This window comes from Oncorhynchus gorbuscha, unplaced genomic scaffold, assembly GCF_021184085.1.
Source record: "Oncorhynchus gorbuscha isolate QuinsamMale2020 ecotype Even-year unplaced genomic scaffold, OgorEven_v1.0 Un_scaffold_1174, whole genome shotgun sequence".
Taxonomy (NCBI): domain Eukaryota; kingdom Metazoa; phylum Chordata; class Actinopteri; order Salmoniformes; family Salmonidae; genus Oncorhynchus; species Oncorhynchus gorbuscha.
The window spans coordinates 29,704-101,792 of NW_025746034.1; the positions used below are offsets into that span (position 1 = coordinate 29,704).

The 72,089-nt window shown below is 45.0% G+C and overlaps 1 protein-coding gene and 1 pseudogene across 1 annotated transcript in view; one reads left to right on the forward strand and one right to left on the reverse strand.

The window, feature by feature from the left end:
* The first annotated feature begins 19,764 nt into the window (after positions 1–19,764).
* Positions 19,765–58,163, forward strand: LOC124021702 (annotated as a pseudogene).
* An 11,738-nt stretch (positions 58,164–69,901) lies between these two features.
* The window catches only part of LOC124021701 (synaptogyrin-3-like), a 7,379-nt gene continuing 5,191 nt past the window's right edge, over positions 69,902–72,089 (reverse strand). The window contains exon 4 of the mRNA XM_046336815.1: positions 69,902–70,875. Within this exon, the coding sequence (XP_046192771.1) occupies positions 70,663–70,875 (213 nt within the window). The 3' untranslated portion in view covers positions 69,902–70,662. The remainder of the gene's footprint in view (positions 70,876–72,089) is intronic.

Here is a 72,089-nt window from a genome sequence, read left to right on the forward strand (position 1 = left end):
AAGGCATCTCCTTTACATGTTAGCTAAAGGCATCTCCATTAGCTAAAGGCCTCTCATTTACATGTTAGCTAAAGGCATGTAATTTACATGTTAGCTAAAGGCATCTCCTTTACATGTTAGCTAAAGACATCTCCTTTACATGTTAGCTAAAGGCCTCTCCTTTACATGTTAGCTAAAGGCATCTCCATTAGCTAAAGGCATCTCCTTTACATGTTAGCTAAAGGCATCTCCATTAGCTAAAGGCCTCTCATTTACATGTTAGCTAAAGGCCTCTCCTTTACATGTTAGCTAAAGGCATCTCCATTAGCTAAAGGCATCTCCTTTACATGTTAGCTAAAGGCATCTCCATTAGCTAAAGGCATCTCCATTAGCTAAAGGCATCTCCTTTACATGTTAGCTAAAGGCCTCTCCTTTACATGTTAGCTAAAGGCATCTCCATTAGCTAAAGGCATCTCCTTTACATGTTAGCTAAAGGCATCTCCATTAGCTAAAGGCATCTCCATTAGCTAAAGGCATCTCCTTTACATGTTAGCTAAAGGCATCTCCTTTACATGTTAGCTAAAGGCATCTCCATTAGCTAAAGGCCTCTCATTTACATGTTAGCTAAAGGCCTCTCCTTTACATGTTAGCTAAAGGCATCTCCATTAGCTAAAGGCATCTCCTTTACATGTTAGCTAAAGGCATCTCCATTAGCTAAAGGCATCTCCATTAGCTAAAGGCATCTCCTTTACATGTTAGCTAAAGGCCTCTCCTTTACATGTTAGCTAAAGGCATCTCCATTAGCTAAAGGCATCTCCTTTACATGTTAGCTAAAGGCATCTCCATTAGCTAAAGGCATCTCCATTAGCTAAAGGCATCTCCTTTACATGTTAGCTAAAGGCCTCTCCTTTACATGTTAGCTAAAGGCATCTCCATTAGCTGAAGGCATCTCCTTTACATGTTAGCTAAAGGCATCTCCATTAGCTAAAGGCATCTCCATTAGCTAAAGGCATCTCCATTACATGTTAGCTAAAGGCCTCTCCTTTACATGTTAGCTAAAGGCCTCTCCTTTACATGTTAGCTAAAGGCCTCTCCTTTACATGTTAGCTAAAGGCATTTAAAAAAAAAATTTTTTTATCTCCTTTACATGTTAGCTAATATATAATAATATATGCCATTTAGCAGACGCTTTTATCCAAAGCGACTTACAGTCATGTGTGCCTCTCCTTTACATGTTAGCTAAAGGCATCTCCTTTACATGCTAGCTAAAGGCATCTCCATTCGCTAAAGGCATCTCCATTAGCTAAAGGCATCTCCTTTACATGTTAGCTAAAGGCCTCTCATTTACATGTTAGCTAAAGGCATGTAATTTACATGTTAGCTAAAGGCATCTCCATTAGCTAAAGGCCTCTCATTTACATGTTAGCTAAAGGCCTCTCATTTACATGTTAGCTAAAGGCATCTCCTTTACATGTTAGCTAAAGGCATCTCCTTTACATGTTAGCTAAAGGAATCTCCATTAGCAAAAGGCATCTCCTTTACATGTTAGCTAAAGGCATGTAATTTACATGTTAGCTAAAGGCATCTCCTTTACATGTTAGCTAAAGGCATCTCCTTTACATGTTAGCTAAAGGCATCTCCATTAGCTAAAGGCCTCTCCTTTACATGTTAGCTAAAGGCCTCTCCTTTACATGTTAGCTAAAGGCATCTCCATTAGCTGAAGGCATCTCCTTTACATGTTAGCTAAAGGCATCTCCATTAGATAAAGGCATCTCCATTAGCTAAAGGCATCTCCATTACATGTTAGCTAAAGGCCTCTCCTTTACATGTTAGCTAAAGGCATCTCCTTTACATGTTAGCTAAAGGCATCTCCATTAGCTAAAGGCCTCTCCTTTACATTTTAGCTAAAGGCATCTCCTTTACATGTTAGCTAAAGGCATCTCCTTTACATGTTAGCTAAAGGCATCTCCATTAGCTAAAGGCCTCTCATTTACATGTTAGCTAAAGGCATGTAATTTACATGTTAGCCAAAGGCATCTCCTTTACATGTTAGCTAAAGGCATCTCCATTAGCTAAAGGCATCTCCTTTACATGTTAGCTAAAGGCATCTCCTTTACATGTTAGCTAAAGGCATCTCCATTAGCTGAAGGCATCTCCTTTACATGTTAGCTAAAGGCCTCTCCTTTACATGTTAGCTAAAGGCATCTCCATTAGCTAAAGGCATCTCCTTTACATGTTAGCTAAAGGCCTCTCCTTTACATGTTAGCTAAAGGCATCTCCATTAGCTAAAGGCATCTCCATTAGCTAAAGGCATCTCCATTACATGTTAGCTAAAGGCATCTCCATTACATGTTAGCTAAAGGCCTCTCCTTTACATGTTAGCTAAAGGCCTCGCCTTTACATGTTAGCTAAAGGCATCTCCATTAGCTAAAGGCCTCTCATTTACATGTTAGCTAAAGGCCTCTCCTTTACATGTTAGCTAAAGACATCTCCATTAGCTAAAGGCATCTCCATTAGCTAAAGGCATCTCCTTTACATGTTAGCTAAAGGCATCTCCATTACATGTTAGCTAAAGGCATCTCCATTACATGTTAGCTAAAGGCCTCTCCTTTACATGTTAGCTAAAGGCCTCGCCTTTACATGTTAGCTAAAGACATCTCCATTAGCTAAAGGCCTCTCATTTACATGTTAGCTAAAGGCATGTAATTTACATGTTAGCTAAAGGCATCTCCTTTACATGTTAGCTAAAGGCCTCTCATTTACATGTTAGCTAAAGGCATCTCCTTTACATGTTAGCTAAAGGCATCTCCATTAGCTAAAGGCCTCTCCTTTACATGTTAGCTAAAGGCATCTCCATTAGCTGAAGGCATCTCCTTTACATGTTAGCTAAAGGCATCTCCATTAGATAAAGGCATCTCCATTAGCTAAAGGCATCTCCATTACATGTTAGCTAAAGGCCTCTCCTTTACATGTTAGCTAAAGGCATCTCCTTTACATGTTAGCTAAAGGCATCTCCATTAGCTAAAGGCCTCTCCTTTACATTTTAGCTAAAGGCATCTCCTTTACATGTTAGCTAAAGGCATCTCCATTAGCTAAAGGCCTCTCATTTACATGTTAGCTAAAGGCATGTAATTTACATGTTAGCCAAAGGCATCTCCTTTACATGTTAGCTAAAGGCATCTCCATTAGCTAAAGGCATCTCCTTTACATGTTAGCTAAAGGCATCTCCTTTACATGTTAGCTAAAGGCATCTCCATTAGCTGAAGGCATCTCCTTTACATGTTAGCTAAAGGCCTCTCCTTTACATGTTAGCTAAAGGCATCTCCATTAGCTAAAGGCATCTCCTTTACATGTTAGCTAAAGGCCTCTCCTTTACATGTTAGCTAAAGGCATCTCCATTAGCTAAAGGCATCTCCATTAGCTAAAGGCATCTCCATTACATGTTAGCTAAAGGCATCTCCATTACATGTTAGCTAAAGGCCTCTCCTTTACATGTTAGCTAAAGGCCTCGCCTTTACATGTTAGCTAAAGGCATCTCCATTAGCTAAAGGCCTCTCATTTACATGTTAGCTAAAGGCCTCTCCTTTACATGTTAGCTAAAGACATCTCCATTAGCTAAAGGCATCTCCATTAGCTAAAGGCATCTCCTTTACATGTTAGCTAAAGGCATCTCCATTACATGTTAGCTAAAGGCATCTCCATTACATGTTAGCTAAAGGCCTCTCCTTTACATGTTAGCTAAAGGCCTCGCCTTTACATGTTAGCTAAAGACATCTCCATTAGCTAAAGGCCTCTCATTTACATGTTAGCTAAAGGCATGTAATTTACATGTTAGCTAAAGGCATCTCCTTTACATGTTAGCTAAAGGCCTCTCATTTACATGTTAGCTAAAGGCATCTCCTTTACATGTTAGCTAAAGGCATCTCCATTAGCTAAAGGCCTCTCATTTACATGTTAGCTAAAGGCATGTAATTTACATGTTAGCTAAAGGCATCTCCTTTACATGTTAGCTAAAGGCATCTCCTTTACATGTTAGCTAAAGGCATCTCCATTAGCTAAAGGCCTCTCATTTACATGTTAGCTAAAGGCATCTCCATTAGCTAAAGGCATCTCCTTTACATGTTAGCTAAAGGCATCTCCATTAGCTAAAGGCATCTCCATTAGCTAAAGGCATCTCCTTTACATGTTAGCTAAAGGCCTCTCCTTTACATGTTAGCTAAAGGCATCTCCTTTACATGTTAGCTAAAGGCATCTCCATTAGCTGAAGGCATCTCCTTTACATGTTAGCTAAAGGCATCTCCATTAGCTAAAGGCCTCTCCATTAGCTAAAGGCATCTCCATTATCTAAAGGCATCTCCTTCTTAAAGGCATCTCCATTAGCTAAAGGCATCTCCATTAGCTAAAGGCATCTCCTTTACATGTTAGCTAAAGGCATCTCCTTTACATGTTAGGTAAAGGCATCTCCTTTACATGTTAGCTAAAGGCATCTCCATTAGCTAAAGGCCTCTCATTTACATGTTAGCTAAAGGCATCTCCTTTACATGTTAGCTGAAGGCATGTAATTTACATGTTAGCTAAAGGCCTCTCATTTACATGTTAGCTAAAGGCATCTCCTTTACATGTTAGCTAAAGGCATCTCCATTAGCTAAAGGCCTCTCATTTACATGTTAGCTAAAGGCATGTAATTTACATGTTAGCTAAAGGCATCTCCTTTACATGTTAGCTAAAGACATCTCCTTTACATGTTAGCTAAAGGCCTCTCCTTTACATGTTAGCTAAAGGCATCTCCATTAGCTAAAGGCATCTCCTTTACATGTTAGCTAAAGGCATCTCCATTAGCTAAAGGCCTCTCATTTACATGTTAGCTAAAGGCCTCTCCTTTACATGTTAGCTAAAGGCATCTCCATTAGCTAAAGGCATCTCCTTTACATGTTAGCTAAAGGCATCTCCATTAGCTAAAGGCATCTCCATTAGCTAAAGGCATCTCCTTTACATGTTAGCTAAAGGCCTCTCCTTTACATGTTAGCTAAAGGCATCTCCATTAGCTAAAGGCATCTCCTTTACATGTTAGCTAAAGGCATCTCCATTAGCTAAAGGCATCTCCATTAGCTAAAGGCATCTCCTTTACATGTTAGCTAAAGGCATCTCCTTTACATGTTAGCTAAAGGCATCTCCATTAGCTAAAGGCCTCTCATTTACATGTTAGCTAAAGGCCTCTCCTTTACATGTTAGCTAAAGGCATCTCCATTAGCTAAAGGCATCTCCTTTACATGTTAGCTAAAGGCATCTCCATTAGCTAAAGGCATCTCCATTAGCTAAAGGCATCTCCTTTACATGTTAGCTAAAGGCCTCTCCTTTACATGTTAGCTAAAGGCATCTCCATTAGCTAAAGGCATCTCCTTTACATGTTAGCTAAAGGCATCTCCATTAGCTAAAGGCATCTCCATTAGCTAAAGGCATCTCCTTTACATGTTAGCTAAAGGCCTCTCCTTTACATGTTAGCTAAAGGCATCTCCATTAGCTGAAGGCATCTCCTTTACATGTTAGCTAAAGGCATCTCCATTAGCTAAAGGCATCTCCATTAGCTAAAGGCATCTCCATTACATGTTAGCTAAAGGCCTCTCCTTTACATGTTAGCTAAAGGCCTCTCCTTTACATGTTAGCTAAAGGCCTCTCCTTTACATGTTAGCTAAAGGCATTTAAAAAAAAATTTTTTTTTATCTCCTTTACATGTTAGCTAATATATAATAATATATGCCATTTAGCAGACGCTTTTATCCAAAGCGACTTACAGTCATGTGTGCCTCTCCTTTACATGTTAGCTAAAGGCATCTCCTTTACATGCTAGCTAAAGGCATCTCCATTCGCTAAAGGCATCTCCATTAGCTAAAGGCATCTCCTTTACATGTTAGCTAAAGGCCTCTCATTTACATGTTAGCTAAAGGCATGTAATTTACATGTTAGCTAAAGGCATCTCCATTAGCTAAAGGCCTCTCATTTACATGTTAGCTAAAGGCCTCTCATTTACATGTTAGCTAAAGGCATCTCCTTTACATGTTAGCTAAAGGCATCTCCTTTACATGTTAGCTAAAGGAATCTCCATTAGCAAAAGGCATCTCCTTTACATGTTAGCTAAAGGCATGTAATTTACATGTTAGCTAAAGGCATCTCCTTTACATGTTAGCTAAAGGCATCTCCTTTACATGTTAGCTAAAGACATCTCCATTAGCTAAAGGCATCTCCTTTACATGTTAGCTAAAGGCCTCTCCTTTACATGTTAGCTAAAGGCATCTCCATTAGCTGAAGGCATCTCCTTTACATGTTAGCTAAAGGCATCTCCATTAGCTAAAGGCATCTCCATTAGCTAAAGGCATCTCCATTACATGTTAGCTAAAGGCCTCTCCTTTACATGTTAGCTAAAGGCCTCTCCTTTACATGTTAGCTAAAGGCCTCTCCTTTACATGTTAGCTAAAGGCATTTAAAAAAATTTTTTTTATTTATCTCCTTTACATGTTAGCTAATATATAATAATATATGCCATTTAGCAGATGCTTTTATCCAAAGCGACTTACAGTCATGTGTGCCTCTCCTTTACATGTTAGCTAAAGGCATCTCCATTCGCTAAAGGCATCTCCATTAGCTAAAGGCATCTCCTTTACATGTTAGCTAAAGGCCTCTCATTTACATGTTAGCTAAAGGCATGTAATTTACATGTTAGCTAAAGGCATCTCCATTAGCTAAAGGCCTCTCATTTACATGTTAGCTAAAGGCCTCTCATTTACATGTTAGCTAAAGGCATCTCCTTTACATGTTAGCTAAAGGCATCTCCTTTACATGTTAGCTAAAGGAATCTCCATTAGCAAAAGGCATCTCCTTTACATGTTAGCTAAAGGCATGTAATTTACATGTTAGCTAAAGGCATCTCCTTTACATGTTAGCTAAAGGCATCTCCTTTACATGTTAGCTAAAGGCATCTCCATTAGCTAAAGGCATCTCCTTTACATGTTAGCTAAAGGCCTCTCCTTTACATGTTAGCTAAAGGCATCTCCATTAGCTGAAGGCATCTCCTTTACATGTTAGCTAAAGGCATCTCCATTAGATAAAGGCATCTCCATTAGCTAAAGGCATCTCCATTACATGTTAGCTAAAGGCCTCTCCTTTACATGTTAGCTAAAGGCCTCTCCTTTACATGTTAGCTAAAGGCATCTCCTTTACATGTTAGCTAAAGGCATCTCCATTAGCTAAAGGCCTCTCCTTTACATTTTAGCTAAAGGCATCTCCTTTACATGTTAGCTAAAGGCATCTCCTTTACATGTTAGCTAAAGGCATCTCCATTAGCTAAAGGCCTCTCATTTACATGTTAGCTAAAGGCATGTAATTTACATGTTAGCCAAAGGCATCTCCTTTACATGTTAGCTAAAGGCATCTCCATTAGCTAAAGGCATCTCCTTTACATGTTAGCTAAAGGCATCTCCTTTACATGTTAGCTAAAGGCATCTCCATTAGCTGAAGGCATCTCCTTTACATGTTAGCTAAAGGCCTCTCCTTTACATGTTAGCTAAAGGCATCTCCATTAGCTAAAGGCATCTCCTTTACATGTTAGCTAAAGGCCTCTCCTTTACATGTTAGCTAAAGGCATCTCCATTAGCTAAAGGCATCTCCATTAGCTAAAGGCATCTCCATTACATGTTAGCTAAAGGCATCTCCATTACATGTTAGCTAAAGGCCTCTCCTTTACATGTTAGCTAAAGGCCTCGCCTTTACATGTTAGCTAAAGGCATCTCCATTAGCTAAAGGCCTCTCATTTACATGTTAGCTAAAGGCCTCTCCTTTACATGTTAGCTAAAGACATCTCCATTAGCTAAAGGCATCTCCATTAGCTAAAGGCATCTCCTTTACATGTTAGCTAAAGGCATCTCCATTACATGTTAGCTAAAGGCATCTCCATTACATGTTAGCTAAAGGCCTCTCCTTTACATGTTAGCTAAAGGCCTCGCCTTTACATGTTAGCTAAAGACATCTCCATTAGCTAAAGGCCTCTCATTTACATGTTAGCTAAAGGCATGTAATTTACATGTTAGCTAAAGGCATCTCCTTTACATGTTAGCTAAAGGCCTCTCATTTACATGTTAGCTAAAGGCATCTCCTTTACATGTTAGCTAAAGGCATCTCCATTAGCTAAAGGCCTCTCATTTACATGTTAGCTAAAGGCATGTAATTTACATGTTAGCTAAAGGCATCTCCTTTACATGTTAGCTAAAGGCATCTCCTTTACATGTTAGCTAAAGGCATCTCCATTAGCTAAAGGCCTCTCATTTACATGTTAGCTAAAGGCATCTCCATTAGCTAAAGGCATCTCCTTTACATGTTAGCTAAAGGCATCTCCATTAGCTAAAGGCATCTCCATTAGCTAAAGGCATCTCCTTTACATGTTAGCTAAAGGCCTCTCCTTTACATGTTAGCTAAAGGCATCTCCTTTACATGTTAGCTAAAGGCATCTCCATTAGCTGAAGGCATCTCCTTTACATGTTAGCTAAAGGCATCTCCATTAGCTAAAGGCCTCTCCATTAGCTAAAGGCATCTCCATTATCTAAAGGCATCTCCTTCTTAAAGGCATCTCCATTAGCTAAAGGCATCTCCATTAGCTAAAGGCATCTCCTTTACATGTTAGCTAAAGGCATCTCCTTTACATGTTAGGTAAAGGCATCTCCTTTACATGTTAGCTAAAGGCATCTCCATTAGCTAAAGGCCTCTCATTTACATGTTAGCTAAAGGCATCTCCTTTACATGTTAGCTGAAGGCATGTAATTTACATGTTAGCTAAAGGCCTCTCATTTACATGTTAGCTAAAGGCATCTCCTTTACATGTTAGCTAAAGGCATCTCCATTAGCTAAAGGCCTCTCATTTACATGTTAGCTAAAGGCATGTAATTTACATGTTAGCTAAAGGCATCTCCTTTACATGTTAGCTAAAGACATCTCCTTTACATGTTAGCTAAAGGCCTCTCCTTTACATGTTAGCTAAAGGCATCTCCATTAGCTAAAGGCATCTCCTTTACATGTTAGCTAAAGGCATCTCCATTAGCTAAAGGCCTCTCATTTACATGTTAGCTAAAGGCCTCTCCTTTACATGTTAGCTAAAGGCATCTCCATTAGCTAAAGGCATCTCCTTTACATGTTAGCTAAAGGCATCTCCATTAGCTAAAGGCATCTCCATTAGCTAAAGGCATCTCCTTTACATGTTAGCTAAAGGCCTCTCCTTTACATGTTAGCTAAAGGCATCTCCATTAGCTAAAGGCATCTCCTTTACATGTTAGCTAAAGGCATCTCCATTAGCTAAAGGCATCTCCATTAGCTAAAGGCATCTCCTTTACATGTTAGCTAAAGGCATCTCCTTTACATGTTAGCTAAAGGCATCTCCATTAGCTAAAGGCCTCTCATTTACATGTTAGCTAAAGGCCTCTCCTTTACATGTTAGCTAAAGGCATCTCCATTAGCTAAAGGCATCTCCTTTACATGTTAGCTAAAGGCATCTCCATTAGCTAAAGGCATCTCCATTAGCTAAAGGCATCTCCTTTACATGTTAGCTAAAGGCCTCTCCTTTACATGTTAGCTAAAGGCATCTCCATTAGCTAAAGGCATCTCCTTTACATGTTAGCTAAAGGCATCTCCATTAGCTAAAGGCATCTCCATTAGCTAAAGGCATCTCCTTTACATGTTAGCTAAAGGCCTCTCCTTTACATGTTAGCTAAAGGCATCTCCATTAGCTGAAGGCATCTCCTTTACATGTTAGCTAAAGGCATCTCCATTAGCTAAAGGCATCTCCATTAGCTAAAGGCATCTCCATTACATGTTAGCTAAAGGCCTCTCCTTTACATGTTAGCTAAAGGCCTCTCCTTTACATGTTAGCTAAAGGCCTCTCCTTTACATGTTAGCTAAAGGCATTTAAAAAAAAAAATTTTTTTATCTCCTTTACATGTTAGCTAATATATAATAATATATGCCATTTAGCAGACGCTTTTATCCAAAGCGACTTACAGTCATGTGTGCCTCTCCTTTACATGTTAGCTAAAGGCATCTCCTTTACATGCTAGCTAAAGGCATCTCCATTCGCTAAAGGCATCTCCATTAGCTAAAGGCATCTCCTTTACATGTTAGCTAAAGGCCTCTCATTTACATGTTAGCTAAAGGCATGTAATTTACATGTTAGCTAAAGGCATCTCCATTAGCTAAAGGCCTCTCATTTACATGTTAGCTAAAGGCCTCTCATTTACATGTTAGCTAAAGGCATCTCCTTTACATGTTAGCTAAAGGCATCTCCTTTACATGTTAGCTAAAGGAATCTCCATTAGCAAAAGGCATCTCCTTTACATGTTAGCTAAAGGCATGTAATTTACATGTTAGCTAAAGGCATCTCCTTTACATGTTAGCTAAAGGCATCTCCTTTACATGTTAGCTAAAGACATCTCCATTAGCTAAAGGCATCTCCTTTACATGTTAGCTAAAGGCCTCTCCTTTACATGTTAGCTAAAGGCATCTCCATTAGCTGAAGGCATCTCCTTTACATGTTAGCTAAAGGCATCTCCATTAGCTAAAGGCATCTCCATTAGCTAAAGGCATCTCCATTACATGTTAGCTAAAGGCCTCTCCTTTACATGTTAGCTAAAGGCCTCTCCTTTACATGTTAGCTAAAGGCCTCTCCTTTACATGTTAGCTAAAGGCATTTAAAAAAATTTTTTTTATTTATCTCCTTTACATGTTAGCTAATATATAATAATATATGCCATTTAGCAGATGCTTTTATCCAAAGCGACTTACAGTCATGTGTGCCTCTCCTTTACATGTTAGCTAAAGGCATCTCCTTTACATGCTAGCTAAAGGCATCTCCATTCGCTAAAGGCATCTCCATTAGCTAAAGGCATCTCCTTTACATGTTAGCTAAAGGCCTCTCATTTACATGTTAGCTAAAGGCATGTAATTTACATGTTAGCTAAAGGCATCTCCATTAGCTAAAGGCCTCTCATTTACATGTTAGCTAAAGGCCTCTCATTTACATGTTAGCTAAAGGCATCTCCTTTACATGTTAGCTAAAGGCATCTCCTTTACATGTTAGCTAAAGGCATCTCCTTTACATGTTAGCTAAAGGCATCTCCATTAGCTAAAGGCCTCTCCTTTACATTTTAGCTAAAGGCATCTCCTTTACATGTTAGCTAAAGGCATCTCCTTTACATGTTAGCTAAAGGCATCTCCATTAGCTAAAGGCCTCTCATTTACATGTTAGCTAAAGGCATGTAATTTACATGTTAGCCAAAGGCATCTCCTTTACATGTTAGCTAAAGGCATCTCCATTAGCTAAAGGCATCTCCTTTACATGTTAGCTAAAGGCATCTCCTTTACATGTTAGCTAAAGGCATCTCCATTAGCTGAAGGCATCTCCTTTACATGTTAGCTAAAGGCCTCTCCTTTACATGTTAGCTAAAGGCATCTCCATTAGCTAAAGGCATCTCCTTTACATGTTAGCTAAAGGCCTCTCCTTTACATGTTAGCTAAAGGCATCTCCATTAGCTAAAGGCATCTCCATTAGCTAAAGGCATCTCCATTACATGTTAGCTAAAGGCATCTCCATTACATGTTAGCTAAAGGCATCTCCATTACATGTTAGCTAAAGGCCTCTCCTTTACATGTTAGCTAAAGGCCTCGCCTTTACATGTTAGCTAAAGGCATCTCCATTAGCTAAAGGCCTCTCATTTACATGTTAGCTAAAGGCCTCTCCTTTACATGTTAGCTAAAGACATCTCCATTAGCTAAAGGCCTCTCATTTACATGTTAGCTAAAGGCATGTAATTTACATGTTAGCTAAAGGCATCTCCTTTACATGTTAGCTAAAGGCCTCTCATTTACATGTTAGCTAAAGGCATCTCCTTTACATGTTAGCTAAAGGCATCTCCATTAGCTAAAGGCCTCTCATTTACATGTTAGCTAAAGGCATGTAATTTACATGTTAGCTAAAGGCATCTCCTTTACATGTTAGCTAAAGGCATCTCCTTTACATGTTAGCTAAAGGCATCTCCATTAGCTAAAGGCCTCTCATTTACATGTTAGCTAAAGGCCTCTCCTTTACATGTTAGCTAAAGGCATCTCCATTAGCTAAAGGCATCTCCTTTACATGTTAGCTAAAGGCATCTCCATTAGCTAAAGGCATCTCCATTAGCTAAAGGCATCTCCTTTACATGTTAGCTAAAGGCATCTCCTTTACATGTTAGCTAAAGGCATCTCCATTAGCTGAAGGCCTCTCATTTACATGTTAGCTAAAGGCATGTAATTTACATGTTAGCTAAAGGCATCTCCTTTACATGTTAGCTAAAGGCATCTCCTTTACATGTTAGCTAAAGGCATCTCCATTAGCTAAAGGCCTCTCATTTACATGTTAGCTAAAGGCCTCTCCTTTACATGTTAGCTAAAGGCATCTCCATTAGCTAAAGGCATCTCCTTTACATGTTAGCTAAAGGCATCTCCATTAGCTAAAGGCCTCTCCATTAGCTAAAGGCATCTCCATTATCTAAAGGCATCTCCTTCTTAAAGGCATCTCCATTAGCTAAAGGCATCTCCATTAGCTAAAGGCATCTCCTTTACATGTTAGCTAAAGGCATCTCCTTTACATGTTAGGTAAAGGCATCTCCTTTACATGTTAGCTAAAGGCATCTCCATTAGCTAAAGGCCTCTCATTTACATGTTAGCTAAAGGCATCTCCTTTACATGTTAGCTGAAGGCATGTAATTTACATGTTAGCTAAAGGCCTCTCATTTACATGTTAGCTAAAGGCATCTCCTTTACATGTTAGCTAAAGGCATCTCCATTAGCTAAAGGCCTCTCATTTACATGTTAGCTAAAGGCATGTAATTTACATGTTAGCTAAAGGCATCTCCTTTACATGTTAGCTAAAGACATCTCCTTTACATGTTAGCTAAAGGCATCTCCTTTACATGTTAGCTAAAGGCATCTCCATTAGCTAAAGGCCTCTCATTTACATGTTAGCTAAAGGCCTCTCCTTTACATGTTAGCTAAAGGCATCTCCATTAGCTAAAGGCATCTCCTTTACATGTTAGCTAAAGGCATCTCCATTAGCTAAAGGCATCTCCATTAGCTAAAGGCATCTCCTTTACATGTTAGCTAAAGGCCTCTCCTTTACATGTTAGCTAAAGGCATCTCCATTAGCTGAAGGCATCTCCTTTACATGTTAGCTAAAGGCATCTCCATTAGCTAAAGGCATCTCCATTACATGTTAGCTAAAGGTCTCTCCTTTACATGTTAGCTAAAGGCCTCTCCTTTACATGTTAGCTAAAGGCCTCTCCTTTACATGTTAGCTAAAGGCATTTAAAAAAAAAAAATATTTATCTCCTTTACATGTTAGCTAATATATAATAATATATGCCATTTAGCAGACGCTTTTATCCAAAGCGACTTACAGTCATGTGTGCCTCTCCTTTACATGTTAGCTAAAGGCATCTCCTTTACATGCTAGCTAAAGGCATCTCCATTCGCTAAAGGCATCTCCATTAGCTAAAGGCATCTCCTTTACATGTTAGCTAAAGGCCTCTCATTTACATGTTAGCTAAAGGCATGTAATTTACATGTTAGCTAAAGGCATCTCCATTAGCTAAAGGCCTCTCATTTACATGTTAGCTAAAGGCCTCTCATTTACATGTTAGCTAAAGGCATCTCCTTTACATGTTAGCTAAAGGCATCTCCTTTACATGTTAGCTAAAGGAATCTCCATTAGCAAAAGGCATCTCCTTTACATGTTAGCTAAAGGCATGTAATTTACATGTTAGCTAAAGGCATCTCCTTTACATGTTAGCTAAAGGCCTCTCCTTTACATGTTAGCTAAAGGCATCTCCATTAGCTAAAGGCCTCTCATTTACATGTTAGCTAAAGGCCTCTCCTTTACATGTTAGCTAAAGGCATCTCCATTAGCTAAAGGCATCTCCATTAGCTAAAGGCATCTCCTTTACATGTTAGCTAAAGGCCTCTCCTTTACATGTTAGCTAAAGGCATCTCCATTAGCTAAAGGCATCTCCTTTACATGTTAGCTAAAGGCATCTCCATTAGCTAAAGGCATCTCCATTAGCTAAAGGCATCTCCTTTACATGTTAGCTAAAGGCATCTCCTTTACATGTTAGCTAAAGGCATCTCCATTAGCTAAAGGCCTCTCATTTACATGTTAGCTAAAGGCCTCTCCTTTACATGTTAGCTAAAGGCATCTCCATTAGCTAAAGGCATCTCCTTTACATGTTAGCTAAAGGCCTCTCCTTTACATGTTAGCTAAAGGCATCTCCATTAGCTGAAGGCATCTCCTTTACATGTTAGCTAAAGGCATCTCCATTAGCTAAAGGCATCTCCATTAGCTAAAGGCATCTCCATTACATGTTAGCTAAAGGCATTTAAAATTTTTTTTTTTTTTATCTCCTTTACATGTTAGCTAATATATAATAATATATGCCATTTAGCAGACGCTTTTATCCAAAGCGACTTACAGTCATGTGTGCCTCTCCTTTACATGTTAGCTAAAGGCATCTCCTTTACATGCTAGCTAAAGGCATCTCCATTCGCTAAAGGCATCTCCATTAGCTAAAGGCATCTCCTTTACATGTTAGCTAAAGGCCTCTCATTTACATGTTAGCTAAAAGCATGTAATTTACATGTTAGCTAAAGGCATCTCCATTAGCTAAAGGCCTCTCATTTACATGTTAGCTAAAGGCCTCTCATTTACATGTTAGCTAAAGGCATCTCCTTTACATGTTAGCTAAAGGCATCTCCTTTACATGTTAGCTAAAGGAATCTCCATTAGCAAAAGGCATCTCCTTTACATGTTAGCTAAAGGCATGTAATTTACATGTTAGCTAAAGGCATCTCCTTTACATGTTAGCTAAAGGCATCTCCTTTACATGTTAGCTAAAGGCATCTCCATTAGCTAAAGGCATCTCCTTTACATGTTAGCTAAAGGCCTCTCCTTTACATGTTAGCTAAAGGCATCTCCATTAGCTGAAGGCATCTCCTTTACATGTTAGCTAAAGGCATCTCCATTAGCTAAAGGCATCTCCATTAGCTAAAGGCATCTCCATTACATGTTAGCTAAAGGCCTCTCCTTTACATGTTAGCTAAAGGCCTCTCCTTTACATGTTAGCTAAAGGCCTCTCCTTTACATGTTAGCTAAAGGCATTTAAATTTTTTTTATTTATTTATCTCCTTTACATGTTAGCTAATATATAATAATATATGCCATTTAGCAGACGCTTTTATCCAAAGCGACTTACAGTCATGTGTGCCTCTCCTTTACATGTTAGCTAAAGGCATCTCCTTTACATGCTAGCTAAAGGCATCTCCATTCGCTAAAGGCATCTCCATTAGCTAAAGGCATCTCCTTTACATGTTAGCTAAAGGCCTCTCATTTACATGTTAGCTAAAGGCATGTAATTTACATGTTAGCTAAAGGCATCTCCATTAGCTAAAGGCCTCTCATTTACATGTTAGCTAAAGGCCTCTCATTTACATGTTAGCTAAAGGCATCTCATTTACATGTTAGCTAAAGGCCTCTCCTTTACATGTTAGCTAAAGACATCTCCATTAGCTAAAGGCCTCTCATTTACATGTTAGCTAAAGGCATGTAATTTACATGTTAGCTAAAGGCATCTCCTTTACATGTTAGCTAAAGGCCTCTCATTTACATGTTAGCTAAAGGCATCTCCTTTACATGTTAGCTAAAGGCATCTCCATTAGCTAAAGGCCTCTCATTTACATGTTAGCTAAAGGCATGTAATTTACATGTTAGCTAAAGGCATCTCCTTTACATGTTAGCTAAAGGCATCTCCTTTACATGTTAGCTAAAGGCATCTCCATTAGCTAAAGGCCTCTCATTTACATGTTAGCTAAAGGCCTCTCCTTTACATGTTAGCTAAAGGCATCTCCATTAGCTAAAGGCATCTCCTTTACATGTTAGCTAAAGGCATCTCCATTAGCTAAAGGCATCTCCATTAGCTAAAGGCATCTCCTTTACATGTTAGCTAAAGGCATCTCCTTTACATGTTAGCTAAAGGCATCTCCATTAGCTGAAGGCATCTCCTTTACATGTTAGCTAAAGGCATCTCCATTAGCTAAAGGCCTCTCCATTAGCTAAAGGCATCTCCATTATCTAAAGGCATCTCCTTCTTAAAGGCATCTCCATTAGCTAAAGGCATCTCCATTAGCTAAAGGCATCTCCTTTACATGTTAGCTAAAGGCATCTCCTTTACATGTTAGGTAAAGGCATCTCCTTTACATGTTAGCTAAAGGCATCTCCATTAGCTAAAGGCCTCTCATTTACATGTTAGCTAAAGGCATCTCCTTTACATGTTAGCTGAAGGCATGTAATTTACATGTTAGCTAAAGGCCTCTCATTTACATGTTAGCTAAAGGCATCTCCTTTACATGTTAGCTAAAGGCATCTCCATTAGCTAAAGGCCTCTCATTTACATGTTAGCTAAAGGCATGTAATTTACATGTTAGCTAAAGGCATCTCCTTTACATGTTAGCTAAAGACATCTCCTTTACATGTTAGCTAAAGGCATCTCCTTTACATGTTAGCTAAAGGCATCTCCATTAGCTAAAGGCCTCTCATTTACATGTTAGCTAAAGGCCTCTCCTTTACATGTTAGCTAAAGGCATCTCCATTAGCTAAAGGCATCTCCTTTACATGTTAGCTAAAGGCATCTCCATTAGCTAAAGGCATCTCCATTACATGTTAGCTAAAGGTCTCTCCTTTACATGTTAGCTAAAGGCCTCTCCTTTACATGTTAGCTAAAGGCCTCTCCTTTACATGTTAGCTAAAGGCATTTAAAAAAAAAATAATATTTATCTCCTTTACATGTTAGCTAATATATAATAATATATGCCATTTAGCAGACGCTTTTATCCAAAGCGACTTACAGTCATGTGTGCCTCTCCTTTACATGTTAGCTAAAGGCATCTCCTTTACATGCTAGCTAAAGGCATCTCCATTCGCTAAAGGCATCTCCATTAGCTAAAGGCATCTCCTTTACATGTTAGCTAAAGGCCTCTCATTTACATGTTAGCTAAAGGCATGTAATTTACATGTTAGCTAAAGGCATCTCCTTTACATGTTAGCTAAAGGAATCTCCATTAGCAAAAGGCATCTCCTTTACATGTTAGCTAAAGGCATGTAATTTACATGTTAGCTAAAGGCCTCTCCTTTACATGTTAGCTAAAGGCATCTCCATTAGCTAAAGGCATCTCCTTTACATGTTAGCTAAAGGCCTCTCCTTTACATGTTAGCTAAAGGCATCTCCATTAGCTGAAGGCATCTCCTTTACATGTTAGCTAAAGGCCTCTCCTTTACATGTTAGCTAAAGACATCTCCATTAGCTAAAGGCCTCTCATTTACATGTTAGCTAAAGGCATGTAATTTACATGTTAGCTAAAGGCATCTCCTTTACATGTTAGCTAAAGGCCTCTCCTTTACATGTTAGCTAAAGGCATCTCCATTAGCTAAAGGCCTCTCATTTACATGTTAGCTAAAGGCATCTCCATTAGCTAAAGGCATCTCCATTAGCTAAAGGCATCTCCATTACATGTTAGCTAAAGGCCTCTCCTTTACATGTTAGCTAAAGGCCTCTCCTTTACATGTTAGCTAAAGGCCTCTCCTTTACATGTTAGCTAAAGGCATTTAAAAAAAATTTTTTTTTTATCTCCTTTACATGTTAGCTAATATATAATAATATATGCCATTTAGCAGACGCTTTTATCCAAAGCGACTTACAGTCATGTGTGCCTCTCCTTTACATGTTAGCTAAAGGCATCTCCTTTACATGCTAGCTAAAGGCATCTCCATTCGCTAAAGGCATCTCCATTAGCTAAAGGCATCTCCTTTACATGTTAGCTAAAGGCCTCTCATTTACATGTTAGCTAAAGGCATGTAATTTACATGTTAGCTAAAGGCATCTCCATTAGCTAAAGGCCTCTCATTTACATGTTAGCTAAAGGCCTCTCATTTACATGTTAGCTAAAGGCATCTCCTTTACATGTTAGCTAAAGGCATCTCCTTTACATGTTAGCTAAAGGCATCTCCTTTACATGTTAGCTAAAGGCATCTCCATTAGCTAAAGGCCTCTCCTTTACATGTTAGCTAAAGGCATCTCCATTAGCTAAAGGCATCTCCTTTAGCTAAAGGCATCTCCATTAGCTAAAGGCATCTCCTTTAGCTAAAGGCCTCTCCATTAGCTAAAGGCATCTCCTTCTTAAATGAATGAATGCACCAATTTGTAAGTCGCTCTGGATAAGAGCGTCTGCTAAATAACTTAAATGTAATGTAAATGTTAAAGGCAGTTCCTTGACTTTAGATTTGTGTGTATTGTTGTGAAATTGATAAATATTACTGTTAGATATTACAGCACTGTTAGAGCTAGAAACACAAGCTACACCCGCAATAACATCTGCTAAACACGTGTATGTGACAAATAACATTTGATTTGATTTTTAAAAAACGAGAATAAAACGCCAATAGTACTGTTTGTCCATTCTGAGATGCTGTAGCCAAAATAACTCAATAAATCTGACGTTCATTTTGACATTTTTTTCCTTTTAGAGTTCCTAGTTGCGCAATTTTACATTGAACTAAGATATTTGGTCAAGTATTTTTAAATAAAACATTTGCATGGAAACAAGTCGTATCTCGTTGAATGACCGACTTTATTGAAGAATCTCCACCGTTGACCAATCACCGACGAAGGGGCTTCGGGTCCGCGCTGTGCCTGTAGGGTAATGTGTGCCTGAACAGCCGGAAAACTCTCACCAAACTCTCACACGTCTTGTATAATATATACATATTATGGATGATGGACACCCACAAATAAATACATACTATATGTAATGCGTGTCGGCTGGACATAAATAATCATCTGACATGTTCTGGGTCACTGAGACAGGCACGTGGAGATGTCAGAGGACCCGCATGTGTAATGAACCCCAATGCATCGTAGAGGGATAGGAGAAGCACAGCTACCACAGTCTATCCTTGTGGTTTATACACCAGTAAATCTCTATTGGCGAGGGGATAGGAGAAGCACAGCTACCACAGTCTATCCTTGTGGTTTATACACCAGTAAATCTCTATTGGCGAGGGGATAGGAGAAGCACAGCTACCACAGTCTATCCTTATGGTTTATACACCAGTAAATCTCTGCATCGTAGAGGGATAGGAGAAGCACAGCTACCACAGTCTATCCGTATGGTTTATACACCAGTAAATCTCTATTGGCGAGGGGATAGGAGAAGCACAGCTACCACAGTCTATCCTTATGGTTTATACACCAGTAAATCTCTATTGGCGAGGGGATAGGAGAAGCACAGCTACCACAGTCTATCCTTATGGTTTATACACCAGTAAATCTCTGCATCGTAGAGGGATAGGAGAAGCACAGCTACCACAGTCTATCCGTATGGTTTATACACCAGTAAATCTCTGCATCGTAGAGGGATAGGAGAAGCACAGCTACCACAGTCTATCCTTATGGTTTATACACCAGTAAATCTCTGCATCGTAGAGGGATAGGAGAAGCACAGCTACCACAGTCTATCCTTATGGTTTATACACCAGTAAATCTCTGCATCGTAGAGGGATAGGAGAAGCACAGCTACCACAGTCTATCCGTATGGTTTATACACCAGTAAATCTCTATTGGCGAGGGGATAGGAGAAGCACAGCTACCATTGAACAGTCTATGCGTATGGTTTATACACCAGTAAATCTCTATTGGCGAGGGGATAGGAGAAGCACAGCTACCATTGAACAGTCTATGCGTATGGTTTATACACCAGTAAATCTCTATTGGCGAGGGGATAGGAGAAGCACAGCTCCCACAGTCTATCCGTATGGTTTATACACCAGTAAATCTCTATTGGCGAGTGGCTTTAGGACTTCCGTGTCATTACACAAACAGACGATACCTCCTTCTATTGAACTAACAGCCGCTGTTAAACCACCCAGCTACTTCCTGACGTCTGCGATTCAGACCGGAAAACCAAATATAACTCCGGGTTTTAACTCCTTTAACAAAAACAAAAACCCAAATAGCCACCATGGAATCAACATCTAACAACTACGAGCGGAACTGTGTTCTGTGTTGTCAGGAGCTCGACATCTTCGCCCTGGGGAAATGCGACCACCCGGTGTGTTACCGCTGCTCGACCAAAATGAGGGTGCTGTGCGACCAGAAGTACTGCGCCGTGTGCCGGGAGCAGCTCGACAAGGTAACACCGACTACCGGGCCGACTACTCTACAGCGGGGATGCGCTGGGAACACTGTAGGCCGTGGTATATCTGCTCAGCTACGTTTCTAATCATCTCTCACGGACTCTTATCCAACTCCTTCAGTTGGGTCGGAGGGGTTTTATTTACTTACTTAGATAGTTATTCGTCAAAAAGTCAACCATATATTTGTAGTTTGTAAGTGGTAATAGGCAGGCACGAGCTAACCCCTCCACACACACACAGTTAAATGACCTAAGAAACGTAATGACTAACGTTAAGCTTGAGTGTTGTCACAAATAGAACAAAGAGGTGAGTTATAACACATATTTTGGTGTTATTGTCACCAGGTAAATAGTTGTTGTATTTATGTAGGTAACTAATAAGTATGTAATCGATGCTATGAGGCCATGTACGGTTGTCTTATGAGAGAGAGCTGTCAGGCTTCATGAAGGGTGGTGGTTATGTAATGGTTTTTAATTTACTACCGGGGACGGGACTGTCTCCCCTCCCCGTACCATGGACTTAGCCACAGAGGATCCATTATATTGACCAGGGCCCGGTTTCCCGACAGCGATGGCATTTTGGTTGTTTTAACTATCTTATCCATCTTTCCTACAACGGCCGATGATGTTACATGCGTTTCCCCAAAACACCACGTAGAGAGACAGCGGTCTGATGGATCGGAAGAAAGAGATCACTGCTCTTAGGAGAAGTTTTCTCCATTCAAATATGACCTTATTAACATGGTCATTATTTCACAATGCAGACGACGGATCGGCTCCTAGACAGATATTAGGCCTAATGCTTACTCAATAAAAATGCACTAAATCACAGATTTGGCACGTCATTGCTCGCATGTTAGGCTACACATGATATATTTTTGACAAATTACAGATTTTGTGAAAAGTACAAGTAGGAAAGGAAAATAGAAGTCAATTAATTGAACGTGAAATGTAATTTCAATATACTTGAAATGAGCCTATAGCCTAATGTTTAAATTTGAATGCATTCATCTCATTTTTTTTTTTTTTTTAATAGCTTTTTATACTTCACATCAATTGCAAAGACATTGAGATCTTTGTATTCGTAGTGGACTTTGTTCTGAGGTGATCAGTGTTCAGAAAGACTGATCAGCCATGTGATTCTATGTTTGTCTCGTTTAGCAACTTGGTCATTTCCAAGTTTCCTAGTTCTGTGGCATGATGCAGGCCCTGTTTACATTGTGAAGGACACTACATGACCAAAAGTATGTGGACACCTGTTCATCCAACATCTCATTCAAAAATCATAGTCTTTAATATGGAGTTGCCCCCCCCCCCCTTTGCTGCTATAACAGTTTCCACTATAACAGTCCAATGGCGACAAGCTTTACACCACTCCGGCTGACGCTTGGCATTACGCATGGTGATCTTAGGCTGAGTTTTAGGTTGTTTTAAGTTTTGGGTTGTAGTTATTATAAGAATGAAATGACTATTTCTCTCTATACCATTTGTATTTCATATACCTTTGGCTATTGGATGTTCTTATAGGCACTATAGTATTGACAGCCTAATCTATTGGATGGTCTTATAGGCACTATAGTATTGCCAGCCTAATCTATTGGATGGTCTTATAGGTACTATAGTATTGACAGCCTAATCTATTGGTACTATAGTATTGACAGCCTAATCTATTGGATGTTCTTATAGGCACTATAGTATTGCCAGCCTAATCTATTGGTACTATAGTATTGGCAGCCTAATCTATTGGATGGTCTTATAGGTACTATAGTATTGACAGCCTAATCTATTGGATGTTCTTATAGGCACTATAGTATTGCCAACCTAATCTATTGGATGGTCTTATAGGCACTATAGTATTGCCAGCCTAATCTATTGGTACTATAGTATTGCCAGCCTAATCTATTGGATGGTCTTATAGGTACTATAGTATTGGATGGTCTTATAGGCACTATAGTATTGGATGGTCTTATAGGCACTATAGTATTGGATGGTCTTATAGGCACTATAGTATTGCCAACCTAATCTATTGGATGGTCTTATAGGTACTATAGTATTGGATGGTCTTATAGGTACTATAGTATTGCCAACCTAATCTATTGGATGGTCTTATAGGCACTATAGTATTGGATGGTCTTATAGGCACTATAGTATTGGATGGTCTTATAGGCACTATAGTATTGCCAGCCTAATCTATTGGTACTATAGTATTGACAGCCTAATCTATTGGTACTATAGTATTGCCAGCCTAATCTATTGGATGGTCTTATAGGTACTATAGTATTGCCAGCCTAATCTATTGGATGGTCTTATAGGTACTATAGTATTGCCAACCTAATCTATTGGATGGTCTTATAGGCACTATAGTATTGCCAACCTAATCTATTGGATGGTCTTATAGGCACTATAGTATTGCCAACCTAATCTATTGGATGGTCTTATAGGTACTATAGTATTGGATGGTCTTATAGGCACTATAGTATTGCCAGCCTAATCTATTGGTACTATAGTATTGACAGCCTAATCTATTGGTACTATAGTATTGCCAGCCTAATCTATTGGATGGTCTTATAGGCACTATAGTATTGCCAGCCTAATCTATTGGTACTATAGTATTGCCAGCCTAATCTATTGGATGGTCTTATAGGTACTATAGTATTGCCAACCTAATCTATTGGATGGTCTTATAGGCACTATAGTATTGCCAACCTAATCTATTGGATGGTCTTATAGGCACTATAGTATTGCCAACCTAATCTATTGGATGGTCTTATAGGTACTATAGTATTGGATGGTCTTATAGGCACTATAGTATTGGATGGTCTTATAGGCACTATAGTATTGCCAACCTAATCTATTGGATGGTCTTATAGGCACTATAGTATTGGATGGTCTTATAGGCACTATAGTATTGGATGGTCTTATAGGCACTATAGTATTGGATGGTCTTATAGGTACTATAGTATTGGATGGTCTTATTGGCACTATAGTATTGGATGGTCTTATAGGTACTATAGTATTGGATGGTCTTATAGGCACTATAGTATTGGATGGTCTTATAGGCACTATAGTATTGGATGGTCTTATAGGTACTATAGTATTGGATGGTCTTATTGGCACTATAGTATTGGATGGTCTTATAGGCACTATAGTATGGTCTTATAGGCACTATAGTATTGGATGGTCTTATAGGCACTATAGTATTGGATGGTCTTATAGGCACTATAGTATTGCCAACCTAATCTATTGGATGGTCTTATTGGCACTATAGTATTGGATGGTCTTATAGGCACTATAGTATTGCCAACCTAATCTATTGGATGGTCTTATAGGTACTATAGTATTGGATGGTCTTATAGGCACTATAGTATTGGATGGTCTTATAGGCACTATAGTATTGGATGGTCTTATAGGCACTATAGTATTGCCAACCTAATCTATTGGATGGTCTTATTGGCACTATAGTATTGGATGGTCTTATAGGCACTATAGTATTGCCAACCTAATCTATTGGATGGTCTTATAGGCACTATAGTATTGGATGGTCTTATAGGCACTATAGTATTGGATGGTCTTATAGGCACTATAGTATTGCCAACCTAATCTATTGGATGGTCTTATTGGCACTATAGTATTGGATGGTCTTATAGGCACTATAGTATTGGATGGTCTTATAGGCACTATAGTATTGGATGGTCTTATAGGCACTATAGTATTGCCAACCTAATCTATTGGATGGTCTTATAGGTACTATAGTATTGCCAACCTAATCTATTGGATGGTCTTATAGGTACTATAGTATTGCCAACCTAATCTATTGGATGGTCTTATAGGTACTATAGTATTGGATGGTCTTATAGGTACTATAGTATTGGATGGTCTTATAGGTACTATAGTATTGGATGGTCTTATAGGCACTATAGTATTGGATGGTCTTATAGGTACTATAGTATTGCCAACCTAATCTATAGGTACTATAGTATTGGATGGTCTTATAGGTACTATAGTATTGGATGGTCTTATAGGTACTATAGTATTGCCAGTCTAATCTCGGGAGTTGACAGGCTAGAAGTCATAAACATCGCTGTATTCAAGCATTGCGAAGAGCTGCTGACAAACGCAGTAAAGTGCTGTCTGAATGAATGCTGACGAGCCTGCTGCTGCCTACTGCTGCCTACCACCCCTCAGTCAGACTGCTCTATCAAATCATAGACTTAATTATAGCCTGCTGCTGCCTACTGCTGCCTACCACCCCTCAGTCAGACTGCTCTATCAAATCATAGACTTAATTATAGCCTGCTGCTGCCTACTGCTGCCTACCACCCCTCAGTCAGACTGCTCTATCAAATCATAGACTTAATTACGAGCCTGCTGCTGCCTACCACCCCTCAGTCAGACTGCTCTATCAAATCATAGACTTAATTACGAGCCTGCTGCTGCCTACTGCTGCCTACCACCCCTCAGTCAGACTGCTCTATCAAATCATAGACTTAATTACGAGCCTGCTGCTGCCTACTGCTGCCTACCACCCCTCAGTCAGACTGCTCTATCAAATCATAGACTTTCATAGACCTACCACTGCTCTATAAAATATCAAATCATAGACTTTCATAGACCTACCACTGCTCTATAAAATATCAAATCATAGACTTTCATAGACCTACCACTGCTCTATAAAATATCAAATCATAGACTTAATTATAATATAATAACCACACAGATACGAGCCTTAGGTCATTAATAGTTTCCAGATTTGACCATATCAATTGGAAAACAAAACGTTTATTCTTTCAGTGAAATTGAAATTGACTCCCCTTCATCCACTATATATATATATACATACATATACAGGACTCCCCTTCATCCACTATATACAGTGCCTTGCGAAAGTATTCGGCCCCCTTGAACTTTGCGACCTTTTGCCACATTTCAGGCTTCAAACATAAAGATATAAAACTGTATTTTTTTTGGGCATAGACAACAGGTGATCAGCATTAGATTGAAGGTAAATCAGATTGAAACTGGAGGCAACAGTCAAAGTATAACTGTTTTAACAGGTCATTGTTTACAAGTTGCTAGCTATCCCATAACCCCCCCCAACACATATTTTCATCTTCTGTGGTACGGCAACTTCCTGGTCTTCAGGGCACTCTGGCAGGACAACTTCCTGTTCTTCAGGGCACTCTGGCAGGACAACTTCCTGTTCTTCAGGGCACTCTGGCAGGACAACTTCCTGTTCTTCAGGGCACTCTGGCAGGACAACTTCCTGTTCTTCAGGGCACTCTGGCAGGACAACTTCCTGTTCTTCAGGGCACTCTGGCAGGACAACTTCCTGTTCTTCAGGGCACTCTGGCAGGACTGAAGAACACTCAGAGTTAGGAAAAATGTCAAATGTGGTGTCTCTCGCAACTGAGCCTTGAACCACAAGGGATGTTGGGATTCCACTCCACTAGCTACAGTGGTATCTTCAACCTAGCCTAGCATTCAGCTAGCTACAGTGGTATCTTCAACGTAGCCTAGCATTCAGCTAGCTACAGTGGTATCTTCAACCTATGCCCATACCCGTTTCACATCCGTTACACTCACCCCCCTTTTGACCTTCCTCCTCTTTCCGCAGCAACCAGTAATCCGGGTCAACAGCATCAATGTAACAGTATAATTTTAAACCGTCCCCTTGCCCGTACCCGGGCGCGAACCAGGGACCTTCTGCACACATCAACAACAGTCACCCTCGAAGCATCGTTACCCATCGCTCCACAAAAGCCGCGGCCCTTGCAGAGCAAGGGGAACTACTACTTCAAGGTCTCAGAGCAAGTGACGTAACCGATTGAAACGCTATTTAGCGCACACCGCTAACTAAGCTAGCTGTTTCACATCCATTACACAAGCTAGCTTGCTATAAAATTAGAGAAACTAGTTGAGGAAAAAGTAACTAAACACCTGAAACAATTTATTTATCCTGATTTTTGCAGTCTCCCAAAATAAGTATGGTCTCTGAGACAGATTCTCCATCTCATTATAAACACTACTCTGGTCTGTTCAGTAGTGGGACTACAGACTGATTTCACTACTCACTTTAACTAGCTGGCTAATCCCTGTCTCTGTTAGTTTGTGAGCTAGTACCCTAGGGTAGGGTTAGCTTCATTTAACAGCTGTACTTTGATTGTCACTGTAATGTTGGTTGGTATAACAAGTAAAACCCCAAGGGCTTGACCCCAGCTACCAGTTGACAGGTCAGACTGTAAGTCGCTTTGGATAAAAGCGTCTGCTAAATGGCATATATTATTATTATTATTATTATTATAGGTAAAGGCTGATTCCCATTGACAGGGTGTTTGTGTCTAGGTGCTGTTTGTGTCTAGGTGCTGTTTGTGTCTAGGTGCTGTTTGTGTCTAGGTGCTGTTTGTGTCTAGGTGCTGTTTGTGTCTAGGTGCTGCTGTTTGTGTCTAGGTGCTGTTTGTGTCTAGGTGCTGTTTGTGTCTAGGTGCTGTTTGTGTCTAGGTGCTGTTTGTGTCTAGGTACTGTTTGTGCAGCTACCAGTTGACAGGTCAGGTAAAGGCTGATTCCCATTGACAGGGTGTTTGTGTCTAGGTGCTGTTTGTGTCTAGGTGCTGTTTGTGTCTAGGTGCTGTTTGTGTCTAGGTGCTGTTTGTGTCTAGGTGCTGTTTGTGTCTAGGTGCTGTTTGTGTCTAGGTACTGTTTGTGCAGCTACCAGTTGACAGGTCAGGTAAAGGCTGATTCCCATTGACAGGGTGTTTGTGTCTAGGTGCTGTTTGTGTCTAGGTGCTGTTTGTGTCTAGGTGCTGTTTGTGTCTAGGTGCTGTTTGTGTCTAGGTGCTGTTTGTGTCTAGGTGCTGTTTGTGTCTAGGTGCTGTTTGTGTCTAGGTGCTGTTTGTGTCTAGGTGCTGTTTGTGTCTAGGTGCTGTTTGTGTCTAGGTGCTGTTTGTGTCTAGGTGCTGTTTGTGTCTAGGTGCTGTTTGTGCAGCTACCAGTGGACAGGTCAGGTAAAGGCTGATTCCCATTGACAGGGTGTTTGTGTCTAGGTGCTGTTTGTGTCTAGGTGCTGTTTGTGTCTAGGTGCTGTTTGTGTCTAGGTGCTGTTTGTGTCTAGGTGCTGTTTGTGCAGCTACCAGTTGACAGGTCAGGTAAAGGCTGATTCCCATTGACAGGGTGTTTGTGTCTAGGTGCTGTTTGTGCAGAAGTTGGTGGCGTTCTCCTCTCAGCCCCTCCAGACGCTGCAGGTGGAAAGGAAACATGACATCTACTTTACAGACTCCAAGATATACGCTCAGTTCAGGTACACTGCTTTCCTCCTCCTATCCCTCTCCCCTCGTCCTCCTGGCCCTCTCTTCCTCTCCTGTCTTCCTCCTGGCCCTCTCTCCTATCCCTCTCCCCTCGTCCTCCTGGCCCTCTCTCCTATCCCTCTCTCCTCTTCCCCCTGGCCCTCTCTCCTATCCCTCTCTCCTCTTCCCCCTGGCCCTCTCTCCTATCCCTCTCTCCTCTTCCCCCTGGCCCTCTCTCCTATCCCTCTCTCCTCTTCCTCCTGGCCCTCTCTCCTCTTCCTCCTATCCCTCTCTCCTATCCCTCTCTCCTCTTCCCCCTGGCCCTCTCTCCTATCCCTCTCTCCTCTTCCCCCTGGCCCTCTCTCCTCTTCCCCCTGGCCCTCTCTCCTATCCCTCTCTCCTCTTCCCCCTGGCCCTCTCTCCTATCCCTCTCTCCTCTTCCTCCTGGCCCTCTCTCCTATCCCTCTCTCCTCTTCCCCCTGGCCCTCTCTCCTCTTCCTCCTATCCCTCTCTCCTATCCCTCTCTCCTCTTCCTCCTATCCCTCTCTCCTCTTCCTCCTGGCCCTCTCTCCTATCCCTCTCTCCTCTTCCCCCTGGCCCTCCTATCCCTCTCTCCTCTTTCTCCTATCCCTCTCTCTTCTTCCTCCTATAGCTCTCTCCTCTTCCCCCTGGCCCTCTCTCCTATCCCTCTCTCCTCTTCCTCCTGGCCCTCTCTCCTATCCCTCTCTCCTCTTCCTCCTATAGCTCTCTCCTCTTCCCCCTGGCCCTCTCTCCTATCCCTCTCTCCTCTTCCTCCTGGCCCTCTCTCCTATCCCTCTCTCCTCTTCCCCCTGGCCCTCTCTCCTATCCCTCTCTCCTCTTCCCCCTGGCCCTCTCTCCTCTTCCTCCTATCCCTCTCTCCTATCCCTCTCTTCTCTTCCTCCTATCCCTCTCTCCTCTTCCTCCTGGCCCTCTCTCCTATCCCTCTCTCCTCTTTCTCCTATCCCTCTCTCCTCTTCCTCCTATAGCTCTCTCCTCTTCCCCCTGGCCCTCTCTCCTATCCCTCTCTCCTCTTCCTCCTGGCCCTCTCTCCTATCCCTCTCTCCTCTTCCTCCTATAGCTCTCTCCTCTTCCCCCTGGCCCTCTCTCCTATCCCTCTCTCCTCTTCCTCCTGGCCCTCTCTCCTATCCCTCTCCTCTTCCCCCTGGCCCTCTCTCCTATCCCTCTCTCCTCTTCCCCCTGGCCCTCTCTCCTATCCCTCTCTCCTCTTACCCCTGGCCCTCTCTCCTATCCCTCTCCCCTCTTCCTCCTGGCCCTCTCTACTATCCCCCTCTCCTCTTCCCCCTGGCCCTCCTATCCCTCTCCCCTCTTCCTCCTGGCCCTCTCTCCTATCCCTCTCTCCTCTTCCCCCTGGCCTTCTCTCCTATCCCTCTCCCCTCTTCCTCCTGGCCCTCTCTCCTATCCCCCTCTCCTCTTCCCCCTGGCCCTTCTATCCCTCTCTCCTCCTCTCTCCTATCCCTCTCCCCTCTTCCTCCTGGCCCTCTCTCCTATCCCCCTCTCCTCTTCCCCTGGCCCTCTCTCCTCTTCCCCCTGGACTGCTCTTCCTCTCCTGGACCGCTCTTCTTCTCCTGTCCTCACCCTGGCCCTCTCTATCTACTATCTGTCTCTGTCTCTCTTCCTCATGTCTCTCTCTGTCTCTGCCTGTAGGACACTGCTGCAGTCTGAGTGTCCTGTGTGTCCAGAGTCTAAAGTCTTCTCGAAGTTTGAGGAGTTGGAGCAGCACATGAGGAAACAGCACGAACTCTTCTGTTGCAAACTCTGTACCAAACACCTGCAGGTAGGTTACCTGTCTGTCTGCCTGTTATACCTGTCTGTCTGCCTGTTATACCTGTCTGTCTGCCTGTTATACCTGTCTGTCTGCCTGTTATACCTGTCTGTCTAACATGTATGTAACCTGTTCCCACCAGATCTTCTCCCATGAGAGGAAGTGGTATAACCGGAAGGATCTGGCACGTCACCGTACCCATGGTGACCCAGATGACACGTCTCACCGCGGACACCCGCTCTGCAAGTTCTGTGATGACCGTTACCTTGACAACGACGAGCTGCTGAAACACCTCCGTAGAGATCATTACTTCTGTCACTTCTGTGATGCTGACGGAGCCCAGGAGTACTACAGGTCCGCATGCATACACACACACACACACACGCGCACACACGCACACACGCACAGACGCACAGACGCACAGACGCACAGACGCACAGACGCACAGACGCACAGACGCACAGACGCACAGACGCACAGACGCACAGACGCACAGACGCACAGACGCACAGACGCACGCACAGACGCACGCACAGACGCACGCACAGACGCACACACACAGACACGCACACACACAGACACGCACACACACAGACACGCACACACACAGACACGCACACACACAGACACGCACACACACAGACACGCACACACACAGACACGCACACACGCAGACACGCACACACGCAGACACGCACACACGCAGACACGCACACACGCAGACACGCACACACGCAGACACGCACACACGCAGACACGCAGACACGCACGCACACACACAGACACGCACACACACAGACACGCACACACACAGACACGCACAGACACGCACAGACACGCACACACACAGACACGCACAGACACGCAGACACGCACAGACACGCACAGACACGCACAGACACGCACAGACACGCACAGACACGCACAGACACGCACAGACACGCACAGACACGCACAGACACGCACAGACACGCACAGACACGCACAGACACGCGCAGACACACGCAGACACGCACAGACACACGCAGACACGCACAGACACACGCACACACGCACGCACGCAGACACGCACACACGCAGACACGCACACACGCACACACGCACACACGCAGACACGCAGACACGCAGACACGCAGACACGCAGACACGCACACACGCACACACAGACACACACACGCACAGACACGCACACACACGCACAGACACGCACACACACGCACACACGCACACACGCACACACGCACACACGCACACACGCACAGACACGCACACACGCACACACGCACACACGCACACACACGCACAGACACGCACAGACACACACACACACACACACACACACACACACACACACACACACACACACACACACACACACACACACACACACACACACACACACACACACACACACACACACACACACACACACACACAACCAGTCACATGTTTGGACACACCTACTCATTCCAGGGTTTTTCTTTATTTTTTACTATTTGGTGAACAGAACACGGCCCTATTTGGTGTACAGAACACGGCCCTATTTGGTGTACAGAACACGGCCCTATTTGGTGAACAGAACACGGCCCTATTTGGTGTACAGAACACGGCCCTATTTGGTGTACAGAACACGGCCCTATTTGGTGTACAGAACACGGCCCTATTTGGTGTACAGAACACGGCCCTATTTGGTGTACAGAACACGGCCCTATTTGGTGAACAGAACACGGCCCTATTTGGTGTACAGAACACGGCCCTATTTGGTGAACAGAACACGGCCCTATTTGGTGTACAGAACACGGCCCTATTTGGTGAACAGAACACGGCCCTATTTGGTGAACAGAACACGGCCCTATTTGGTGAACAGAACACGGCCCTATTTGGTGAACAGAACACGGCCCTATTTGGTGTACAGAACACGGCCCTATTTGGTGTACAGAACACGGCCCTATTTGGTGTACAGAACACGGCCCTATTTGGTGTACAGAACACGGCCCTATTTGGTGAACAGAACACGGCCCTATTTGGTGAACAGAACACGGCCCTATTTGGTGTACAGAACACGGCCCTATTTGGTGTACAGAACACGGCCCTATTTGGTGTACAGAACACGGCCCTATTTGGTGAACAGAACACGGCCCTATTTGGTAAAAGACAAAGTCCATATTATGGCAAGAAGAGCTCAAATAAGCAAAGAGAAACGACCGTCAATACAACAGTCCATCATTACTTTAAGACATGAAGGTCAGTCCATCATTACTTTAAGACATGAAGGTCAGTCCATCATTACTTTAAGACATGAAGGTCAGTCCATCATTACTTTAAGACATGAAGGTCAGTCTATCATTACTTTAAGACATGAAGGTCAGTCTATCATTACTTTAAGACATGAAGGTCAGTCTATCATTACTTTAAGACATGAAGGTCAGTCTATCATTACTTTAAGACATGAAGGTCAGTTCATCATTACTTTAAGACATGAAGGTCAGTCCATCATTACTTTAAGACATGAAGGTCAGTCCATCATTACTTTAAGACATGAAGGTCAGTCCATCATTACTTTAAGACATGAAGGTCAGTCCATCATTACTTTAAGACATGAAGGTCAGTCCATCATTACTTTAAGACATGAAGGTCAGTCCATCATTACTTTAAGACATGAAGGTCAGTCCATCATTACTTTATGACATGAAGGTCAGTCAATACAACAGTCTATCATTACTTTAAGACACGAAGGTCAGTCCATCATTACTTTAAGACATGAAGGTCAGTCAATACAACAGTCCATCATTACTTTAAGACATGAAGGTCAGTCCATCATTACTTTAAGACATGAAGGTCAGTCAATACAACAGTCCATCATTACTTTAAGACATGAAGGTCAGTCAATCTGGAAAATGCCAAGAACTCTGAACATTTCTTCAAGTGCAGTCGCAAAAACCGTCAAGCGCTATGATGAAACTGGCTCTCATGAGGACTGCTACAGGAATGGAAGATCCAGAGTTACCTCTGCTGCAGGAAGACCCAGAGTTACCTCTGCTGCAGAGGATAACTTAATTATAGTTACCAGCTTCAGAAATTGCAGCCCAAATAAATGCTTCACAGAATTCAAGTAACACACATCTCAACATCAACTTTTCAGAGGAGACTGTGTGAATCAGGCCTTCATGGTCAAATTGCTGCAGAGAAACCACTACTAAAGGACACCAATAAGAAGAGACTTGCTTAGGTGAAGAAACACGAGCAATGAACGGAAGATCTCCGCATGTGTGGTTCCCACCGTGAAGCATGGAGGAGGTGTGATGGGGTGTGGTTCCCACCGTGAAGCATGGAGGAGGAGGTGTGATGGGGTGTGGTTCCCACCGTGAAGCATGGAGGAGGAGGTGTGATGGGGTGTGGTTCCCACCGTGAAGCATGGAGGAGGAGGTGTGATGGGGTGGGGGTGCTTTGCTTGTGACACTGAGGGATTTATTTTGAATTCAAGGCACTCTTAACAAGCATGGCTACCACAGCATTCTGCAGCGATACACCATCCCATCTTAGTTTGCGCTCATTGATTTTTCAACAGGACAATGACGCAGCACACCTCCAGGCTGTGTAAGTGCTATTTGACCAAGAAGGAGAGTGATGAAGTGCTGCATCAGATGACCTGGTCTCCACAATCCCCTGACCTCAACCAAATTGAGATGGTTTGGGATGAGTCGGATCGCAGAGTGAAGGAAAAGCAGCCAACAAGTGCTCAGCATATGTGGGACCTCCTTCAAGACTGTTGGAAAAGCATTCCTCATGAAGCTGGTTGAGAGAATGCCAAGAGTGTGCAAAGCTGTCATCAAGGCAAAGGGTGGCTACTTTGAAGAATCTCAAATATAAACTCTGTAAAATAAATAAACTTCCTCTCACTGTCAACTGCATTTATTTTCAGCAAACATTACGTGTAAATATTTGTATGAACATAACAAGATTCAACAACTGAGACATAAACTGAACAAGTTCCACAGACATGTGACTAGCAGAAATGGAATAATGTGTCCCTGAACAAAGGGGGGGGGTCCTAATCAAAAGTAACAGTCAGTATCTGGTGTGGCCACCAGCTGTATTAAGTACTGCAGTGCATCTCCTCCTCATGGACCGCACCAGATTTGTCAGTTCTTGCTTTGAGGTGTTACCCCACTTTTCCACCAAGCACTCCATTTCCGTGGGGAATGGCCCTAGCCCTCACCCTCTGATCCAAGAGGTCCCAGACATTTCCGTGGGGAATGGCCCTAGCCCTCACCCTCTGATCCAAGAGGTCCCAGACATTTCCGTGGGGAATGGCCCTAGCCCTCACCCTCTGATCCAAGAGGTCCCAGACATTTCCGTGGGGAATGGCCCTAGCCCTCACCCTCTGATCCAAGAGGTCCCAGACATTTCCGTGGGGAATGGCCCTAGCCCTCACCCTCTGATCCAAGAGGTCCCAGACATTTCCGTGGGGAATGGCCCTAGCCCTCACCCTCTGATCCAAGAGGTCCCAGACATTTCCGTGGGGAATGGCCCTAGCCCTCACCCTCTGATCCAAGAGGTCCCAGACGTGCTCAATGGGATTGAGATCCAGGCTCTTCGATGGCAGGACACTGACATTCCTGTCTTGCAGGAAATCATGCACAGAACGAGCTGTATGGCTGGTGGCATTGTCATGCTGGAGGGTCATGTCAGGGTGAGCCTGCAGGAAGGGTACCACATGAGGGAGGAGGATGTCTTCTCGATAACACACAGCGTTGAGATTGCCTGCAATGACGACAAGCTCATTCCGATGATGCTGTGACACTCCGCCCCAGACCATGACGGACCCTCCACCTCGATCCCGCTCCAGAGTACAGGCCTCGGTGTAACGCTCATTCCTTCGACAATAAACGCAAATCCGACCATCACCCCTGGTGAGACAAACCTCGACTCGTCAGTGATGAGGACTTTTTGAATGAACACTTTTTGCCAGTCCTGTCTGGTCGGTGGGTTTGTGCCCATAGGCAACGTTTTTGTCGGTGATGTCTGGTCCAGCGACGGTGGGTTTGTGCCCATAGGCAACGTTGTTGTCGGTGATGTCTGGTGAGGACCTGCCTTACAACAGGCCTACAAGCCCTCAGTCCAGCCTCTCTCTTAGCTTTTCGCGAGCAGTCTGAGCACTGATGGAGGGATTGTGCGTTCCTGGTGTAACTCGGGCAGTTGTTGCTGTACTGTACCTGTCCCGCTGGTGTGATGTTAGGATGTACTGATCCTGTGCAGGTGTTGTTACACGTGGTCTGCCACTGAGGACGATCAGCTGTCCGTCCTGTCTCCCTGTAGCGCTGTCTTAGGCGTCTCACAGTACGGACATTTATTGCCCTGGCCACATCTGGAGTCCTCATGGCTGTTAGTGTCTTAACGACCGTTCCACAGGTGCATGTTCATTAATTGTTTATGGTTCATTGAACAAGCATTGGAAACAGTGTTTAAACCCTTTACGATGAAGATCTGTGAAGTTATTTGGGTTTTTAACAATTTATCTTTGAAAGACAGGGTCCTGAAAAAGGGAAGCTTCTTTTTTGCTGAGTTTTTAAAAATGTAACACTGTTTTGGTTACTACATGATTCCAAATGTGTTATTTCATCATTTTGATGTCTTCACTATTATTCTACCAAGTAGAAAATGGTACAAATCTCAGAACCCCCCCCCTGTATCTGTCCTAAGCATGTTGGTGCCCCCCCCCCCTTCTCTCCACAGTGACTACCAGTACCTGAGCGAACACTTCCGGGAGGCCCACTACCTGTGTGAGGAGGGGCGCTGTGCTACGGAGCAGTTCACCCACGCCTTCAGGAGCCAGATCGACTACAAGGCCCACAAGGCCTCGGCACACAGCAAGAACCGAGCCGAAGCACGACAGAACCGACACATAGACCTGCAGTTCAGCTATGCCCCTCGCCAGACCCGACGCAACGATGGTGAGACTGGGTGCTTTTCTGTCTGAACAAACTGGATTTCAGGCCTGCTTGGTAACAACACACTGTGTGTTCCTTCAAGGAGGCATGGTGTCTGGAGAGGACTATGAGGAGGCGAGGTCGGGTCGGGGGGGAAGAGGAAGGAGCCAAGGGAACCAACCGAACACCAGAGGTAGCTGGAGATACAACCGGTCAGTATGACATCATCACTATGAGACCACCATGACATCTGTGACACATCACACTAATCAACTTTAAGTAACTTCAAACCAGTTGATTTCAGTTCATTTTTCCAAAACATTGCTGGGTTGCACCCATTACTCTTACTGATTTCTAGCTAGCGGTGGCTAAAGTTAGCTGATCACTCTCAAGACATGCTAACCTCTCACCATTACAATAACAGGGGAGGTTAGCATTTTATATCATACCTCCAAGACATGCTAACCTCTCACCATTACAATAACAGGGGAGGTTAGCATTTTATAACATACCTCCAAGACATGTTAACCTCTCACCATTACAATAACAGGGGAGGTTAGCATTTTATATCATACCTCCAAGACATGCTAACCTCTCACCATTACAATAACAGGGGAGGTTAGCATTTTATATCATACCTCCAAGACATGCTAACCTCTCACCATTACAATAACAGGGGAGGTTAGCATTTTATATCATACCCCCAGGACATGCTAACCTCTCACCATTACAATAACAGGGGAGGTTAGCATTTTATATCATACCCCCAAGACATGCTAAACTCTCACCATTACAATAACAGGGGAGGTTAGCATTTTATATCATACCCCCAAGACATGCTAACCTCTCACCATTACAATAACAGGGGAGGTTAGCATTTTATATCATACCTCCAAGACATGCTAACCTCTCACCATTACAATAACAGGGGAGGTTAGCATTTTATATCATACCCCCAAGACATGCTAACCTCTCACCATTACAATAACAGGGGAGGTTAGCATTTTATAACATACCTCCAAGACATGTTAACCTCTCACCATTACAATAACAGGGGAGGTTAGCATTTTATATCATACCTCCAAGACATGCTAACCTCTCACCATTACAATAACAGGGGAGGTTAGCATTTTATATCATATCTCCAAGACATGCTAACCTCTCACCATTACAATAACAGGGGAGGTTAGCATTTTATAACATACCTCCAAGACATGTTAACCTCTCACCATTACAATAACAGGGGAGGTTAGCATTTTATATCATACCTCCAAGACATGCTAACCTCTCACCATTACAATAACAGGGGAGGTTAGCATTTTATATCATACCTCCAAGACATGCTAACCTCTCACCATTACAATAACAGGGGAGGTTAGCATTTTATATCATACCTCCAAGACATGCTAACCTCTCACCATTACAATAACAGGGGAGGTTAGCATTTTATATCATACCCCCAAGACATGCTAACCTCTCACCATTACAATAACAGGGGAGGTTAGCATTTTATAACATACCTCCAAGACATGCTAACCTCTCACCATTACAATAACCGGGAGGTTAGCATTTTATATCATACCTCCAAGACATGCTAACCTCTCACCATTACAATAACAGGGGAGGTTAGCATTTTATATCATACCTCCAAGACATGCTAACCTCTCACCATTACAATAACAGGGGAGGTTAGCATTTTATATCATACCTCCAAGACATGCTAACCTCTCACCATTACAATAACAGGGGAGGTTAGCATTTTATATCATACCTCCAAGACATGCTAACCTCTCACCATTACAATAACAGGGGAGGTTAGCATTTTATATCATACCTCCAAGACATGCTAACCTCTCACCATTACAATAACAGGGGAGGTTAGCATTTTATATCATACCTCCAAGACATGCTAACCTCTCACCATTACAATAACAGGGGAGGTTAGCATTTTATATCATACCTCCAAGACATGCTAACCTCTCACCATTACAATAACAGGGGAGGTTAGCATTTTATATCAAGACATGCTAACCTCTCACCATTACAATAACAGGGAGGTTAGCATTTTATATCATACCCCCAAGACATGCTAAACTCTCACCATTACAATAACAGGGGAGGTTAGCATTTTATATCATACCCCCAAGACATGCTAACCTCTCACCATTACAATAACAGGGGAGGTTAGCATTTTATATCATACCTCCAAGACATGCTAACCTCTCACCATTACAATAACAGGGGAGGTTAGCATTTATAATAATAATAATAATAATACATAATAATATATGCCATTTAGCAGACGCTTTTATCCAAAGCGACTTACAGTCATGTGTGCATACATTCTACGTATGGGTGGTCCCGGGGATCGAACCCACTACCCTGGCGTTACAAGCGCCATGCTCTACCAACTGAGCTACACAGGACCACATTTTATATCATACCCCCAAGACATGCTATCCTCTCACCATTACAATAACAGGGGAGGTTAGCATTTTATATCATACCCCAGGACATGCCAACCTCCCACCATTACAATAACAGGGAGGTTAGTATACCTCCAAGACATGCTAACCTCTCACCATTACAATAACAGGGGAGGTTAGCATTTTATAGCATACCCCCAAGACATGCTAACCTCTCACCATTACAATAACAGGGGAGGTTAGCATTTTATAGCATACCCCCAAGACATGCTAACCTCTCACCATTACAATAACAGGGGAGGTTAGCATTTTATATCATGCCCCCAAGTAACGTAAACTCGCCCCATTCCGTACAAATGTGCATAACCACAACGTTCAAACGAGGCTACAAAGAAAACTAATGGGACTGTAGCGACTGTGTTGACGTCAAAATCGGGGGTGTGAACTAGGTTTTTTATTCAAGCGTTGATCGACATGCTAATGGATCTATAGTATTGGAGGAAAGTTGAGAAAACTGACCCTCCGTTACATCTCGACGTGTCCTGTCGTAACGTACAGAATAAAGCAACTATTTCTGTCTTACAATCTCTCTCCACTTCTATCATCCTCGTCATTTGTTTCGTCATCATTGCATGCGATCATCATTCTCAAAGCCGCTGTTTACTTCTAAGATCACTTTAGAACCGCTCTAATAACCCGATTCAAATTCGACACAAACCTTCAAATATGTATGTAATGACATTTTGAATCATGCAGAAACGGGCAGCGGTGAGGTCATGTAATGACACATTATATAAACTCTTTATAGAGTTTTATTTACATTTTAGAGGTGATAAGTTGGACAGATCAAGTGAAAAAGCCATTTTCCCACACGACGACAACATCTCTCCTTCTCACTATCGCGCATTAGTTTCGCTTCCCCACCCGCCATTTTTAAAAAGACCCGACGAGGCTCATTGCTTGAATTATGCAGAAACGGGCAGCGTTTAGGTCATTTAATTGATTCTGTTGGAAAGGGGAGAAATTGTGCTTTACAATGGTATTGACATTACAGTTGATCTGGAAGTATTACGTTTTGGGGGCGCTAAAATAAGGGCGGACCAAGGCGATGTACGAGTTTACATGAGTTTACGTTACTTGAAGTAGGCTACCCACCTCTCACCCGCAGACACAATCAAACATCATGAATTGTGGATAAACGATTGGAACCGTTTGCGTGTTTCACCAGTGTCTTCTGTGTATTATGACTCTGATAGACTATAACAGTGCTGTGTTTTGGTAGTGAGGAGGAGGACAGGGAGTTGGCAGTAGCAGTCAGAGCCTCTTTGATGCAGCAGAGGAGACGGGAGGACGGAGGACGAGACTCCCAGGACAGGAGCGCAGCGCCCAAACACCGCAAAGAGGAGCGGATGGAGAGGCCCGAGCGGATGGAGAGGCCCGAGCGGATGGAGAGGCCCGAGCGGATGGAGAGGCCCGAGCGGATGGAGAGGCCCGATGGAGAGGCCCGAGCGGATGGAGAGGCCCGAGCGGATGGAGAGGCCCGAGCGGATGGAGAGGCCCGAGCGGATGGAGAGGCCCGAGCGGATGGAGAGGCCCGAGCGGATGGAGAGGCCCGAGCGGATGGAGAGGCCCGAGCGGATGGAGAGGCCCGAGCGGATGGAGAGGCCCGAGCGGATGGAGAGGCCCGAGCGGATGGAGAGGCCCGAGCGGATGGAGAGGCCCGAGCGGATGGAGAGGCCCGAGCGGATGGAGAGGCCCGAGCGGATGGAGAGGCCCGAGCGGATGGAGAGGCCCGAGCGGATGGAGAGGCCCGAGCGGATGGAGAGGCCCGAGCGGATGGAGAGGCCCGAGCGGATGGAGAGGCCCGAGCGGATGGAGAGGCCCGAGCGGATGGAGAGGCCCGAGCGGATGGAGAGGCCCGAGCGGATGGAGAGGCCCGAGCGGATGGAGACTGAGGAGAGACACAGGAGTGTTCCAGTCAAACCTCTAGCAGAAGCTCCCCCAGTGAGGACCATGAAGAGTAACCCTCTGACAGGAGACGACTTCCCAGCCCTCCTGGGGGCTGCAGCACCCACACTGAGGTACACACACACACACAGACACACACCCCGAGGTGAAGGTGTATACCAGCTGTGTTATCATTTATGTATATTACACTGTAAAACCCCCCCGGCCCTCCTGTCCCCGGCCCTCCTGTCCCCCCCCCTCCCCGGCCCTCCTGTCCCCGGCCCTCCTGTCCCCGGCCCAGGTCTCTTTGTTGTGATGTATAGTACCAGTCAACAGTTGGGACACCTACTCATTCCAGGGGTTGTCTTTATTTGTACTATTGTCTACATTGTAGAACAATAATGAAGATGTCAAAACTATGAAATAACACATATGGAATCATGTAGTAACCAAAAAAGTGTTTAAACAAAATCAAAATTATTTTCTATTTGAGATTCTTCAAAGATGCCTTGATGACAGCTTTGCACACTCTTGGCATTCTCTCAACCAGCTTCTTAACGTAGTCACCTGGAATGCTTTTCAATTAACAGGTGTGCCTTGTTAAAAGTTAATTTGTGAAGTTTCTTTCCTTAATGCGTTTGGGCCAATCAGTTGTGTTGTGACACAGTAGGGGTGGGAAACAGAAGACCCTCTTTGGTAAAAGACCAAGTCCACATTATGTTAAGAACAACTCAAATAAGCAAAGAGAAATGACAGTCCATCATTACTTTAAGACGAAGGTCAGTCAATACGGAAAATGTAAAGATTCTTCCACGAATGTTTCTTCAATGCAGTCGCAAAAACCATCATGATGAAACTGGCTCTCATGAGGACCACCACAGGAAAGGAAGACCCAGAGTTCCCTCTGCTACAGAGGATAACTTAATTATAGTTACCAGCTTCAGAAATTGCAGCCCAAATAAATGTTTCACAGAGTTCAAGTAACGGACACCTCTCAACATCAACTGTTCAGAGGAGATTGTGTGAATCAGGCCTTCATGGCCAAATTGCTGCAGAGAAACCACTACTAAAGGACACCAATAAGAAGAAGAGACTTGCTTGGACCAAGAAACACGAGCAATGGACATTTAGACTGGTGGAAATCTGTCCTTTGGTCTGATGAGTCCAAATTTGAGATTTCTGGTTCCAACTGCCGTGTCTTTGTGAGACGCAGAGTAGGTGAACGGATGAACTCCACATGTGTGGTTCCCACTGTGAAGCATGGAGGAGGAGGTGTTTAAAAAAACATTCAAGGCACACTTAACCATGCTACCACAGCATTCTGAAGTGATACACCATCCCATCTGGTTTGCGCTTAGTGGGACTATCTTTTCTTCAACAGGACAATGACTCAACACACCTCCAGGCTGGGTAAGGGCAATTTGACGACGGAGAGTGATGAAGTGCTGCATCAGATGACCTGGCCTCCGCAATCACCTGACCTCATCCCAATTGAGATGGTTTGGGATGAGTTGGACCGCAGAGTGAAGGAAAAGCAAGACTGTTGGAAAAGCATTCCTCATGAAGCTGGTTGAGAGAATGCCAAGACTGTGCTGTCATCGAGGCAAAGGGTGGCTACTGTTGAAGAATCTAAAATATACAATATGTTTTGATTTAACACTATGTTATTTCATAGTTTTGATGTCTTCACTTATTAAATAGTAAACATAAAGAAAAACCCTTGAATGAGTAGGTGTGTCCAAACTTTTTACTGGTATTGTATGTTATAGGTATATACATTAATGTGTGTTACAGTGTAAACCCTCCCCCCCCAGGTCTCTCTGTAGTGATGTATGTTATAGGTATATACATTAATGTGTGTTACAGTGTAAAGCCCCCCCCCTCCCAGGTCTCTCTGTAGTGATGTATGTTATAGGTATATATATTGTGTGTTACAGTGTAAACCCTCCCCCCCCAGGTCTCTCTGTAGTGATGTATGTTATAGGTATATATATTGTGTGTTACAGTGTAAACCCTCCCCCCCCAGGTCTCTCTGTAGTGATGTATGTTATAGGTATATACATTAATGTGTGTTACAGTGTAAACCCTCCCCCCCCCAGGTCTCTCTGTAGTGATGTATGTTATAGGTATATATATTGTGTGTTACAGTGTAAAGCCCCCCCCCCAGGTCTCTCTGTAGTGATGTATGTTATAGGTATATATATTGTGTGTTACAGTGTAAAGCCCCCCCCCCCAGGTCTCTCTGTAGTGATGTATGTTATAGGTATATATATTGTGTGTTACAGTGTAAAGCCCCCCCCAGGTCTCTCTGTAGTGATGTATGTTATAGGTATATATATTGTGTGTTACAGTGTAAAGCCCCCCCCAGGTCTCTCTGTAGTGATGTATGTTATAGGTATATAGGTATACAATTTGTAAGTCGCTCTGGATAAGAGCGTCTGCTAAATGACTTAAATGTAAATGTAATGTAATGTAATGTATATATATTGTGTGTTACAGTGTAAAGCCCCCCCCAGGTCTCTCTGTAGTGATGTATGTTATAGGTATATACATTAATGTGTGTTACAGTGTAAACCCTCCCCCAGGTCTCTCTGTAGTGATGTATGTTATAGGTATATATATTGTGTGTTACAGTGTAAAGCCCCCCCCCAGGTCTCTCTGTAGTGATGTATGTTATAGGTATATATATTGTGTGTTACAGTGTAAACCCTAGTGATGTATGTTATAGGTATATATATTGTGTGTTACAGTGTAAACCCTCCCCCAGGTCTCTCTGTAGTGATGTATGTTATAGGTATATACATTAATGTGTGTTACAGTGTAAACCCCCCCCCCCCCCCCAGGTCTCTCTGTAGTGATGTATGTTATAGGTATATATATTGTGTGTTACAGTGTAAACCCTCCCCCCCCAGGTCTCTCTGTAGTGATGTATGTTATAGGTATATATATTGTGTGTTACAGTGTAAAGCCCCCCCCCAGGTCTCTCTGTAGTGATGTATGTTATAGGTATATATATTGTGTGTTACAGTGTAAACCCTCCCCCCCCAGGTCTCTCTGTAGTGATGTATGTTATAGGTATATATATTGTGTGTTACAGTGTAAACCCCCCCCAGGTCTCTCTGTAGTGATGATGTTATGTTATATATATTGGTGTTACAGTAAACCCCCCCCCAGGTCTGTTATAGGTATATATATTGTGTGTTACAGTGTAAACCCCCCCCCCCAGGTCTCTCTGTAGTGATGTATGTTATAGGTATATATATTGTGTGTTACAGTGTAAAGCCCCCCCCCAGGTCTCTCTGTAGTGATGTATGTTATAGGTATATATATTGTGTGTTACAGTGTAAACCCCTCCCCCAGGTCTCTCTGTAGTGATGTATGTTATAGGTATATATATTGTGTGTTACAGTGTAAACCCTCCCCCCCAGGTCTCTCTGTAGTGATGTATGTTATAGGTATATATATTGTGTGTTACAGTGTAAAGCCCCCCCCCCAGGTCTCTCTGTAGTGATGTATGTTATAGGTATATATATTGTGTGTTACAGTGTAAACCCTCCCCCCCCAGGTCTCTCTGTAGTGATGTATGTTATAGGTATATATATGTGTGTTACAGTGTAAACCCCCCCCCCCAGGTCTCTCTGTAGTGATGTATGTTATAGGTATATATATTGTGTGTTACAGTGTAAACCCTCCCCCCCCAGGTCTCTCTGTAGTGATGTATGTTATAGGTATATATATTGTGTGTTACAGTGTAAAGCCCCCCCCCAGGTCTCTCTGTAGTGATGTATGTTATAGGTATATATATTGTGTGTTACAGTGTAAACCCTCCCCCCCCAGGTCTCTCTGTAGTGATGTATGTTATAGGTATATATATTGTGTGTTACAGTGTAAACCCTCCCCCCCCAGGTCTCTCTGTAGTGATGTATGTTATAGGTGTATATATATTGTGTGTTACAGTAAACAGGTCTCTCTGTAATGTATGTTATAGGTATATATATTGTGTGTTACAGTGTAAACCCCCCCCCCAGGTCTCTCTGTAGTGATGTATGTTATAGGTATATATATTGTGTGTTACAGTGTAAACCCCCCCCCAGGTCTCTCTGTAGTGATGTATGTTATAGGTATATATATTGTGTGTTACAGTGTAAAGCCCCCCCCAGGTCTCTCTGTAGTGATGTATGTTATAGGTATATATATTGTGTGTTACAGTGTAAACCCTCCCCCCAGGTCTCTCTGTAGTGATGTATGTTATAGGTATATATATTGTGTGTTACAGTGTAAAGCCCTCCCCCAGGTCTCTCTGTAGTGATGTATGTTATAGGTATATATATTGTGTGTTACAGTGTAAAGCCCCCCCCCAGGTCTCTCTGTAGTGATGTATGTTATAGGTATATATATTGTGTGTTACAGTGTAAAGCCCCCCAGGTCTCTCTGTAGTGATGTATGTTATAGGTATATATATTGTGTGTTACAGTGTAAAGCCCCCCAGGTCTCTCTGTAGTGATGTATGTTATAGGTATATATATTGTGTGTTACAGTGTAAAGCCCCCCAGGTCTCTCTGTAGTGATGTATGTTATAGGTATATATATTGTGTGTTACAGTGTAAAGCCCCCCAGGTCTCTCTGTAGTGATGTATGTTATAGGTATATATATTGTGTGTTACAGTGTAAAGCCTCCCCAGCCCTGAAGACTCCGGCCCAGGTCCCTCTGAAGGAGGATGACTTCCCCAGTCTATCTGCTGCCATGGTTATGACCCCCATGACCCCCGCCTACTCCGCCCAACCCAGGAAGCACTCCTCCTTCCAAGAAGAAGACTTCCCCGCCCTGGTCTCTAAGATCCGCCCTCCCAGACAAACGGGCGGAGCTACCTCAGCCTGGAGCCAAGCCAGCAGCAGCAGAAACACCTCCAAGACGGTCATCCTTCCCTCCTCTTCCTCTAGACCTCCCCTAACAACCCTCCTCTCCCCCTCCCCGCCGGCCCCCAGCTCCTCTCCTCCTCCTCTTCCTCTCGGAGGAAAAAGCTCCCCGTGCGCCGCCCCTCCCCCCCATCTGATGATGACAATTGCGTTGCCAAGACGATGCAGGAGCACCGAGCAGTTCCAACCATGTTGGATATCTCCTCTCTTCTCATCGTCAAAGGACCCTCTAAATCTGCCCCTACTGCCTCTAAGCCCCTCCCACCAACCGCCAAGCCTCCCCACTGACAGCTAAGCCCCTCCCACCAACCTCTAAGCCCTCCCTCGTGACATCTAACCCCACTCCTATTCCCGCCCCAAGCCCCACATCCAAGACAGCCAAGAAGAAGAAACAGGCCACGCCCCCTCCATCATCATTTGGGAACCAAGTTCCTGTCCTCATGGAAACGGTCTCCAGGGTACAGAAGGAGAACGTTCCGGAGAGCCACGCCTTCAAGCCACTGGTTGCTGTGACGACGGCAGCAGTTAAAACCGCTGTAAAAGCAAAGGTCAAAGCAAGTGGATTGGCTAACGGCCACCTGGAAAAACCAGTCACAGTGGCCCCCTCCCTAAAGCCCAGCCGGAACCCCCTGGAGGAAGAGGAGGAGTTCCCTGCCCTCATCTCCAAGAAACCCCCCCAGGTACATAACTATCCCAATTCATATTTGCTCTACACTATACATTTCTATGTGCCAGTTGTGTAGTATTACCCCTGGGGAGTTTTGTGCAGTATTACCCCTGGGGGGAGTTTTGTGCAGTATTACCCCTGGGGGAGTTTTGTGCAGTATTACCCCTGGGGGAGTTTTGTGCAGTATTACCCCTGGGGGAGTTTTGTGCAGTATTACCCCTGGGGGGAGTTTTGTGCAGTATTACCCCTGGGGGGAGTTTTGTGCAGTATTACCCCTGGGGGGAGTTTTGTGCAGTATTACCCCTGGGGGGAGTTTTGTGCAGTATTACCCCGGGGGAGTTTTGTGCAGTATTACCCCGGGGGGGGAGTTTTGTGCAGTATTACCCCGGGGGGGGAGTTTTGTGCAGTATTACCCCTGGGGGGGGGGTGTTGTGCAGTATTACCCCTGGGGGGGTTAGGGGGGTTTTTGTATTGGTCTATGAGGGCGTAACGTCTCAGCAGTGAGGATGTGTTGGTCTATGAGGGCGTAACGTGTTGGTCTATGAGGGCGTAACGTCTCAGCAGTGAGGATGTGTTGATCTATGAGGGCGTAACGTCTCAGCAGTGAGGATGTGTTGATCTATGAGGGCGTAACGTCTCAGCAGTGAGGATGTGTTGATCTATGAGGGCGTAACGTCTCAGCAGTGAGGATGTGTTGGTCTATGAGGGCGTAACGTGTTGGTCTATGAGGGCGTAACGTCTCAGCAGTGAGGATGTGTTGGTCTATGAGGGCGTAACGTCTCAGCAGTGAGGATGTGTTGGTCTATGAGGGCGTAACGTGTTGGTCTATGAGGGCGTAACGTCTCAGCAGTGAGGATGTGTTGATCTATGAGGGCGTAACGTCTCAGCAGTGAGGATGTGTTGATCTATGAGGGCGTAACGTCTCAGCAGTGAGGATGTGTTGGTCTATGAGGGCGTAACGTGTTGGTCTATGAGGGCGTAACGTCTCAGCAGTGAGGATGTGTTGGTCTATGAGGGCGTAACGTCTCAGCAGTGAGGATGTGTTGGTCTATGAGGGCGTAACGTCTCAGCAGTGAGGACGTGTTGGTCTATGAGGGCGTAACGTGTTGGTCTATGAGGGCGTAACGTCTCAGCAGTGAGGATGTGTTGGTCTATGAGGGCGTAACGTGTTGGTCTATGAGGGCGTAACGTGTTGGTCTATGAGGGCGTAACGTCTCAGCAGTGAGGATGGATTGGTTTATGAGGGCGTAACGTCTCAGCAGTGAGGATGTGTTGGTCTATGAGGGCGTAACGTGGCGTGGATGGCGAATCATTGTTCTATCTAAACCGCTGTGAATTATGTATGCAATAACCCAAAATATTGTATATTCAGTTGTTTTGATGCTGGTGTTAAACGCCGAAAGTAAAAGACGCAGAAACTAAACATAAGAACAGGGAGCATAGAAATAGGTCACAGAACAGTCCTACCGCTTCTTAGACTTGCCGTCAATGATAATGACAGATCTTTAACATGCTTTTCTATGTGAATTTAGTTGTGACCAAAGTTCCAAATTGCAGCTACAAGTTGGGGTTATGGATGATAGTAACTGTGATAATGTAGTGATGTTGAGGTAATGGATGATAGTAACTGTGATAATGTAGTGATGTTGAACATGCTGTTTAAGTTGGGGTAATGGATGATAGTAACTGTGATAATGTAGTGATGTTGAGGTAATGGATGATAGTAACTGTGATAATGTAGTGATGTTGCGGTAATGGATGATAGTAACTGTGATAATGTAGTGATGTTGACCATGCTGTTTAAGTTGGGTTTATGGATGATAGTATCAGTGATAATGTAGTGATGTTGGGGTAATGGATGATAGTATCAGTGATAATGTAGTGATGTTGACCATGCTGTCTAAGTTGAGGTAATGGATGATAGTATCAGTGATAATGTAGTGATGTTGACCATGCTGTCTAAGTTGAGGTAATGGATGATAGTATCAGTGATAATGTAGTGATGTTGACCATGCTGTCTAAGTTGAGGTAATGGATGATAGTAACTGTGATAATGTAGTGATGTTGACCATGCTGTTTGTCTCCTCCAGGCTTTAAAAGTGCCTTCGTCCTGAAGAGTTCTGCCCCCCAGAAACCTGTCTCCCCCCCCCGGCCAGGGCAGCACCACCCCTCCCAGTAAGCCCCCCAGGGTTTACCGGCATCCCCCAACAGCAACGTGGTGGAGCCTGCCCCCTGCATCCAGCCCCGGTGAGACAGACAGACAGACCAGACATCACATCACCTTTACAGACCAACCATCACCTTTACAGACCAACCATCACCTTTACAGACCAACCATCACATCACCATTACAGACTAGACATCTTTACAGACCAACCATCACATCACCTTTACAGACCAACCATCACATCACCTTTACAGACCAACCATCACATCACCTTTACAGACCAACCATCATGTCACCTTTACAGACCAACCATCACATCACCTTTACAGACCAACCATCACGTCACCTTTACAGACTAGACATCATCTTTACAGACCAACCATCACCTTTACAGACCAACCATCACATCACCTTTACAGACCAACCATCACCTTTACAGACCAACCATCACATCACCTTTACAGACTAGACATCATCTTTACAGACCAACCATCACCTTTACAGACCAACCATCACATCACCTTTACAGACCAACCATCACCTTTACAGACCAACCATCACATCACCTTTACAGACTAGACATCATCTTTACAGACCAACCATCACCTTTACAGACCAACCATCACATCACATTTACAGACCAACCATCACCTTTACAGACCAACCATCACGTCACCATTACAGACTAGACATCATCTTTACAGACCAACCATCACCTTTACAGACCAGACATCACATCACCTTTACAGACCAACCATCACATCACCTTTACAGACCAACCATCACGTCACCTTTACAGACTAGACATCACCTTTACAGACCAACCATCACCTTTACAGACCAACCATCACCTTTACAGACCAACCATCACATCACCTTTACAGACCAACCATCACATCACCTTTACAGACCAACCATCACATCACCTTTACAGACCAACCATCACGTCACCTTTACAGACCAACCATCACGTCACCTTTACAGACCAACCATCACGTCACCTTTACAGACCAACCATCACGTCACCTTTACAGACCAACCATCACGTCACCTTTACAGACCAACCATCACGTCACCTTTACAGACCAACCATCACGTCACCTTTACAGACCAACCATCACGTCACCTTTACAGACCAACCATCACGTCACCTTTACAGACCAACCATCACGCTTTTACAGACCAACCATCACGTCACCTTTACAGACCAACCATCACGTCACCTTTACAGACCAACCATCACGTCACCTTTACAGACCAACCATCACGTCACCTTTACAGACCAACCATCACGTCACCTTTACAGACCAACCATCACGTCACCTTTACAGACCAACCATCACGTCACCTTTACAGACCAACCATCACGTCACCTTTACAGACCAACCATCACGTCACCTTTACAGACCAACCATCACGTCACCTTTACAGACCAACCATCACGTCACCTTTACAGACCAACCATCACGTCACCTTTACAGACCAACCATCACGTCACCTTTACAGACCAACCATCACGTCACCTTTACAGACCAACCATCACGTCACCTTTACAGACCAACCATCACGTCACCTTTACAGACCAACCATCACGTCACCTTTACAGACCAACCATCACGTCACCTTTACAGACCAACCATCACGTCACCTTTACAGACCAACCATCACGTCACCTTTACAGACCAACCATCACGTCACCTTTACAGACCAACCATCACGTCACCTTTACAGACCAACCATCACGTCACCTTTACAGACCAACCATCACATCACCTTTACAGACTAGACATACAGACTAGACATCACATCACCTTTACAGACTAGACATCACATCACCATTACAGACCAGACATCACATCATCTTTACAGACTAACCATCACCTTTACAGACCAACCATCACATCACCTTTACAGACTAGACATCACCATTACAGACCAGACATCACATCATCTTTACAGACCAACCATCACATCATCTTTACAGACCAACCATCACCTTTACAGACCAACCATCACATCACCTTTACAGACTAGACATCATCTTTACAGACCAACCATCACATCACCATTACAGACCAGACATCACCATTACAGACCAGACATCACCTTTACAGACCAACCATCACCTTTACAGACCAACCATCACATCACCTTTACAGACTAGACATCACTTCATCTTTACAGACCAACCATCACGTCACCTTTACAGACTAGACATCACATCACCTTTACAGACTAGACATCACATCACCTTTACAGACTAGACATCACATCACCATTACAGACTAGACATCACATCACCTTTACAGACCAACCATCACCTTTACAGACCAACCATCACCTTTACAGACCAACCATCACATCACCTTTACAGACTAGACATCATCTTTACAGACCAACCATCACATCACCATTACAGACCAGACATCACCATTACAGACCAGACATCACCTTTACAGACCAACCATCACCTTTACAGACCAACCATCACATCACCTTTACAGACTAGACATCACTTCATCTTTACAGACCAACCATCACGTCACCTTTACAGACTAGACATCACATCACCTTTACAGACTAGACATCACATCACCTTTACAGACTAGACATCACATCACCATTACAGACTAGACATCACATCACCTTTACAGACCAACCATCACCTTTACAGACCAACCATCACCTTTACAGACCAACCATCACGTCACCTTTACAGACTAGACATCACATCACCATTACAGACTAGACATCATCTTTACAGACCAACCATCACCTTTACAGACCAACCATCACATCGCCTTTACAGACTAGACATCACCTTTACAGACTAGACATCATCTTTACAGACCAACCATCACCTTTACAGACCAACCATCACCTTTTACAGACTAGACATCACCATTACAGACTAGACATCACATCACCATTACAGACTAGACATCACATCACCTTTACAGACCAACCATCACCTTTACAGACCAACCATCACCTTTACAGACCAACCATCACCTTTACAGACCAACCATCACGTCAACTTTACAGACTAGACATCATCTTTACAGACCAACCATCACATCACCTTTACAGACTAGACATCATCTTTACAGACCAACCATCACCTTTACAGACCAACCATCACGTCACCTTTACAGACCAACCATCACGTCACCTTTACAGACCAACCATCACGTCACCTTTACAGACCAACCATCACGTCACCTTTACAGACCAACCATCACATCACCTTTACAGACCAACCATCACGTCACCTTTACAGACCAACCATCACATCACCTTTACAGACTAGACATCACATCACCTTTACAGACCAACCATCACGTCACCTTTACAGACCAACCATCACGTCACCTTTACAGACCAACCATCACGTCACCTTTACAGACCAGACATCACATCACCATTACAGACCAACCATCACATCACCTTTACAGACCAACCATCACAGACACAAGACAGGCCACCACCTTTACACACACCAGACAGGCCACCACCTTTACAGACACCAGACAGGCCACCACCTTTACAGACACCAGACAGGCCACCACCTTTACAGACACCAGACAGGCCACCACCTTTACAGACACCAGACAGGCCACCACCTTTACAGACACCAGACAGGCCACCACCTTTACAGACACCAGACAGGCCACCACCTTTACAGACACCAGACAGGCCGCCACCTTTACAGACACCAGACAGGCCGCCACCTTTACAGACACCAGACAGGCCACCACCTTTACAGACACCAGACAGGCCACCACCTTTACAGACACCAGACAGGCCACCACCTTTACAGACACCAGACACCAGACAGGCCACCACCTTTACAGACACAACAACACATATTAGATTCAAACTGTGTGTTCTAAATGACTCCATATGGGGGGGTGTTCAGCTCTCCCCAGTCCCCGGGGGTGTACCTGGCTCCAGAGAACTTCCAGCAGAGGAACATGGCACTGATCCAGTCCATTAAGAACCTCCTGCAGAACGACCAGTCACGATTCAACCAGTTCAAGGACTACTCTGGACAGTTTAGACAGGTAAGCCCTGACTCCTAACCTTAACCCCCCTAGCCCTGACTCCTAACCTTAACCCCCTAGCCCTGACTCCCCTAACCCCCTAGCCCTGACTCCTAACCTTAACCCCCTAGCCCTGACTCCTAACCTTAACCCCCTAGCCCTGACTCCTAACCTTAACCCCCTAGCCCTGACTCCTAACCTTAAGCCCCTAACCCTGACTCCTAACCTTAACCCCCCTAACCCTGACTCCTAACCATAACCCCCTAACCCTGACTCCTAACCATAACCCCCTAACCCTGACTCCTAACCTTAACCCCCCTAACCCTGACTCCTAACCTTAACCCCCTAACCCTGACTCCTAACCTTAACCCCCTAACCCTGACTCCTAACCTTAACCCCCTAACCCTGACTCCTAACCTTAACCCCCTAACCCTGACTCCTAACCTTAACCCCCCTAACCCTGACTCCTAACCTTAAACCCCCTAACCCCGACTCCAAACACTCAGTAAGGCCAGCAGGCTAATGTTCCTATAGACTCAGTAAGACCAGCAGGCTAATGTTCCTATAGACTCAGTAAGACCAGCAGGCTAATGTTCCTATAGACCAGCAGGCTAGTGTTCCTATAGACCAGCAGGCTAGTGTTCCTATAGACCCAGTAAGGCCAGCAGGCTAATGTTCCTATAGACTCAGTAGGACCAGCAGGCTAATGTTCCTATAGACCAACAGGCTAGTGTTCCTATAGACTCAGTAGGACCAGCAGGCTAATGTTCCTATAGACTCAGTAGGACCAGCAGGCTAATGTTCCTATAGACCAACAGGCTAGTGTTCCTATAGACTCAGTAGGACCAGCAGGCTAATGTTCCTATAGACCAACAGGCTAGTGTTCCTATAGACTCAGTAATGCCAGCAGGCTAATGTTACTATAGACTCAGTAAGACCAGGCTAATGTTCCTATAGACCCAGTAAGACCAGCAGGCTAATGTTCCTATAGACTCAGTAGGACGAGCAGGCTAATGTTCCTATAGACCAACAGGCTAATGTTCCTATAGACCAACAGGCTAGTGTTCCTATAGACCAGCAGGCTAGTGTTCCTATAGACTCAGTAGGACGAGCAGGCTAATGTTCCTATAGACCAACAGGCTAATGTTCCTATAGACCAACAGGCTAGTGTTCCTATAGACCAACAGGCTAATGGTCCTATAGACCAACAGGCTAATGTTCCTATAGACCAACAGGCTAGTGTTCCTATAGACCAACAGGCTAGTGTTCCTATAGACCAACAGGCTAGTGTTCCTATAGACCAACAGGCTAATGTTCCTATAGACCAGCAGGCTAATGTTCCTATAGACCAGCAGGCTAGTGTTCCTATAGACCAGCAGGCTAGTGTTCCTATAGACCAGCAGGCTAGTGTTCCTATAGACCAGCAGGCTAGTGTTCCTATAGACCAGCAGGCTAATGTTCCTATAGACCAGCAGGCTAGTGTTCCTATAGACCAACAGGCTAATGTTCCTATAGACCAACAGGCTAGTGTTCCTATAGACCAGCAGGCTAATGTTCCTATAGACCAACAGGCTAATGTTCCTATAGACCAACAGGCTAATGTTCCTATAGACCAGCAGGCTAATGTTCCTATAGACCAACAGGCTAATGTTCCTATAGACCAACAGGCTAGTGTTTGTTCCTATAGACCAGCAGGCTAGTGTTTGTTCCTATAGACCAGCAGGCTAGTGTTTGTTCCTATAGACCAGCAGGCTAATGTTCCTATAGACCAGCAGGCTAATGTTCCTATAGACCAGCAGGCTAATGTTCCTATAGACCAGCAGGCTAGTGTTCCTATAGACCAACAGGCTAATGGTCCTATAGACCAACAGGCTAATGTTCCTATAGACCAACAGGCTAATGTTCCTATAGACCAGCAGGCTAATGTTCCTATAGACCAACAGGCTAATGGTCCTATAGACCAGCAGGCTAATGGTCCTATAGACCAACAGGCTAATGTTCCTATAGACCAGCAGGCTAGTGTTCCTATAGACCAGCAGGCTAGTGTTCCTATAGACCAACAGGCTAATGTTCCTATAGACCAACAGGCTAATGGTCCTATAGACCAACAGGCTAGTGTTCCTATAGACCAACAGGCTAGTGTTCCTATAGACCAACAGGCTAGTGTTCCTATAGACCAACAGGCTAGTGTTCCTATAGACCAGCAGGCTAATGTTCCTATAGACCAACAGGCTAATGGTCCTATAGACCAACAGGCTAATGGTCCTATAGACCAACAGGCTAATGTTCCTATAGACCAACAGGCTAGTGTTCCTATAGACCAGCAGGCTAATGTTCCTATAGACCAACAGGCTAATGGTCCTATAGACCAACAGGCTAATGGTCCTATAGACCAACAGGCTAATGGTCCTATAGACCAACAGGCTAATGTTCCTATAGACCAGCAGGCTAATGGTCCTATAGACCAACAGGCTAATGGTCCTATAGACCAACAGGCTAATGGTCCTATAGACCAACAGGCTAATGGTCCTATAGACCAACAGGCTAATGGTCCTTTAGACCAACAGGCTAATGGTCACCAACAGGCTAATGGTCCTATAGACCAACAGGCTAATGGTCCTATAGACCAACAGGCTAATGGTCCTATAGACCAACAGGCTAATGGTCCTATAGACCAACAGGCTAATGGTCCTATAGACCAACAGGCTAATGGTCCTATAGACCAACAGGCTAATGGTCCTATAGACCAACAGGCTAATGTTCCTATAGACTCTATGTTTTAGTCTATTATTATTGGTATGAAACTGTTTATAAAAGTTGTATTTAAACGTGTACGTGACACAGCAGCAGCTGGTTGCCATGGGGACAGTGAAGTCTGTAACATCTCTCTAACAGGGTCTGATGTAGACCCTAACCCTAACATCTCTCTCTCTAACAGGGTCTGATGTAGACCCTAACATCTCTCTCTCTAACAGGGTCTGATGTAGACCCTAACATCTCTCTCTCTAACAGGGTCTGATGTAGACCCTAACATCTAACATCTCTCTCTCTAACAGGGTCTGATGTAGACCCTAACATCTCTCTCTCTAACAGGGTCTGATGTAGACCCTAACATCTCTCTCTCTAACAGGGTCTGATGTAGACCCTAACCCTAACATCTCTCTCTAACAGGGTCTGATGTAGACCCTAACCCTAACATCTCTCTCTCTAACAGGGTCTGATGTAGACCCTAACCCTCATCTCTCTCTAACAGGGTCTGATGTAGACCCTAACATCTCTCTCTCTAACAGGGTCTGATGTAGACCCTAACATCTCTCTCTCTAACAGGGTCTGATGTAGACCCTAACATCTAACATCTCTGACAGGGTCTGATGTAGACCCTAACCCTAACATCTCTCTCTCTAACAGGGTCTGATGTAGACCCTAACATCTCTAACATCTGATGTAGACCCTCATCTCTCTAACAGGGTCTGATGTAGACCCTAACATCGCATCTCTCTCTAACAGGGTCTGATGTAGACCCTAACCCTAACATCTCTCTCTCTAACAGGGTCTGATGTAGACCCTAACATCTCTCTCTCTAACAGGGTCTGATGTAGACCCTAACATCTCTCTCTCTAACAGGGTCTGATGTAGACCCTAACATCTCTCTCTCTAACAGGGTCTGATGTAGACCCTAACCCTAACATCTCTCTCTAACAGGGTCTGATGTAGACCCTAACATCTCTCTCTCTAACAGGGTCTGATGTAGACCCTAACATCTCTCTCTCTCTGACAGGGTCTGATGTAGACCCTAACATCTCTCTCTCTCTAACAGGGTCTGATGTAGACCCTAACCCTAACATCTCTCTCTCTAACAGGGTCTGATGTAGACCCTAACATCTCTCTCTCTCTCTAACAGGGTCTGATGTAGACCCTAACCCTAACATCTCTCTCTCTAACAGGGTCTGATGTAGACCCTAACATCTCTCTCTCTAACAGGGTCTGATGTAGACCCTAACCCTAACATCTCTCTCTCTCTAACAGGGTCTGATGTAGACCCTAACATCTCTCTCTAACAGGGTCTGATGTAGACCCTAACATCTCTCTCTCTGACAGGGTCTGATGTAGACACTAACCCTAACATCTCTCTCTTTAACAGGGTCTGATGTAGACCCTAACCCTAACATCTCTCTCTCTAACAGGGTCTGATGTAGACCCTAACATCGCTCTCTCTAACAGGGTCTGATGTAGACCCTAACCCTAACATCTCTCTCTCTAACAGGGTCTGATGTAGACCCTAACATCTCTCTCTCTAACAGGGTCTGATGTAGACCCTAACATCTCTCTAACAGGGTCTGATGTAGACCCTAACATCTCTCTCTCTCTAACAGGGTCTGATGTAGACCCTAACCCTAACATCTCTCTCTCTAACAGGGTCTGATGTAGACCCTAACCCTAACATCTCTCTCTCTCTAACAGGGTCTGATGTAGACCCTAACCCTAACATCTCTCTAACAGGGTCTGATGTAGACCCTAACATCTCTCTCTCTCTGACAGGGTCTGATGTAGACCCTAACATCTCTCTCTCTCTAACAGGGTCTGATGTAGACCCTAACCCTAACATCTCTCTCTCTCTAACAGGGTCTGATGTAGACCCTAACCCTAACATCTCTCTCTCTCTGACAGGGTCTGATGTAGACCCTAACATCTCTCTCTCTCTAACAGGGTCTGATGTAGACCCTAACCCTAACATCTCTCTCTCTAACAGGGTCTGATGTAGACCCTAACATCTCTCTCTCTCTCTAACAGGGTCTGATGTAGACCCTAACCCTAACATATCTCTCTCTCTCTCTAACAGGGTCTGATGTAGACACTAACCCTAACATCTCTCTCTGACAGGGTCTGATGTAGACCCTAACCCTAACATCTCTCTCTCTGACAGGGTCTGATGTAGACCCTAACATCTCTCTCTAACAGGGTCTGATGTAGACCCTAACATCTCTCTCTAACAGGGTCTGATGTAGACCCTAACATCGTCTGATGTAGACCCTAACCCTAACATCTCTCTCTCTCTGACAGGGTCTGATGTAGACCCTAACATCTCTCTCTAACAGGGTCTGATGTAGACCCTAACATCTCTCTCTCTCTGACAGGGTCTGATGTAGACCCTAACCCTAACATCTCTCTCTCTAACAGGGTCTGATGTAGACCCTAACATCTATCTCTCTCTGACAGGGTCTGATGTAGACCCTAACATCTCTCTCTAACAGGGTCTGATGTAGACCCTAACCCTAACATCTCTCTCTCTCTAACAGGGTCTGATGTAGACCCTAACCCTAACATCTCTCTGACAGGGTCTGATGTAGACCCTAACCCTAACATCTCTCTCTCTAACAGGGTCTGATGTAGACCCTAACATCTAACATCTCTCTGACAGGGTCTGATGTAGACCCTAACCCTAACATCTCTCTCTGACAGGGTCTGATGTAGACCCTAACAACATCTCTCTCTCTAACAGGGTCTGATGTAGACCCTAACATCTCTCTCTCTAACAGGGTCTGATGTAGACCCTAACCCTAACATCTCTCTCACAGGGTCTGATGTAGACCCTAACCCTAACATCTCTCTCTCTAACAGGGTCTGATGTAGACCCTAACATCTCTCTCTCTAACATGGTCTGATGTAGACCCTAACCCTAACATCTCTCTCTCTAACAGGGTCTGATGTAGACCCTAACCCTAACATCTCTCTCTCTAACAGGGTCTGATGTAGACCCTAACCCTAACATCTCTCTCTCTAACAGGGTCTGATGTAGACCCTAACATCTCTCTCTCTAACAGGGTCTGATGTAGACCCTAACCCTAACATCTCTCTGACAGGGTCTGATGTAGACCCTAACCCTAACATCTCTCTCTCTAACAGGGTCTGATGTAGACCCTAACATCTCTCTCTCTCTAACAGGGTCTGATGTAGACCCTAACCCTAACATCTCTCTCTCTAACAGGGTCTGATGTCAGCCGTGCTGTACCACCAGAGCTGTAGGACTCTGTTAGGGGACAACTTTGGCGGCGTCTTCAATGAGCTGCTGGTGCTACTTCCTGACACGAGGAAACAGCAGGAGCTGCTGACGGCCCACGCAGACGACCGGGCCATGGAAAGACAGGGAGGAGGCGGGACCAGGAAGAACAGGAAGAGTGCCTGGCAGACCCCCTCCAGCGCCATCTCTAATGCAGCCGCGCTGGACTGCCAGGTATGCCCCACCTGCTGCCAGGTGCTGGACCCTAAAGACTTCAACTCCCATAAGACCTTGCACCTGGGGGACAACGAGGACTTCCCCTCCCTGCAGGACATCAGCCGCATCATCAGCTAGCCCTGGCCTGGGACAGACATGCACACTGCCCAATCACAGCCCTGCCTGTTGCCATTCAGGGGGAGCCTGTTTCCATGGTGACCATGGCCAGAGAGGACGTTGGGTAGTGTATTTGATGGCGAGGCTGGGGCCAGCAGGAGGTTGAACTTAATTCTGGTTGCCAGATGTTGACCTGATTCCCGGTGTGATTCCGGCTGGACCTGGACGCAGCCTGGAGACCCGAACCTGGAGGGCCCTACAAGTACCACATGTTGTGTATTAATAAGAAGAATGGTTCTATATATTTGATTTTTCTCCCCCCTCTCTTCTGATCACATTTCCATGATGTTGATAAAGTGTTGAAGGAGTGACAGTTGTTTTATCAGGTTTGATGACTGAGGAGAGTTTATTAAGTCAGACCCTCTACTACTCCCTCGAGACAGTCAGACCCTCTACTACTCCCTCAGAGACAGTCAGACCAGCTACTACTCCCTCGGAGACAGTCAGACCATCTACTACTCCCTCAGAGACAGTCAGACCCTCTACTACTCCCTCAGAGACAGTCAGACCATCTACTACTCCCTCAGAGACAGTCAGACCCTCTACTACTCCCTCGGAGACAGTCAGACCATCTACTACTCCCTCAGAGAGGAGACAGTCAGACCATCTACTACTCCCTCGGAGACAGTCAGACCATCTACTACTCCCTCGGAGACAGTCAGACCATCTACTACTCCCTCGGAGACAGTCAGACCATCTACTACTCCCTCGAGACAGTCAGACCATCTACTACTCCCTCAGAGAGGAGACAGTCAGACCTTCTACTACTCCCTCAGAGAGGAGACAGTCAGACCCTCTACTACTCCCTCGGAGACAGTCAGACCCTCTACTACTCCCTCGGAGACAGTCAGACCCTCTACTACTCCCTCGGAGACAGTCAGACCATCTACTACTCCCTGGAGACAGTCAGACCTTCTACTACTCCCTCAGAGAGGAGACAGTCAGACCCTCTACTACTCCCTCAGAGAGGAGACAGTCAGACCCTCTACTACTCCATCGGAGACAGTCAGACCATCTACTACTCCCTCGAGACAGTCAGACCATCTACTACTCCCTCAGAGAGGAGACAGTCAGACCCTCTACTACTCCCTCGAGACAGTCAGACCCTCTACTACTCCCTCGAGACAGTCAGACCCTCTACTACTCCCTCGAGACAGTCAGACCCTCTACTACTCCCTCAGAGAGGAGACAGTCAGACCCTCTACTACTCCCTCGGAGACAGTCAGACCCTCTACTACTCCCTCGAGACAGTCAGACCATCTACTACTCCCTCGAGACAGTCAGACCATCTACTACTCCCTCGAGACAGTCAGACCATCTACTACTCCCTCGAGACAGTCAGACCATCTACTACTCCCTCAGAGAGGAGACAGTCAGACCCTCTACTACTCCCTCGAGACAGTCAGACCCTCTACTACTCCCTCGAGACAGTCAGACCCTCTACTACTCCCTGGAGACAGTCAGACCATCTACTACTCCCTCGGAGACAGTCAGACCATCTACTACTCCCTCGGAGACAGTCAGACCATCTACTACTCCCTCGGAGACAGTCAGACCATCTACTACTCCCTCGGAGACAGTCAGACCATCTACTACTCCCTCGGAGACAGTCAGACCATCTACTACTCCCTCGGAGACAGTCAGACCATCTACTACTCCCTCGGAGACAGTCAGACCATCTACTACTCCCTCGGAGACAGTCAGACCATCTACTACTCCCTCGGAGACAGTCAGACCATCTACTACTCCCTCGGAGACAGTCAGACCATCTACTACTCCCTCGGAGACAGTCAGACCCTCTACTACTCCCTCGGAGACAGTCAGACCCTCTACTACTCCCTCGGAGACAGTCAGACCCTCTACTACTCCCTCAGAGAGGAGACAGTCAGACCCTCTACTACTCCCTCAGAGAGGAGACAGTCAGACCTTCTACTACTCCCTCAGAGAGGAGACAGTCAGACCCTCTACTACTCCCTCGGAGACAGTCAGACCCTCTACTACTCCCTCGGAGACAGTCAGACCATCTACTACTCCCTGGAGACAGTCAGACCCTCTACTACTCCCTCAGAGAGGAGACAGTCAGACCCTCTACTACTCCCTCAGAGAGGAGACAGTCAGACCCTCTACTACTCCCTCAGAGAGGAGACAGTCAGACCCTCTACTACTCCCTCAGAGAGGAGACAGTCAGACCCTCTACTACTCCCTCAGAGAGGAGACAGTCAGACCATCTACTACTCCCTCGAGACAGTCAGACCATCTACTACTCCCTCGAGACAGTCAGACCCTCTACTACTCCCTCGAGACAGTCAGACCCTCTACTACTCCCTCAGAGAGGAGACAGTCAGACCCTCTACTACTCCCTCGGAGACAGTCAGACCCTCTACTACTCCCTCGGAGACAGTCAGACCATCTACTACTCCCTCGAGACAGTCAGACCATCTACTACTCCCTCGAGACAGTCAGACCATCTACTACTCCCTCGAGACAGTCAGACCATCTACTACTCCCTCGAGACAGTCAGACCATCTACTACTCCCTCAGAGAGGAGACAGTCAGACCCTCTACTAGACAGTCAGACCCTCTACTACTCCCTCGAGACAGTCAGACCCTCTACTACTCCCTCGAGACAGTCAGACCCTCTACTACTCCCTCAGAGAGGAGACAGTCAGACCCTCTACTACTCCCTCAGAGAGGAGACAGTCAGACCCTCTACTACTCCCTCAGAGAGGAGACAGTCAGACCCTCTACTACTCCCTCAGAGAGGAGACAGTCAGACCCTCTACTACTCCCTCAGAGAGGAGACAGTCAGACCCTCTACTACTCCCTCAGAGAGGAGACAGTCAGACCCTCTACTACTCCCTCAGAGAGGAGACAGTCAGACCCTCTACTACTCCCTCAGAGAGGAGACAGTCAGACCCTCTACTACTCCCTCAGAGAGGAGACAGTCAGACCCTCTACTACTCCCTCAGAGAGGAGACAGTCAGACCCTCTACTACTCCCTCAGAGAGGAGACAGTCAGACCCTCTACTACTCCCTCAGAGAGGAGACAGTCAGACCCTCTACTACTCCCTCAGAGAGGAGACAGTCAGACCCTCTACTACTCCCTCAGAGAGGAGACAGTCAGACCCTCTACTACTCCCTCAGAGAGAGACAGTCAGACCCTCTACTACTCCCTCAGAGAGGAGACAGTCAGACCCTCTACTACTCCCTCAGAGAGGAGACAGTCAGACCCTCTACTACTCCCTCAGAGAGGAGACAGTCAGACCCTCTACTACTCCCTCAGAGAGGAGACAGTCAGACCCTCTACTACTCCCTCAGAGAGGAGACAGTCAGACCCTCTACTACTCCCTCGGAGACAGTCAGACCATCTACTACTCCCTCGGAGACAGTCAGACCATCTACTACTCCCTCGGAGACAGTCAGACCATCTACTACTCCCTCGGAGACAGTCAGACCATCTACTACTCCCTCGGAGACAGTCAGACCATCTACTATCTAGACCATCTACTACTCCCTCGGAGACAGTCAGACCATCTACTACTCCCTCGGAGACAGTCAGACCATCTACTACTCCCTCGGAGACAGTCAGACCATCTACTACTCCCTCGGAGACAGTCAGACCATCTACTACTCCCTCGGAGACAGTCAGACCATCTACTACAGTCAGACCATCTCGGAGACAGTCAGACCATCTACTACTCCCTCGGAGACAGTCAGACCATCTACTACTCCCTCGGAGACAGTCAGACCATCTACTACTCCCTCGGAGACAGTCAGACCATCTACTACTCCCTCGGAGACAGTCAGACCATCTACTACTCCCTCGGAGACAGTCAGACCATCTACTACTCCCTCGGAGACAGTCAGACCATCTACTACTCCCTCGGAGACAGTCAGACCATCTACTACTCCCTCGGAGACAGTCAGACCATCTACTACTCCCTCGGAGACAGTCAGACCATCTACTACTCCCTCGGAGACAGTCAGACCCTCTACTACTCCCTCGGAGACAGTCAGACCCTCTACTACTCCCTCGGAGACAGTCAGACCCTACTACTCCCTCGGAGACAGTCAGACCCTCTACTCCCTCGGAGACAGTCAGACCCTCTACTACTCCCTCGGAGACAGTCAGACCCTCTACTACTCCCTCGGAGACAGTCAGACCCTCTACTACTCCCTCAGAGAGGAGACAGTCAGACCCTCTACTACTCCCTCAGAGAGGAGACAGTCAGACCCTCTACTACTCCCTCAGAGAGGAGACAGTCAGACCCTCTACTACTCCCTCAGAGAGGAGACAGTCAGACCCTCTACTAGTCTGGAGGGAGTCGGACTGTTTGGGACGGCAGTCTGGAGGGAGTCGGACTGTTTGGGACGGCAGTCTGGAGGGAGTCGGACTGTTTGGGACGGCAGTCTGGTAGTCTGGAGGGAGTCGGACTGTTTCTCTTCTGTCTCTCTCTCTCTCAACCAGTCTGTAAACCCACAACCAGTCTGTAAACCCACAACCAGTCTGTAAACCCACAACCAGTCTGTAAACCCACAACCAGTCTGTGAACCCACAACCAGTCTGTAAACCCACATCATATAAAACCAGAATATTTCTGTTTGCCCCAATTTTGATTAAACAGCTTTGGTCCATTTTGGTCTATTTGTCTTCTGTATTACCCTATTACCCTAGTGTTAGAGGAGGTCCTAGTCTGTCCCCTACCCTAGTGTTAGAGGAGGTCCTACCCTGTCCCCTACCCTAGTGTTAGAGGAGGTCCTAGTCTGTCCCCTACCCTAGTGTTAGAGGTCCTAGTCTGTCCCCTACCCTAGTGTTAGGAGGTCCTAGTCTGTCCCCTACCCTAGTGTTAGAGGAGGTCCTAGTCTGTCCCCTACCCTAGTGTTAGAGGAGGTCCTACCCTGTCCCCTACCCTAGTGTTAGAGGAGGTCCTAGTCTGTCCCCTACCCTAGTGTTAGAGGAGGTCCTACCCTGTCCCCTACCCTAGTGTTAGAGGAGGTCCTAGTCTGTCCCCTACCCTAGTGTTAGAGGAGGTCCTAGTCTGTCCCCTACCCTAGTGTTAGAGGAGGTCCTAGTCTGTCCCCTACCCTAGTGTTAGAGGAGGTCCTAGTCTGTCCCCTACCCTAGTGTTAGAGGAGGTCCTAGTCTGTCCCCTACCCTAGTGTTAGAGGAGGTCCTAGTCTGTCCCCTACCCTAGTGTTAGAGGAGGTCCTAGTCTGTCCCCTACCCTAGTGTTAGAGGAGGTCCTAGTCTGTCCCCTACCCTAGTGTTAGAGGAGGTCCTACCCTGTCCCCTACCCTAGTGTTAGAGGAGGTCCTACCCTGTCCCCTACCCTAGTGTTAGAGGAGGTCCTACCCTGTCCCCTACCCTAGTGTTAGAGGAGGTCCTAGTCTGTCCCCTACCCTAGTGTTAGAGGAGGTCCTAGTCTGTCCCCTACCCTAGTGTTAGAGGAGGTCCTACCCTGTCCCCTACCCTAGTGTTAGAGGAGGTCCTACCCTGTCCCCTACCCTAGTGTTAGAGGAGGTCCTAGTCTGTCCCCTACCCTAGTGTTAGAGGAGGTCCTACCCTGTCCCCTACCCTAGTGTTAGAGGAGGTCCTACCCTGTCCCCTACCCTAGTGTTAGAGGAGGTCCTACCCTGTCCCCTACCCTAGTGTTAGAGGAGGTCCTACCCTGTCCCCTACCCTAGTGTTAGAGGAGGTCCTAGTCTGTCCCCTACCCTAGTGTTAGAGGAGGTCCTACCCTGTCCCCTACCCTAGTGTTAGAGGAGGTCCTAGTCTGTCCCCTACCCTAGTGTTAGAGGAGGTCCTAGTCTGTCCCCTACCCTAGTGTTAGAGGAGGTCCTAGTCTGTCCCCTACCCTAGTGTTAGAGGAGGTCCTACCCTGTCCCCTACCCTAGTGTTAGAGGAGGTCCTAGTCTGTCCCCTACCCTAGTGTTAGAGGAGGTCCTAGTCTGTCCCCTCACCCAATAATGTTTAGAGGAGGTCCTACTGTCCAATCCTAGTGTTAGAGGACATCCTACCCTGATCCCCTACCCTAGTGAAAGAGGAGGTCCTACCAATTTGTCCCCTACCCTAGTGTTAGAGGAGGTCCTAATGTCCGTAACACAACAGAAGGGGGAAACAGGAAGCCTGACCTCAATGTCTCAAAACAGAAGGGGACCTTAATGGACGTAACACAACAGAAGGGGAACCTTAATGGACGTAACACAACAGAAGGGGGACCTTTATGGACGTAACACAACAGAAGGGGGACCTTTATGGACGTAACACAACAGAAGGGGGGACCTTAATAGACGTAACACAACAGAAGGGGGACCTTAATGACCAAACAATTGAATTAACACAACAGAAGGGGACCTACAATAATGGACGTAACACAACAGAAGGGGGACCTTAATGGACGTAACACAACAGAAGGGGGGACCTTTATGGACGTAACACAACAGAAGGGGGACCTTAATGGACGAACACAACAGAAGGGGGACCTTAATGGACGTAACACAACAGAAGGGGGACCTTAATGGACGTAACACAACAGAAGGGGGACCTTAATGGACGTAACACAACAGAAGGGGGGACCTTAATGGACGTAACACAACAGAAGGGGGGACCTTTATGGACGTAACACAACAGAAGGGGGGACCTTTATGGACGTAACACAACAGAAGGGGGGACCTTAATGGACGTAACACAACAGAAGGGGGGACCTTAATGGACGTAACACAACAGAAGGGGGGACCTTAATGGACGTAACACAACAGAAGGGGGGACCTTAATGGACGTAACACAACAGAAGGGGGGACCTTTATGGACGTAACACAACAGAAGAGGGACCTTTATGGACGTAACACAACAGAAGAGGGACCTTTATGGACGTAACACAAAAGAAGGGGGACCTTTATAGAAGTAACACAACAGAGACCAGTCATGTAAAATGTTCTGCTTTATTTCAGTGAGGTGATCTGACAGCAGTCAGACATTCAGAGAGGAGAACAATGGATGGACCTCTGTACGTAATGGGCACATTGAGGTGCTACACCTTTAAAAACAACAACCAGGGTCAGATCATTTACATTTAAGTTATTTAGCAGACGCTCTTATCCAGAGCGACTTACACATGTGATTGGTCCATTTCCAACAGTTATTATAATACTGAAGCACTACAGACGGCTTTACGACCACTTCTATAATACACACTGAGATACTTTACTACCAACAGCACTGAAGTGGACACACACACACAGGCAGAGTGTTTAGGAGGATCAACAGGACAGAAATGAGTTGATCTGAAATGATTCCTTATTCTACAGACCAGACCCCTCCTCCCTGTCTCCAGACCCCTCCTCCCTGTCTCCAGACCCCTCCTCCCTGTCTCCAGACCCCTCCTCCCTGTCTCCAGACCCCTCCTCCCTGTCTCCAGACCCCTCCTCCCTGTCTCCAGACCCCTCCCTGTCTCCAGACCCCTCCTCCCTGTCTCCAGACCCCTCCTCCCTGTCTCCAGACCCCTCCTCCCTGTCTCCAGACCCCTCCTCCCTCCCAGACCCCTCCTCCCTGTCTCCAGACCCCTCCTCCCTGTCTCCAGACCCCTCCTCCCTGTCTCCAGACCCCTCCTCCCTGTCTCCATCCTCCCTGTCTCCAGACCCCTCCTCCCTGTCTCCAGACCCCTCCTCCCTGTCTCCAGACCCCTCCTCCCTGTCTCCAGACCCCTCCTCACTGTCTCCAGACCCCTCCTCCCTGTCTCCAGACCCCTCCTCACTGTCTCCAGACCCCTCCTCCCTGTCTCCAGACCCTCCTCCCTGTCTCCAGACCCCTCCTCACTGTCTCCAGACCCCTCCTCCCTGTCTCCAGACCCCTCCTCCCTGTCTCCAGACCCCTCCTCCCTGTCTCCAGACCCCTCCTCCCTGTCTCCAGACCCCTCCTCCCTGTCTCCAGACCCCTCTATCACTCAGACTAGAGTACTGAGAACATCAACACAACATAGAACTATAGGATATAGAACAGACACGCTGCTGTGATGTGTAGAGCTGTGTTCCGTATGGAGCCATTTCAAATATTGAATTAGGCCTTTAATATTTATTGTTACTACTAATGACCCATAGAAACACATTGAATAACACATTCAGCAATGGCAAAACAAGGTTTTTGAAGTGTCTGTCCTACAGTACCGGTCAAAAGTTTGGACACACCTCCTCATTCCAGGGCTTTTCTTTATTTTTGACTATTTTCTACATTGTAGAATAATAGTGAAGATGTCAAAATGATGAAATAACACATATGGAATCATGTAGTAACCAAAAAAGTGTTAAATAAATCAAAATATATATTGCCTTGATGGCAGCTTTGCACACTCTTGGCATTCTCTCAACCAGCTTCATGAGGTAGTCACCTGGAATGCTTTTTCAATTAACAGGTGTGCCTTGTTAAAAGTTAATTTGTGAAGTTTCTTTCCTTCTTAATGCGTTTGAGCCAATCAGTTGTGTTGTGACAAGGTAGGGTTGGTATACAGAAGTTGGTCCTATTTGGTAAAAGACCAAGTCCACATTATGGCAAGAAGCAAAGAGCTTACAGGTAACCTCACTTCAGATTGCAGCCCAAATAAATGCTTCACAGAATTCAAGTAACAGACACATCTCAACATCAACTGTTCAGAGGCGACTGTGTGAATCAGACCTTCATGGTTGAATTGCTGCAAAGAAACCACTTCTAAAGGGCATCAATAAGAAGAAGAGACTTGCTTGGGCCAAGAAACACAAGCAATGGACATTAGACCAGTGGAAATCTGTCCTTTGGTCTGATGAGTCCAATGTGAGATCTTTGGTTCCAACCGTGTCTTTGTGAGACGCAGAGTAGTTGAAAGGATGATCTCTACATGTGTGGTTCCCACCGCGAAGCATGGAGGAGGCGTGATGGTGTAGGGGTGCTTTGGGAAAGGGGGATACCTAGTCAGTTGTCCCACTGAATGTATTCAACTGAAATGCTGGTGACACTGATTTATTTAAGGCACACAGCATTCTGCAGCGATACGCCATCCCATCTGGTTTGGGCTTAGTGGGACTGTCTTTTCTTCAACAGGACAATGACCCAACACACCTCCAGGCTGGGTAATGGCAATTTGACGAAGGAGAGTGATGAAGTGCTGCATCAGATGACCTGGCCTCCGCAATCACCTGACCTCATCCCAATTGAGATGGTTTGGGATGAGTTGGATCGCAGAGTGACGGAAAAGCAGCCAACAAGTGCTCAGCATATGTGGGAACTCCTTCAAGAATGTTGGAAAAGCATTCCAGGTGAAGCTGGTTGAGAGAATGCCAAACGTGTGCAAAGCTATCATCAAGGCAAAGGGTGGCTACTTTGAAGAATCTCAAATGTAAAATATATTTTGATTTGTTTAACACTTTCTTGGTAACTACATGATTCCATGTGTTGTTTCATAGTTGACTATTCTTCACTATTATTCTACAATGTAGAAAACAGTTAAAAAAAATAAAACATAATTGAATGAGTGGGTGTGTCCAAACGTTTGATTGGTTCTGTATATCTAGGAGTTATAAGATCAGGAAATATTGTAGTTTTTTGGACATATTTAACAAAACTACCTCCATACTTCCATTTATTGATTGTTTTTGTACCGGTAGCTGGTTACCTTCAGAGGAGTCCTATGACACTTGTGGGGTTCCGTAGAGCTAAACGGAGAAGCCCGAACGGTTCTCTGATTTTCGGGATGTCTCATGTTCTGTCAAAACACTGCTTTAGCTCGGCCACCTTCCCCCGCTGATGCGGAATCCCGACAGGAGGATGCGGTACATTGAGCCCAGGCAAAAATAACAATCTCTATCTTTAAACTGACACGTTTTGATGGGGATTTTTGTGTTACTGAGATTGACGCACTAAACTCAAACTCTTAAGGATTAACATTACCGCATGTCAGCTGCATGAAAATGAGCGAATTGACATTAAAACGGGCAGTAAATTCCCTCCAAATTGCGTTCGCCAACATTTCTACCAAGACAGAGAGACAGACTGCGACGCGCTCTTACAGCAGCGGACGCATCCATTCAGACTACAAGCCTAATGGTTGACAATCGCTGAATGTCATTACACTTCTCCTTTATTTTGTAGCAGAGCTCTTTCCATTCATCAAACGACCGGCGCACAGTGGACAAACATGCGCGGCAAGCCAACAGGAGCACCTTTAGGGAAGTGATTGTTTGACCATCAGCTGAAAACATGACTGGTTGTGTTTATGCCACATGTAAAAGGGAATACATTTTAAAAAGTTATACGATTAATCCTTAATAGGTCTATTCGACCCAGAGGACATTCTACATTAATAGGGATTATTTAATCGTTTTGATGTCTTCACTAATTATTCTACAATGTAGAAAATAGTCATACAAATAAATAAAAACCCTGGAATGAGTCGGTGTGTCCAACCTTTTGACTGGTGCTGTATATTGGCCATCCTTGAGTTGCCCTGATCTACATACTGAAAATCCTCTTTATCTGAACATAGAACTCTGTTCATTATACTGTAGGTCCTATGTGTAAGTCCATTTATTCAACCTTTCGGGGTTTTTAAGGGGTAAATCAACGTTTTTCCATATCAATTCAGATCAAATGAATTTTAAAATCAAAACAAACGGCTCTTTTAAATCAAAATCCACAATTACACAGAATTCAACAGAACATTTTGCCCACACAATATTACATTCATCACTGTTAAACGTATTTTAAAGGCCCAAGGCAGTCAAAAACTTTCCTGTGTTTGATATATTTCCACGCTATGATGTTGGAATAATACTGTGAAATTCATAACGCCGTTTTAGTTGAAGAGCTGTTTGAAAAGACCGTCTGAAATTTCAGTCTGTTTTGTTGGGATGGAGTTTTGGCCTGCCTGGTGACGTCACCAGGCGGTTAATTAGTTAATAGACCAATAGAGTTCGACATCTCTCTGCCAATAACAGCTAGTTTGCCCCTCACCACTCCGACAGTCCTAGCAAAATTATTGCTTGATATATTACTCTTTGCTAAGAAGCTATTTTTTGTTTGTTTTCAATTAAAATGGTCAAAAGGAATCACAGAAATGTACTAATTCGTCAGAAATTATTTGATATTCAGATAAAAAACAGCTGCAGCATTGGGCCTTTAATTAAAAGCTTGAGTCCCTCGGCAGCTAGAGGGCGCTGTTACACCGCTAGTGTTACAAGGAGCAGATGGCACCACAGACAAGGCTTTCTGGAGGTCAGTTATATTCAGCATTATATTCATCTGTTGACTGTTATATCTACAAACACACAACCTCTTGAATTGTAATATAATATGTAATATGACTGTCAATACAGACAGTGACATGTAATGTCTAGGCTTCACCTAGAGACACTGTACAAGATGGTGAGACAGACTGTTCCGGAACACCTCTGTTCCGGAACACCTCTGTTCCGGAACACCTCTGTTCCGGAACACCTCTGCTCCGGAACACCACCAACAAAAGAAGAAGAACACTTTACTTGTCTTTTTCTTCAGACCAGACCTGAAACAACAAATACCACACACACACACACACACCAGACACACACACACTGGGCAGTGAGGTTCACTAGTGAGTGTGTGTGGGTGTGTTGTCACCATGGTAACAATGGGCACGGTTGTATTTCACAGAGCAGATTTAGAGAGACCCAGGGTATATAGAGTAATAAAGAGCCATCATGGTATGTCTAGTTTATCTCTGGGTATCTGACTGACTGATGCCCTGTGAAGGAAGACAACTAGCAGGGCAGTTTGGCAGCTTGCAGAATGACAAACAGCTTCTAGAAAAGAAACAGAAAAAGATTCTAGAACGTAAACAAACCGCTTCTAGATCATAAATAAACAGCTTCTAAATGTAAACAAACCACTTCTAGAATGTAAACAAACCGCTTCTAGAACGTAAACAAACCGCTTCTAGAACGTAAATAAATAGCTTCTAAATGTGAACAAACCACTTCTAGAATGTAAACAAACCGCTTCTAGAACGTAAACAAACCGAAACGTAAATAAATAGTAAACGTAAATAAATAGCTTCTAAATGTGAACAAACCACTTCTAGAATGTAAACATAAACAAGCCAGAATCTTCTGTGATGTTTGCACACATTAGTTTAGGGCGCATCTGAAACCACTATTACCTGACAAAGTGCACTGGTGGTAAAGGCTCAGCTGGCCATCATTAATGCACTACATAGGGAATAGTGTATGACTCTGGTCGGCAGAGTGGCTACTGGGTGGAGGGAGATATTACACTTGGTCACGGTAACATCATAGTGGTGAAAGTTACTATCTACAGTCACTGTCAGACACACAAGACAGTTTGGCACTTAGTCAGTCTTACAGAACATGCAGATAACACCGAACCCAAGAACAGAATATCCCCTTCAAAACATTACCATGGAGGGACTGTACATGTAACTAGGTCCCCTTCAGCACTTCCAGCAGGGACAGGGAGGGACTAGTATGTGGGACAGGGAGGGACTAGGGGGACAGGGAGTTGAGGACAGGGAGGGACTAGTATATGGGGACAGGAAGGGACTATGGAGACAGGGAGTTGAGGACAGGGAGGGACTAGGGGGACAGGGAGGGACTAGGGGGACAGGGAGGGACTAGTATATGAGGACAGGGAGGGACTAGTATGTGGGACAGGGAGGGACTAGTATATGGGGACAGGAAGGGACAAGTATATGGGGACAGGGAGGGACTAGGGGGACAGGGAGTTGAGGACAGGGAGGGACTAGTATATGAGGACAGGGAGGGACTAGTATGTGGGACAGGGAGGGACTAGTATATGGGGACCTGGTATGTGGGGGCAGGGGCTTCCAGCCCCTCTGTGAACGGGGGGCTCTGGTAGTTGTCGCTGGGCTCGATGGCGCCCCCGGTGGTGGTGGGGGGGTATGGTGTTACCGGGGCGACTCCGTCCATGTGGTCGGTGGTGAAGAGGGTCATGTCTGTTCCCAGGAGATATTTCTGGACTGCACGCACTGTCAGACCAGCCTGGAGGGAGAAGAAGAACAAGGAGAGAAGAAGAATGAGGAGGAAGATGAGAAGGAGAATAATGAGAAGGAAGAGGAGGAGGAGAAGAAGGAAGAGGAGGGGGAGAAGAAGGAAGAGGAGGAGGAGAAGAAGGAAGAGGAGGAGGAGAAGAATGAAGAGGAGGAGGAGAAGAACGAAGAGGAGGAGGAGAAGGAAGAGGAGGAGGAGAAGAATGAAGAGGAGTAGGAGAAGAATGAAGAGGAGTAGGAGAAGAACGAAGAGGAGTAGGAGAAGAACGAAGAGGAGTAGGAGAAGAATGAAGAGGAGTAGGAGAAGAATGAAGAGGAGGAGGAGAAGAATGAAGAGGAGGAGGAGGAGAAGAATGAAGGGGAGGAAGGAGAAGAATGAAGAGGAGGGGGAGAAGAAGGAAGAGGAGGGGGAGAAGAAGGAAGAGGAGGAGAAGAACGAAGAGGAGTAGGAGAAGAATGAAGAGGAGTAGGAGAAGAATGAAGAGGAGGAGGAGAAGAATGAAGAGGAGGAGGAGGAGAAGAATGAAGGGGAGGAAGGAGAAGAATGAAGAGGAGGGGGGAAGAAGGAAGAGGAGGGGGAGAAGAAGGAAGAGGAGGAGAAGAAGGAAGAGGAGGAGGGGAAGAATGAAGAGGAGGAGGAGAAGAAGAATGAAGAGGAGGAGGAGAATAAGGAAGAGGGGGAGAAGAAGGAAGAGGAGGAGAAGAAGGAAGAGGAGGAGGGGAAGAATGAAGAGGAGGAGGAGAAGAAGAATGAAGAGGAGGAGGAGAAGAAGGAAGAGGAGGAGGGGAAGAATGAAGAGGAGGAGGGAAGAATGAAGAGGAGGAGGGGAAGAATGAAGAGGAGGAGGGGAAGAATGAAGAGGAGGAGGAGAAGAATGAAGAGGAGGAGGAGAAGAATGAAGAGGAGGAGGAGAAGAAGAATGAAGAGGAGGAGGAGAAGAAGAAGAGGAGAGGAGGAGAAGAGGAGGAGGAGAAGAAGGAAGAGGAGGAAGAAGGAAGAGGAGGAGGAGAGAAGAAGGAAGAGGAGGAGGAGAAGAAGGAAGAGGAGGAGGAGAAGAAGGAAGAGGGGGAGGAGAAGAAGGAAGAGGGGGGAGAAAGAAGGAAGAGGGGAGGAGAAGAAGGAAGAGGGGGAGGAGAAGAAGGAAGAGGGGGAGGAGAAGAAGAAGAGGAGGAGGGGAAGAATGAAGAGGAGGAGGGGAAGAATGA